This window comes from Dermacentor silvarum, chromosome 7 (assembly GCF_013339745.2).
Source record: "Dermacentor silvarum isolate Dsil-2018 chromosome 7, BIME_Dsil_1.4, whole genome shotgun sequence".
In the NCBI taxonomy this organism is placed as follows: Eukaryota; Metazoa; Arthropoda; class Arachnida; order Ixodida; family Ixodidae; genus Dermacentor; species Dermacentor silvarum.
In genome coordinates, this window is record NC_051160.1 from 60,302,573 (window position 1) to 60,374,661 (window position 72,089).

Sequence of the window (72,089 nt, forward strand, 5' to 3'; positions counted from 1 at the left end):
CAGGGATCTTTCAATGCTATCGTGTTCCACCCTTAAATGTGAAGCTTAAGCGTCCACCAATTCTGATGGTGTTTCGCTGTACTTTGGTTTTAGGCAGCATTGAGGAGAACGTTGAAAACCAAGCCTTTCTTAATTTTGATCGGGCCCCATGTCGCAGAAAATACGGTGTCGGCGTCAACGGCGTTCAATGCGTGCGGTTTCATGTTTTTTTTTTTTTTTTTCATGTTTACCGAGCTTTTACACGTGTTGTATGACATTTTGAGGGGCTATATAGTGACGAGAACTGGAAATAAATCTGTCGTTGAAAGTTAGCGCTGTGTGTGTGTGTGTCAAATGTGCCTTTCGGTTGTCGCTGTCATTCAGCTTGCGCTACAACAAAATAGTGGACAGAACGAGCCAGAGAAGCATGGTCTGCGCGAACTCGGACAAAGGGCAATTATCGTTAACGTCGTTCCGTCGATCTTTTCGGGGTTCAGCATGCATTCCGAGGGTGTGCAAGGTGGCAGGACCAGAGAATGTTGTATTGAGACGCGACGCGGTCTGACGAGGTCATAATGGAAGCAATTCACCAGAACGCAAATGGGCAGGAGACTGACATCTGGAAAGAGTTGATAGACTGTCAGGCCTTTCGTTGTACCTGGTTCGATAGAAAAGCTTCATACCGCGACCCCCTCGAGTTAAGCTCAAAAACATTTTTTGCTTTTTTTTTGTGAGATTCTCGGAACGCCTGGCAAAATGAAAGGTTCCGTAGAAACAAGCGCTGTGCTTTTTTTTTTTTTTTTTAGTGTTTGCTTCTTTTATAAGTTGTGATCTTTGTTTATATTTTCGTTTGAGAAGCTCTGAAGTTTGGCGTTAGTCTTTAGTTTAGCGAAGAGCTCGGTGATAATTAGTTAGGCTTACTTTTTCGTGAGTAACCTGAAACCTCAAGATTATTTGTTAAAAGCCTATAGTAACACGCGTGTGTATTGTTAAGCTTTGTTAAACGTGCACGTTTTCTTTTTAAGGTTAAGAGCGTTGGTTTCCAGTAAGTGCATAATTGTGCATCCAGTAAGTGCATAAACTCGAATATGCAGAAATAGTATTGAATCCACATACAAAAAAAAAGACATTTCAGAACTGGAAAGAGTGGAGAGACGTGCCGTGCGTTTCATGTACAACAAATTTGAAGTACTGACCCTCCATCTTCTCTAATGGTAGCTAACAAATTGAGGCCCTCCACATAAGGCGAAAAATTTCTCGAATAAGCTTTCTGCATTCACTTCTTCATAGGAAATTGGGAATCTCTCCAGACTCTTACGTCACGCCCTCAGTTACACAGAAAACCCGTCACAAACGTAATTTCTCCTTAACCCCCTACTTTGCTCAGACAAACCAATATAAATATTCATATTTCCCGCGAACAATCACGGAATGGAATTCATTACCAGAAGATGTGTTTCAACATGAAAATTTTGTAAATGCCATTGCCAACATCGTATAATTGTGTCCTATTCATGTTTTCCATATTCTGCCGGTCTGCTGTTAGTGACCAACCCTGTATTTCATTGACTGCACTACTGTTTCTTGGCGTTCCGAATATTCTACGTTTTATTTTTGACCATCCTGCTAGGACCAATGAGGCCTGCAGTATCGTGTAAATAAAATAAAATAAAACTTCCCTGCAAAAAAAAAAAAAAAAACAATATTCTTCATCGGACAATCCATCACAGACCACCACGTGGTTCACGTTCGCAAGTAAAAAAAGGACCAGCGTCGCCAAATTTTCATCACGCAGTTTACCACCAGCCGATGTGCTCCGACACAATACTTCTATCCTGCTGGCAAGAGCATTGTGGAGGTTCACGTTAAAAAAAAAAAAAAAAAAAAAAACACGAAAAACACGCGTCCACGTGGCGCCCGGCTCTTCACAGGCCGACCAAGCACAAGACTTGTCACGGGGCACACTGAACATTTTCTTCCCTTGTCATTACGGGAACAACAGACCGCGAGACCGATCCCCCTCCCCTCTCCAATAGTAGCGCCGTAATGCCTGATGGCCTTGGCCGCTACTAGCGACTGTAGTGGTGAAACAGGGGTAAGCATCGACAATGGTGCATCGGAATGTGAGAGCCGCGAGCATATAAAGGAATAGGGCCAGTTACTCAACCAGCCCTGGCAGCGAGAGAGGGCACAACTCCATTCGTGAATGAAGGCCGACAGGCACTTCACCCAACATGTGCCGGTCTCCAAAGCTCACTTGTCGAAGAAACCTGGTTAACAGAAACGCCTGATAGCACAAAATCACGCCGCACAAAGCATTTCTCACGTCCCTGGATGTTATAATGCACGTGCAGCCCGGAACGATTGAAAGCTTGTTTACTGCGTAGAGCACTGTTAGATCCCGGAGCCGCACGAAGAGAAGACCGGGTCTCTTTTTTTTTTTTTTTTTTTTTTTTTTTTTTGAGCAAACGGAATCACCCGCTCAGGAGAGCGTTCCCCGAAACCGGTCGGGAGTCCGGAGCATGAGTTCGGTGAGGCATCGAAGTTGACACGGACCAGAACGCCCCCACGAATGGGCGCGTTCGGGAGAGAAGCAGGCGTGCTCTAGGTGTCAATTCTCTTCTCGTTCCGGAAGCATTTGCGGCTACGCCGATAGATCTGGTGCGAGTTGCCTGGACAAAGCTGACTTCGGGCTGCTTTCTTGACTGGCAGAATTCTCTGAAATGCTCGTTCAACGCAGCTGGTGAGGTGTCAGCGTATACATGGCCATTCCGCCCACCTCAACCAGCCATGACCGCAAGTTTGTACTCTTGAGTACGGTTGCTTCGACCCAGTTTTATTCTGCTTAACTTGGTGGGCGAGTATACGCTGTCTCTTCTCAAGTCTCCAGCATCGAGGAAGGTTTTGTTCCTCCCGAGGTGTTTTCGCGGGAGGCACGCAACTTATGTGCATCCGGTGACAGACTGTTCCCTTGTTTCATTGTTGTCATTGTCATGGTGCTCCAGATAGCTGAACACTGTTTCATAATTCATTTTTACTATGCGGAGTCCACGCAGAACTTATGTACCACTTGGTTAAGAAATAGGAAAATATTCAATATTCGATTTTATACTAGGATGTAGTTTTTCTCAAATCGTTGTGTTTGATTCGGAAATTTCTGTACTCGAACACCGCTACAAATAACGCCGTTAGGCATATAACAGATCTCTATACACCAGGTATTTGATTTTATGTTTCGTAATGTTAACATAATTTTTTTAATCGTGCGTGGTGGACAACAGAATTCTAACTAACCCTCGACCTAAATTATTCGAAAAGATGAAATTTGGTTCACGAAAGTAATCTCTGTAATTTACGAATAAATATTTACTTTACGGCTCGCATTTTAATGAAAGCCAACAAGCTCTTGCGCAGCTCCACTTGGAACAAATTTTGAAACTATCAGCAGCATTGAGATAGAGCCGTCTTACCTGCACACTAAACTCCGCTGTTACTTTCCTTACTTCATTAAGAAAACACCGTCTTAATCATTGTAGGCCAAATTTGGGCAACCCAAAATGTCGGCAACCCCATATATGTTGCCGCAAGTTTGACTGCTGTTAATTTTTATGTCTATTCTGGTGTCATGTGCGGAATTCTTTATATATAATATGCTTCTTTTTTACGTACAACACTTGGGAAGAAGCTACAAATTTTACTTAACTTACGACACTGCAAGTGAGCTGTCTAACCAGGCAAATAATAATTGTAAAATAACAATAAAATAAAAAACGCGTGTAAAGTTCAGTAGCCTCTATATTTTACGCACCCATCGGCTTATACACGCGGGGCTGCATTGCGGTGTAGTAAGATGGTGCAACTTGTTCCCACAAGTGTATATAAGGGCGTCCTCACCTTTGTTCTTCTAATGTTCTAATGTGTCTGCGGTGGGACTTCGCTTACTCTTTCCAGCTCACTCCGCTCTTACATCTCGATATGTGGTGTTCCTTATTATATTGTTACGGAGATGTTGGGAGTATAGACTGGATGCATTTACAATATATACACAAGTAGGGTTAGTGTGGTCAAGATAGCTGACCAGCAACAACACGCAGCAGCCAGTGTCTCTCGATCTTCTTCTTTTCTTTCCTCCTATCCTTCCGTAACAGGACCCCCGGGTGCTGAAGCGCCGTCTCGGCGCATGTCAGCCGAAGAACTGCAAGCGAAGTATGGCTTCAACCGTGAAACGTGCACGATGTCAACTGGCGTCGGACTTGAGGACGGAGCAAACTGTAACGGCGAGATCTCGTAATTGACGTCTTTAACTTGACGTAGGACGTCATAAGGCCCTGTGTAGCGAGAGAGAAGCTTCTGGGAGAGACCGACACGACGACATGGTGACCAGACGAGCACCCAAGCACCTGGGGCGAACTTAACATCGCGATGGCGCCGATCGTACCGCTCTTTTTGTATATCCTGCGATGCCAATAGACGAGATCGGGTGACTTGACGCGCCATGTGAGCGCAATCGATGACTTCTCGAGCGTACTCGGTTGTAACACGTGGCACAGAAGGTATACGATGGTGTCAAATGGAAATGTAGGGTCACGACCATACAAAAGATAGAAGGGTGAATATCCTGCGGTGTCATGTCTGGACGAGTTATACGCGAATGTGACGTAGGCCAGCGTGGCGTCCCAGTCGCGATGATCACTGGAGACGTGCATCGACATCATCTCTGTGAGTGCTCGGTTGAGACGTTCCGTAAGACCGTTCGTTTGTGGGTGGTGGGCGGTGGACAGCTTATGCTCTGTGGCACAAGAGCGGAGGAGGTCGTCAACAACTCCAGACAAGAACGAGCGGCCGCGGTCGGTAAGTAACTGTCGAGGTGCACCGTGGTGGAGGATGACGTCATGGATGAGAAAATCTGCGACGTCAGTTGCGCAGCTAATCGGCAAATTAACGCCTTGGTTATCGCGTAGCGTGTCGCGTAATCGGTAGCGACGGCGATCCACTTATTCGCTCTAGTCGTCGTCGGAAAAGGGCCAAGCAGGTCAAGGCCTACGCGATAGAAAGGTTCAGAGGGAACTTCAATTGGATGGAGTCGTCCGACAGGTGGCAGGGGAGGTTTTTTTCGGCGCTGACACAATTTCTCAAGTTGCGACATAACGACGCACAGCGCGGTAGAGTCCCGGCCAGAAGAACCGGCGTCGTACGCGGCCGTATGTGCGCAAAACTTCACGGTGTCCTGCGGTTGGTGCATCGTGAAGTTGTTCGAGAGCGATCGGATCGTAGATGACGAGGAAGGACAAGGAGAAACTCAGGGCCCTCAGGGTTGATATTGCGTTGGTAGAGGATGCCGTCGTGCAGCACGAACATGTGGCACGGGCCGTCGGTGACGGCGCCCGAATTGACATTTCGTAGAGTTCAGCTGAAGGCCGGCTTTTCGGAAGACTGCAAGAATTGTAGCGAGATGCGTAAGGTGGCTGCTGAACGTGGGAGAAAAAAGTTGTCGCAGTTTCACCTGAAAGGCGAAGCATCAATTGCGATAGCAAATTTGTAGAGTAATGATATTAGCTTTATAAGCTGTATAAACTTGGACATGCAGCAGCACCGGCAACACGCAGAACTGTTGTCGACGCCGTCGGCGTTTAGCCCGCGTTCGCTCAAAATGCGTGCGGCGTTGGTGACTGTTGCCGGAGCCTCTGATATAAATAGGCACTTGGTGCCGCAGCTAAACGTCGCCTCCCTTCCCTATCCCTCCCCCCCCCTCCCCCACGCCCTCTCGCGCGTCGGAAGAAGGCGCGTTTGCTCTACATATATGGTGATTGTAAAGGAGGAAAGAGACGCCTACTTTGCAGCCCTTAAGCGAGCACGGCGCAGAACGCGCGTTTGTTCTCCGCCGTGCGTTCACTCCCCGTGAAAGACGCGCCCCTCGCGCTCTTTCACTCGCACATACAGCGTTCGGCGCGCGGCGACGATTTCATCTCCATTGACGTCATACGGAACCTCACGGCGACGGCGACGCCGACGGCAGAAATCTGCTTTTGAGTGTCCATATAATTGCTATCGCAATAAAAACAATAACGTCGTCAAGATAACAAAGACAGGTGGTCCATTTGTAGCCTCGCAGAACAGAGTCCATCCGTTCAAATGACCCAGGAGCATTGCATATGCCAAAGGGCATTACTTTGAACTGATATAAACCATCAGGTGTTATGAAGGCAATCTTCTCGCGGTCCATTTCATCAACAGAAATCTGCCAGTAGCCGGATCGAAGATCAATGGACGAGTAGTATGTAGCTCCGTGCAAGCAGTCCAAGGCGTCACCGATGCGTGGCAATGGGTAGACGTCCTTTCGCGTGATCTTGTTTAAATGGCGATAGTCGACGCAAAAACGCCAGGTACCATCCTTTTTCTTCACGAGGACGACTGGCGAAGCCCAAGGACTGGCTGATGGTTCGACGACCCTTTTGCGGAACATTTTGTCCACTTCTGATTGGATTACTCTACGTTCAGCATGTGATACACGATAGGGACGCCGACGAATTCGCGATGATGATGATGATGATGATGATGCCGAATCGCGACTCCAGTCATTCATGCGACACCTAGCGGCGAGCGCCGGAAACCTCGTACGGAGGTCGGAGCGTCGGAGCAGACGCTCCGTCCGTAGCCTTCGCACTGCGAGCGGGTGCGCGTCACCATCAACGAAACTCCGCACAGCCGTGGAATTATGCTGCGTTTTGCAGTTTTGCGGCGTCGAAGAGCCACATGGATTGCGAATCTTATCATAAGCTGCGACAACGGCAATTGTTATGTTCTCAACATCTTGCTCCGAGAAAGCTTTCATTTTTTTTTTTTTTTCAGGCGAGGGTCGGTTTGTTGTTTGTGTGAAGAGAACGCGATACTGTTGCTTGTACTATGTTTGCACTAAAGCGCTACAGCGAAGTTTGCGTTGAGGTTGTTACTGCCATCGTGATAACGTTCAGCGTATGCGTGCTGCAACAAGCAGCTTCATGTGATAGCCGGCGTGGTAATGCAGTTTATGATGCAAATGTCGCCACGGTACTCAAGCTTTCCTTCATTAAAGCTGTTATATCGGATACATGCGGCGCACAACGTGGAACTACCGAGTATGGTACATCAGCGAAAATTGATCGTTACATCGGAGTTTCAGGTATAGTCCCGGATAACGTCGGTAAATCGTTCTATGTAAGCACAACATGTACGCGCCAGCATGCAAAATAACTATGGGTGGCATAGCGGTACGCCTTCCTTGCGACCTGGACACGCTACCCGTGTAACTATAGTGCAAATTAGTAGGTGCTCATTTGAAAATGCGTAATTATCAAAGCAATTGTATCTCTTATCAGTGTCTGAAGGAAATTGGCAGTTCAGAGGCGAACACAGTTCTGGCCACTTAAAGTGCAGGATACGTAAATTATAGATTAACATGAAAATTAATTAGATTCATAATGCAATAGCTCAGTTAACATTAATTTACACAGAAACATTTGTTTTATTTCATTTGTTTACACAGCAGCCATGCATAAGCGACATGTTCGTAGACAGCGGGGAGTAATCAAGGTCAGGCCACGCAGCACAAGCCATACATGTACATGGTGTGCAACTGTGTTTTTATTGTAGTAAGCAGATCTTTCGGTTTCTTATTTATCGTATTGTTCTCTACGAGAGAAACAATGCGCCAACTACTGGAATAACTACAGCTAAGCGAAGCAACGGTCACGTTGCGCAAATCTTGAATGTAAAATAGATAACAGGAACGCAAAAGTAGCGAGAAATGTTCGCCACAGATTCGTAGTGCATGCTCGCGACAAAGTGCAAAGCTTGATTTTAGGTTCGCTTGCTCTCTGGACTGAAAAGAGCGCGCAGAGCTTGCGCCTTCGCCGAACGAAAATGTGTTAAGGCAACAACAATGAGAAAGTGCGCGCCGGCTGCGCATTTATCGGCATGTACAGCGGCAACAGCTGATCGAGCAAGTCGGTGCGCTGCTGCGGGCCATGTTAAACGTACCAAACTGAGCAGGTTGTAATATTTCGGCAATCCTGGTGAGGCCAGCGTGACGTATCCAACTTCGCCGACCGCCGTCTCGCACGCTCGAAACACCGGACTATCTATCCGCGTCTTAACAGTGATTCAAAGCAGCAGAAACGTGCTTGTACTTTTCCGACCATCCAACAGGGCACGAGTACTTCGGTTCCACGACCAATGGGTTCAAGAATACATTGGTGATTTTCATCAGAATCTCGCGCGGGTCCGCTGTCACGTCAGATGTTTGCATACACCGTACGACGACTTCAGCCTCATTACCCACTGTGCCTCTCTCAGATCGGCTAAAATTATTTGGTCGGCGTAAGCTACTCGCCTTTCCTTCCACAAAACAGCGCAAACTGGTATCACTGCACGAAAATCATCAAACTACAGTGTACTGTACATCAAACTCAGCGGTTTCGGCGACGCGGGGACCTCCGCATAACCGCCATGTTGCACAGTGTAGCCAGACGCGGCCAGTTTTTGCAGCGCCCCTGCAGTTCATTTGAGTTGCGAATAGGATTCATGTCTCCAGTGGTTATACGGTGAACAACAGATGTTTGGCCGAAAGGGCGGTTGCCAAAATCAAAGATGTCACTGTACGATTCGAGCACGAGACGGAGGTCCTTGGCCTGAGCAGAGGTGAGGTCAGGAGCAATCATTTTGGCGAAGTCATCCATGAAAGAATCAGAGCTGTGAGCTACAATTGGTGCTCGAGAGCAATTAGATAATCACCAAGGGAGAGGAGTTAATTTTTATTGCGATAGCAATTATATGGACACTCCAAAGCAGATTTCTGCCGTCGCCGTCGCCGTTGCCGTGAGGTTCCGTATGACGTCAATGGAGATGAAATGGAGCGGGTGCACGTGTGCGGTGTACTCCCACTTCTGGTTACGCCGCCGAACAAGTACCAGAAGCCAGCAAAAGACTGGCTAGCATTTAGCAAACAGCTCACCACTCTCGTACTGCATTAAACGCTTAATTCACCATTCGCCGTCAACATCACCGCTAATTATAGTCAATCAAAGCAAACAGCACAGAAAGTTTCTCGCATGTCAATTCCCACAGTGCGTGCATGGGATCCGCATAATTTTTCTCGCAAATACTCGTAATTAACTGGAATTTCGGCTATCGCCGTTTGTTCTCTGATCCACAGCACTCTCTTCTTGTCTCTTAACGTTACGCCTAACAATTGTCGTTGCATCATTTTTTGCGCGGTCCTTAATTTCTTCTGGAGGTTCTTTGGTAACCTCCAAGTTTCTGCCCCATATGTTAGCACCGGTAGAATGCAGTAATTGTACACTTTTCTTTCCAGCGACAGTGGTAAGCTCCCAGTCAGGATTCGGCACTGCCTGCCGTATGCATTCCAACCCCAATTTTATTCTTCCGTAAATTTCCTTCTCATGATCAGGGTCCCCTGTGAGTAATTGACCTAGATTAACGTAATCCTGCAAAAGTTCTCAATAACTTGTTGCAATTCATCCCCAGGGTAGCTGAACAGGACAATGCCATCTGCCGTGCGAATGTTGTCGAGATACTCGCCGTTGAACCTCACTCCTAAGCCTTCCCAGTAAAATATGGCTTGAATATTTCTAAGCATGTATTAATAGCATTGGAGAGATCGTGTCTCCTCGCCTGACCCCTTTCTTGATAGCTAATGTTCTACTTTTCTTGTGGAGAGCCAAAGTAGCTGTGGAATCTGCGTCGATATTTCCCAAGATATTCACGTATTATAGATCGGTAATGCGGACAATGCCATCACAACAAATGGTTTATTCCTGAGAGAAACGGTGGTTTTCTTTCTATACTTCTATAAGGGTAATACAGCCCAGCTACTCTCTTTCTAGTTTCTCTTAAAGTGCGGCGCTGAGATCTATAACGACGGGAGACAGCGGAGCTGTATTGAGTTTTAAGCTTTCGAATGGTGTTTTAGAACACTCGAAAAACAAATGAGCTACAGGAATACATTGATTATTAGCACGCCGGTGAAACGCGGTCACTCATTGCAGTAGTGAGTTATCGTGCTCCGTCGTCCACAACGTAGCCTCGCGAAATATCGCCAAATTCTTCGACGCAGTATAGCATACTTCCTTGCTATACCAGTTTTAGAGCTATATCTATTGCTATCGCGGAAGCGCTATACTATCTCTATTTTTGCTCCCATGAACAAACGAACGGACCAACTTTCGCTCATAATTCTTTTATTGCTGGCCACTCACATTTTTGGTCAACACACACAAACACAAACAAAAGAATACGGACGTGGAGATGGGGAGGGCAACGAAGACAAAGACATGAAACGTGCACAAACACACATACAGTGACAAAATTAACTTACAAATTAGGAACATAAATTACCGTTAGACGAGCACAATAAATACAAAGCTGTACACAGAGTGAGGTAAGCTCGATCACTGGAGGGATTCTGGTACGCGATGACGACACAAACACACACACAAACAAACACACACAAAAGGAACAAAAAAAAAGACAACACAATACATATAGCGCGATTTTTCGTTCACACGGCACAGACGAGACGTTTCTCCCGAATTAACGTGGATGTCTGTTTTAACATCGTGCCTCGGTCAACGCAGCCACCTGCCGGCACATACACTGACCGCAAGTACACATACTATATATACAAGTGCCGAGTGCAGTTTGCCCTCTGTCTCTGTTGAGTAATTTCGTTTTTCTATCCAGTCTGAGCACCTTCCGAGTTATCAAAACGGCCACCCCTTCCCACTATGCGAAACTGATGACAAACACCGGTGCACAGTGGACGTCCTTGAGTGCACAGCGCAGTACACGCGTGTCTCCGAGGCACAAGTATATATGTAATGTGCTCTATAGAATGTCTATAGTATGGAATTGAGGCGCAAATATTTCTACGTGAAGTACGCAATACATTACGAGAATTAGATAAAAAAAAGGACTAGATGTACTCCACAGCTTGTCACCCAGGTGGTTACTCAAGCAGCTATCACCGCCATAGTGCAAGCTCGTTTAAACCAGCATTAACAGCGTTACGCACCCTGCTCCCCATCTGCGAGATGTTACGGTTTTTCCGTTTTTTTTTTCTATTTCTGGGCGTTTTCTTAAAGGCACCACGCAGGAAGTCGGCCATAGTAGAGTACTGTAATTGGTCTCAAAACAATGACCGCGAACCATATGGCGTTACCGCCCCGTCCGAGCATGCGCAGTCGAACACGATGCAAGTCGCGCATGCGCAATTCGATCGTGCTATACCCCACGCTTGAACTAACCGGGTCTCGCGGGTGTGCAGGGCAACCGCACAGCCCTGTACATAAAAAAAATGAGGTTCCAGTGAAGAGAGAGAACCAGGTGAGGAAAGGCAGGGAGGTCAACCAGAAGAGCGTCCGGTTTGCTACCCTGCTCAAAGGAGTATGGACGTATACGTTAAGCGTTCGGCACTTCATAGGAAATGTACGAATGTGCCGGCTCTGATACGGACGTCATTGAGTGGCATAGCGTTGTGACCGAGTGTTACTAAGAGACAAGTAATCGAGCTGCATTACGAGTTAAGCATTAAGGGGAAACCTTAGGCCGCGGGTCCAACTCCGACGCAGCTTATTCAAATACGTGTAAAACTCAGACATGCTCCTCCGTGATAACAACGCCTAGGATGATTTCGATAAATGTTGCATTGGGAGAGAAAGTTAAATTGCAGTGAATTGTGGAAACAAAATTTCCACTTATGACCTGCATCTTTTTTTTTTTTTTACAAACGTGTTTTAAACAATTGTAAGTTGTGAACTTCGAGTTTATTTTAGTTTTATTTTTTTTTTACAAATTAGTCCCTCTACATTAAAGACAGATATCGCCGATCTGTCAACTGCACCCGTTAGAGCATTTAATGCGGACAAATTTGATTTATAAATTTACAGCTGACTTGAACTTTAAAAATATTTACAAGGGTGTTGCGAAAGTCACGCTCGCATAATAACGGTAAATCGCAGAATATGGTGTATAATACACAACTTTCTCCCGCTTTAGATGGACTATTAACAGCAATTTACAGAATTGCGATATCGTTTTTCGTTGATGCGTGACCGAGTTGTACACTTCACAGTTTCATTTCCGGAAAATTTACGACTTTAGACAATCTTAAAAAAAATTCACAGCGTAAATGAAAAAAAAAATAACTGCTGGAAGTGCATTTACCTATTTTCTTTTAAGTAAAACAAACCTCAACCAATTTGGTGCAGTGGTTGCCGATAAAAACGATTTCTCGAATCACTACAGAACACCGGCCCATTTCTCAATCGGTAGTCGTTTCAGAGCCTTCCTGTATAGCTCTTCAATTGGTCGCGTTAATGTCTTACGCGATCTCCAAAAGTGCTACCAAAATATAATAGCTAACGTCTATTGCCCGCAATATAGTATATTTTGACATGTACATGGCCAGTCGATGATAAACAAGTGCTCCACCGAATCGACCAACTGTAGCGCTAATAGTGGCTGGACGAGGCTGCCTTGATCGAGAATAGCAGAGCCAGACTTTTCAGCGAACAGAGCTTGGCTTGCCAATCAACAAGTTACCACGTGGTATATCCCTTGCAGCTTATTTTATATTCGTAGAGCGAACGATACTTCGTCACGCCATTGCGCTCGTTCACAGCCGTAAAAGAATAAAAAAAAAAGGCTAACTAAGTGATCATGTTGATATTGAGACAGTCGGCGTCAAATTATTTCGCACCGTGGGATATTGAAAGCCGAATAATCAGGGGCACGCAACCTGAAATTGAGGCTTCACTCTTGTACAAGGCCGACAGTGTTTTAGTATTTACTAGTTAATTTGATCTTGTCACGCAAAATGCATCTTGCAAACTTTTGACGCCGACTGCTATTGCACTCGCAAAGGAGGTGTTGGCTATTCCCAGCGGCTGAACGATGCAGGTATATAATATGCAATGGATTCCCGGGGAAAGGGCTCCAATGCGAACATTAACATAAAGGCGGTATAGCCTCGAACTTAGGTCGTGCTAGAAGTGTGCTTTTCGGGCTATGTGAAAGTTTCGTTGAAGGTTGTGCACCATTGTCGCATAAACAGAGCCCGAGATTAATAGCAATAAAATTTGCGCACAAGCCGTGACATTCCTGTACACAACGAAATCAGATGTATAACGTAGGAGTAATTCTGTCGCGGTTTGTGAGCTGCGCGATGCGCGAACTTTACACCGAACTGACCTGTATAACGAATTTCGGAGGCTCCAAGCACTTCGTTATAAAGGCGTTCGACTGTGGCGGCAGGTCTTTCTTTTTTTTTCTTTTTTTTTTTTTTTTGACGACCCATGTTACGAAGTTCCTAAAAGGGGCTCCATGCAAAGCGGTACAACGGTAAGTACTTGCTCAAGTGCCATGTATACTGTTACCATGGCGACAGTCGCAAAAGCGGAAAATACGTGAAGACATTTTGGTAAAGACTTAACACACTCGTCTTTATAAAAGCGTGATCAGTGCGTATAGTCAGTGAGAGGCAATTAAAAATGACAATGAGAGAAATGAACATTAGCAATGATGACCACTGGCCCGGGACGGATGCACAATGTTCGGTAGCTTCGTGTCAGCGCGAAGTCCTTATAGCCTATAGCAGTCCAGCAAGTCCCGTGGCAGTCATCGCACTCGTTCGAGTCTTTGTGATGCGCTCGCAATAGCAGTCTCTGCGCTGATGAGACGAAGTCCTCGCAGTGTAAAAGACTATCGCTGCACGTATTTAGTCGGCAGTGACGTCAGCTAGCACGACACACACTCACAGGTGAACAGTAAACACCGCGTCCTAACGGACCCCAAAGTCCAGAGCGTCTGTGTCCTAAGGCACGGCTTCTTTCGTGTGTCGTCCAAGGTGCCTCCTCTACCATCGCGTACCGCAGGAGTTGACCTGCTCCGATCTCCTTCGGCCACCACAGGCCGGAAGTCTTACGGTGCCGTAAAGGTGTGCGGCCGGGAATCACTGCTGCTGGTGATGCTGCGAGACCAGGTTCGCGTACATGGCTTGCCGCAGAAGGTTGAGCTCGGCGCGCAGCTTGGCGACCTCGTAGACGAGCCTCGAGTTCTCCTGTTCCAGGAAGGCGGCCCGGATGGCGATCTCGTCCTCCTTGGCCCTGCGGGCGTCCCGGGACCTCTTGGCGGCCTCGTTGTTCTTGCGTCGCCGTTCCCAGTACGCGCTGTCCTTCTCGGTTTCGGGGAGGCGAGAGCGTCGTCGACCGTTGCGGATGGGACCGCCGCCGTTGGAGGTAGAGGCGCCACCACCGTTCGGGGAGCCACCGTTTGAGGCGGCGGCGACTCCGTTGGTGGAGGTGAGGGCTCCGTTCGTAGTAGCGTCGCCGTTGGTGGTGACGACGCCGTTGGTGGACGCGTCGCCATTAGTGACGGTCAAAATGGACGAGTTGCTGTTCTCCGGCGACGTCTGGTCGCCGTCGTCGTCACCGCTTCCCGCGGGGCACGTCGCGGCGCCGTTGCTCATTGGCGAAGGCGACGTCGTGGCTATCTGGCCCGCGGAGCCGGCGGCGGCAGAGGCCGAACCCGTCGTCCTGGACCTCCTGTGGTGTTCCTGGCGTCCGTTCCCGAATCCGGTCCGCAGCCAAGTCTCGCGGAACGCCGCGAACCCCGCTTCGGCCACCGGGTCGGCGAGGTGGAAGCCCGCCGGAGCGGCCGGGGCCGCGGGCAGGAACGGGTTGGAGACGCTGTACAGGCCCATGCCGAGTCGCTCCCCTCTCTGGTACGCCTTGAAAGGCCGCACGTACTTGCCCGTCGTTGATGACGCACTCGGCGGCGGCGGCGGGCTAGTAGACGTGGCAACCGCCGGCGGCGGCAGCTGCAGGGAAGGGAACGCCGGCTGCTGCGGTGGTGGCCTGACGAGAGGCGGCGGCGCCGGGGAGCCCGAGGACAGGTTGCTCGCCGTAGGAGACGGCAGAGACGTCGGGCCGCCGTAGGGGTTGGCGTATCCGTTCTGGAACGTGCCGGGCGGTGACGTCGAGGCGGACCTGTTGGTCGACGTCGTCGTGCGAGGGATCACCAGCAACGGATTACGCTGGTGGAACTCCGGGGACTGCATCGGGTTCGACGCGTGTAGGAGAGGGGAGACGACGCCGAGAGGGAAGCGGTCGTCCGGGGACGGCCTCCGGTCGTCTTCGGACGACAACGGCGAGGAACATGTGGACGTGGCTGCGCTTTTGAGGGAGAAATCTAGTGGCTGTTCGGGCGGCTCGGGGTATCCATGGTCGGCGCTTCCACGGGCACTCTGGCCGCAGAAATCGCGATCGGGAGAGCAGTTCGCATCCGGGGGCAAAGGGTCCATGTCGATGACCGGGCTTGACGGGCGGACGGGCTCGGGGTTCTGCGTCTCCTGGTCGTGGTGACGGTCCGTGGTGTTCCTTCCGATGCCTCGGGAGTGAAGTATGCGCTGCGTCGAGAAAGAGCAAGAAAGAAAAGAAAACAAAGGTAAGAATCGCGTCACTACTAATCTGAAAACTGGAGTACACGGGATGGTCATTTTTATGTTTTCCGAAATTTTTAGAGATCGCCTGTTGCGGAGAACGTAATTCTAGTTCTTGAGCTGGATTATTCAGAGAGGAGGACATTACTTGCACGAGAAATGGAACCACACACCCAATTAAAAACGAAGTTAATTAACTCCCTGATTAATTAGTTTACAGCGCATATAAGCCGTTTACGAATTATAGCCGGCGAGTTTCCAAGGCGTATTCACTTCGAATGAATATCCAAAATTATGCCAGTTTGGAGATATGCGCCATCAAACATGCCGTTAAAATCCACTGTTACACATACTTTTTAACAAAGCTCTCTTATGAACTCAAGTACAGAAGTAACTGGAATGCCTAAGTACTTCGTCCCACACTTTGGGAAATAATATCTCGAAACTGGTGTCATCCTGGAGATTCATTTCAAGTGGACACGTGTCGTCTTTCAAACTGACTAGCTACAATTGCAATATATTGCAATACGAGAATGCGCCATAAAGTAATTTATAAATTAGTGCATGTTTGTTAATTAGTTAAATATGTGTCGATTTCGCGTGCCAATAATGTCCAGCTCTACGAATAATCCACGCTCAAGGGCAAGAATTATGCTATGTGCCATAGGTTTTTTTGTTTGTTTTTACTTCAGGAAAACTTAAAAATGGTCACGCCGCAGCAACCTGGCATTGTACTGCAAGCAATGCGAATGCCCTCTGGTTATGAGTGACAGCAATTCTCAGAAAGTATGTTAATCAGAGAACATGCGGAATATACGGAGCACATACAAGACACAAAATAAAAAAAAATCACCAGTCCTTCCCCTCTCGAAAAAATGGGGGTAAGCGAAGCGTGTGTTTGAATCTGACCTTACTCCAGGGTAACGTAAGGTTCACGACATGTCACGTTAATGAAAGATAACCGTTTACTAAATGTATGCATCGAGCGAAACAAAAGTTGCACGAAAGGGAAACAAAAGTAGTAGGTCGAGTACACACGACAAGCATCGCTTACCCCCATTTTCTCGACAGGGAAGGGCTGCTGACTTTCTATTTTTCTCCCCCATTTCTGTCTTTCTTTCTCTTTCCTTTTTTGTTTCTGGTACGTGCCATTGAGCTTGGACCCTCCTTTCTGCACTGTCACCAGGATCAGCCCACTTTTCAGCGTGACACCACCACCACCGAAACTTGTGAGTCTGTAAAGCTTGGCTTAGAAGGGGAGGGGGGGAAGCACTCCTTTAATACTGATTTGTTTATCCACGTGCATGGCTAGGTTAGTGGCACCTAATATGAAATCATATGTAATCACATTGTGCTCCTCTTTCCAGGCCATTTATCAACTGTACTAAACGTCGGCCTAAAGCACTGGACTAAAAGCACGAATAAACGTTAGTTTCAGGCCAGCGCTTGGTCGTTCGAATTCTTGCTTGGTGCCGAGTCCCGGCATTTCGCACCGTCTCCGACCCAGATATGTACCAGCTAGCCTTCGTCAAAAGCCCCCGTTGAGATAGAGAGAAGCATCGCGGACGAGCTAAGCAGGGAGGGTATTTTCGGCAAGCAAATTTCTACCATGGTACATCGGTACGACGAGTGACACACCGCGTGAAAAAAAAGAAAAATAAATAAGGAAACCGACTAAGTACTTACCAAATGTAACTACTCTAGGCAACCTACTCTTGGGCAGCGCGTAATAGAAGGATGTATATTTAGTAGCGCCCGCCGCAACAGTACGGCATGTTCTCGCAACTGGCTGCTCGAGGCCACATTGAGCTTCATACGCGGGCTTTTTTCCCGCTCGGAGAACCACGTTTATGTTGCACATATTGAGCAACACTAAAACTGTATCAGGAGTTTTTCATGTTGCTATTCAACTTTCTCATTGCCACTTTTCATCTAATTATAAGATTGGAGAAGTTGATTAAGACTAATCACCTAATTAGACGAAATGCAATAAAAATTGAGTATCTCCAAGCAACGGCAAACAACATTACCTTGGTTTTGTCCAGCTACGTGGCATGTGCATGTTTTAAATATTGGTGCATGATAGTTGGAACACGCTGTATGAAGCGAATTCTCCCATGCGGATGAAACAAATTGTAACATGTTAGCGGCTATCTAAATGAGTGATAAGCCTTATAGGTACTGTTGACACTAAGGTCGTTTACCTGGTGGGTGAAATACGCAGCGAATACAAGTGATAAATACGCATTCCTGGCGGTGATTTTACCCGCACGTTAAGAACGCCAAACACATTCTAATACAAGTGCGAAAACTCCGCCAATTCTGAGAATACTACATTCAAGTCACAAGCGGGGTCACAGATTACAGAGCAGTCACGTGTGAGACCGAGTAAAACAGGGCAAGCCGCAAAGCAAGAACGAACAAGACCAGCCATTCACACGATGTTATTGCGCGTAGAAAAAGGAAATGTGTTGACACTAGGTGCCTGAGCGCCTTCGAAGACATATTTCAAAAGTTTGCGGAGCGTATCTATATCATGGATCGTTTTTCTGCGTTTGAAAGAAATCCCGCAATACGAAAAAAAAAAAAAAAAGGACGTACCACGTGACTAGGTAACCACGCGCGTGTACTCCGAAATGGCGCAAAGGATGCTACGTCTGGCATCCCGCTGAGTTACTGCCGCTGCTGCTGCAGGTGCAGCTGCCACCTTGCAAAGGCAGGTGAGGGGAGGAGGGGGGGGGGAGTGGGTGGTTTGTCAAGTCAAGGGAATGCCTTTGCGAGACGACGTATTCGACATCCACGACGTTTTGATTAAGCCCTCTGACGCATGCCACAACGCCCTCTGGACGCCGTTAATTGGACGTGACACCCCTCCCACCTGTAGAAGCATTGCAGAAGCTCCCGCGCTTGCCTCCGTGATCACACGCAATAGCAAGGACAATCAGAGGGGGCGGGGGGGGGGGGGGGGGAGGTGCGCAAGCGGGTGCACGTGTATGGTGTACGCCCCCTTTCTGGCTACGCCGCTGAACAAGCACCAGAGGTCAACAAAATATTGGCTAGCATTTTGCATCGTCATGGTCAGACCAAACGCGACACCCTGTGCAGGGGGGGGGGGGGGGGGGGGTGCTAGAGGCAAGGCTTCCTTCTGATGGACTCCGAGATCGTGCGTGCAAATCTCGGAGGCTATGCTCTACCAAACAATCTTCCCGCTGAGCTCGCTTGAGAGCGCTGCCGTCGCTTCGCGTGGGCGCGTCGTCCCGTGTTTTACGCATATTTAAGATCACACCACGACTGCCGCAGGCCGTCGACGTCACCGTCGAATATCGTCTGTAAACACACAGCTTACATCGATTCCCAGAGTTCATGCGTTCTGCCTAATTCGTTTGAATAATCAGTACTATTATTTTTTTCGCGGGTTTTTTTGTTTTGTTTTTACACTCAGAAAATAGTCACGTAAAAGATGGCGTGCCGCAAGCAATTGATATTTTCGAAGGGGCTCTGACAGCAAGTGTTTGTATATCGGCCCCAAATATATATAAACGATTCACAAATAATCATTACTATTTAATTAGGGAGAACACTAAATATACGAGAGGCTGCTTCCTGTTGCTCCTACAACATACAATTGGTTTCATCCGTATATAAGGCTTCGATTTTCTCTTGCTTCGATATAATTAGGCTTCGACAACTGGGACACCCTGTACTCTATATTTCTTCGCGCGAATTCTTTTGAAGCTTCTTTTTCGTAATGTTTTCCTCTGCTGGTAATGCGAAGTATACCAGGCCCGAGCGCACTAAATCAGGCCAACCTCTCCGAATATGTGCCCGAAATGTTCTCGTATTCTACTAATACATTTGAAATTCATTAACCCAGAGGTTCGTCTTGAGGTTGTCCTTTTGATGGCTAGGTTGCGCCGAGAAAGGTGGGACAGCAGCCCAGCTGGTGAAGACAACAGAAGGAAAAAAAAAAGCACGTGACAAATGGGTCTACTGAAACACAGGATTCAAACCCCGTTCACATATAACCCTCTAATGCCGAAATCTACATCCAGAATTACAATTTGTTCACCTTTATTTCTGGCATGAAGAATACCCCCCCCCCCCAAAAAAAAAATTTGTAAAAACAATTAAATGGTATTTAAGTTAATATAAGTAATAATTTTATTTGGTCTGCTGGACTTTCCACGACTGAAAACTCACGCCAGTGTCTGTCCACACAATTCGTTCCAAATGGATCCGCCTTGTGAACTCCCCTGCTCGAATTTCTAAATTGCAATATGGACCCTGACGTAATTAGTTGAAACGTAATTAGTGAATTGAATTTGTTAATTAGTAGATAATATATTTAATTTTTTTTGTTCAAGTAATGTCCGCCTCTTCGAGTAGACCAGCTCATGGACTATAATTGTGCTATCCGCCGCAGGCAATCTAGGCAATCAATTATAAAATTTTCCATTATACAAATTAATACTTTGGTGAAAATGACATGCGCACATTCTTAGGCACCTGTAGCGCAGATCGCAGCGCGTCCGTGAACATTGCCATGGACCGACGAGTACACGACGAGTGCGTTGTCAAGTCGAAGCAGCCTCGTATATGGCAGGTGTGACGTCATCCACTACGTCACGATCCGCGCTCCGAAGCCGCGCATCACGTCACCGAAACGAAAACACGCTGAGCCCACTTCACCGTGCACATCACACCGCAAACGTCGTTCGACGAAAAGGCCCGTCAACTTTCGAGTGCGGGCGCACGCCCCCGTTTGCGTGCGGGAATTAAACGTCAATTTCTGCGCTACACATTCAGTATAGTCTATAACAGGGCGCCTCGATGTCCTCCTCGCCCGCCGCTCCGAGCGGGGGAGGAGGTGAGCATTGAGGCATCCTACAGTCGTCAAACCGGTGGCTCCGCCTATCGACTCCCCGTGGAAAGTGGAGGCGCTCGAAACGTCGAATCGTTTGACGCACTTTGGCGCCCTCTCTCCGCCTTCGCTGGAACTACGAATGATGATGATAGTACACTAATGCCTTGTTTTTGTTTCCACTGCATGCGCTGTCCCGCTCTCGCCCTCTGCCAACGAAGCCAATATCCTCATTCATTCCCAGCTTCCCCCCCCCCCCCCCCCCGCGCCCCCATTTCCTCGTCTGAATCGATGGCGTTCCTCCCGAGTGCTTCGAACGGCTATAGAAAACCACGCAGCGTGAGAAACAAGGAAAGAAAAAAAAATGTGAAGCTCGAGACGGAAATTAAAAAAAATAATAATGCGCACTGTAGTTAGCAAACAGCTATGTTTCGTATTTTTTATGCGCCTAGAGTAAGTAGGCTTAGATCTCTCGGTCTTCTGTTTATATATAAATAGACCCTGTATGCTGTTACTGTTTCGGGAGTCTTTGCGGAGGGCACTCCCGTGATAGTCCATATTAAGACGCATTCATTGGTTATCTCGTTTCCGGTGGCCATTTTTCACCTGATAACTTATCAGCACGTAGACGCGCCTACAAGTATCGTAACTTTCTCGAATGTTATCGCCGATTCTGTCGCGAGAGAATCTATAATCAGATAGCATCTCATTGCACGCTGGACTGTAGGATAAGTGATGTACAAGTAGTCAAAGAGCCTAAAGGGGCCACGAAACATTTTAGCTAATCGTTAAATGGCCTCACCATCAAAGGACGCCGCCTCATGAATCTCCTACCGGAAAACTTTTTCAAATCCTTCAAGTATAAGCCGATTTAAACCTATAGTTTTCACCCCAATGAGCGCCTTTCTCTTTCCATTCGTCATCATTAGCCCGCTAGAAGCTACACAGTGCTGAAGCCAAGGGAGATTAAGGAAACCAGCGTTGTGGCAATTTGGGGGTTTTACTAAAATATGTTAACGCCGTCCGGTAACGACGCCACGGAAATAGTAGATATCTTGAACGATGAAATACGCGCACCCGTATCAACTCTTGATAACACCCAGCCCGTCCGGCCAAGTATACTGTCCACAGTATGCAATGCGCGGACCGAGTAGTGCATGCTTTTCTACGTTCTATAGAACGCCGTTGCCCAGTCACGTCAGACGCTGGACACATGTGCCTCAAGATGAGTGGAGAAGTTGCCGAGGCGAAATCCAAAGCATGCCCTACTATAAACTTCTTCCTTCGCTCGCTAGGCTGTGTTTAGGGCGCTGCTGTTTGCACACGAAGTTTCAGAGCGCTGGTTGCCAACGTCCTCCTCGCCCGGAGCGGTGGGCAAGGTCCCGCCCGGCGGCGAGATAAGCTGCCCGATTTCTGTCCTCCTCCTATGCCTTGAAATAGGTAACCACAAGAGTGTCGCCATGTTGCTACGCTGTGCAGACGACGAGACAGCTCAGACGAAATGCGCAGTCAAATGCGATATCAAGCCTTCCTCAGTACGGTGGCGTCATCTAGTTCAGGCACCTACAAACCCACACCTTTCACGCACCGTAAATAATGAATAGAAAATTTATAAATAGCCTCACAAGACATCGCGGCGGAGGGCGACGAGAGCTATGTTGCAGTTTCTATAAGGACTACAGAATTGAACGAACGGCTGTGGCCTGAACTGATGTTTACGGTGCTGCAAGTGCTACGGTGCTGTGCAGTGATTGTACGCGGTGACAGTGTCACTTTACCCCACTCTCCCCAGCGTAGGGTAGCAAACCAAGGGTTCCTCTAGAGCACGCTAGCTGGTCTCTTGACCAGCAGTGCAAAGATGAAATCGCTTCTCAGTCTGATTTTCACTTAACTAAAAATTGCAGTTATAGTATCATTCAGAATATTCTCGCGATCACGATATCAGCCAATTATATACATATATACATATATATATATATATATATATATACATATATACATATATATATATATACATATATACATATATACATATATATATATATACATATATATATATATATATATATTGTAAATTCCCTGCTGCACGCAGGCAGTCCAATAATATTTGGCTAGCATGTTCACAGCAGCCTCGTTTACAGATCGGCAACGTTGTGTTTTGAGTGTTACTTGTTCTCCAGCGGCACAAGCTTGCTCAATAAACACTTCACTTCTTGCATCACGCCTTTGCTAGTGCCTTATTCTTTACCGTCACGAGGCGACGATATTATACCTGTGGTATCCCGGTAGTGAGTGACTCACATACATTCAACATTCCGTATATACATGCGTCAGTTCATTTATGAGCGAGTGTGTGTTCTCTATTGATCTGAGAAGCAATGTATATTAAGATTTAATCAGTGGACTGACATTTCTGTGAACACATACATTGTGTATAGTGCGCCGTCGTCGGCTTCACCCACCACGTCCCACCTGGGTCATAGAGCCAGCTTTATGTTAATAAACGATGTACTCATTCCTTCAGTCATTCATCGTTCCTTTAACAGCTTCGCTGTAAAAGGAAATGCAACGGAAGTACAAAAGGCGTCTCCATGGCAACGAAAGAAGCAGACGTACGCGTCGTCTGTTCTATTTCCTGCGGAGAATGACGTCACCGTGACACAATCTGTTGCCTTCTATTCTTGCGAAACGTTCTAGAGCAAGGATTTGTTTGCGAAAACAGGCCCCTCTGACATCACCGCTCAGCCGCCCAGTTCTCGTCTGGCATTCCGATTGCGCTGCTGGGCAGACTGCGTCACAGCGCTATCGACGCTTAAACAGCAGACTCCGCTTACACGGAACTCGAAGGTACAGACAATAGCAGAAGTTTGGTTTATGCGAAGGGCGCCGAAATTTCGAAAATGTGTTTCATTTCAAAAGCGTCGAGTGGTTTAGTTTCACTGCACTGAAAAAAAAAAAAAAAAGAAGAAACGTTACTGTGCTTTGCGACAGAACTCTGAAGTATCAAGGCTTCTTTCACGCAATCTCCATTGTATTTTTTTTTTTTTTTTTTTTGCAGTCGCCGTTACGATGCACAGAGCAACGCGAAAACTAAAGCAACGCGAATCAAAGCAGCCGAGGAGGAGCCACCAGCGCGTTATCGACCGCCGACACCCCCTTCTCCCTTCCCTCTCCGCCATCACTCCCATTGGCAACGGAGCGACGAATCAGGCGCGGGCCGCAAGAACCCCGCCGCCAATTGCGACACTCCCCTCCACTTCCTTTTATCGCTTTGCCTCGCGGGGCGTCAGCGGTAGAGCATGTTGCGATGGAGAAAAATAAAAGCAATGGTTGGGGAGGGGGTGTTACGTAACAACCGTCGAGGGAGGTTGGGTCTTCTCCGAATATTTACCCAAGGGCGCTCTCTGGATTGGTAGCGACGAAGGCCACTAGCGGTGACGCAATCCGCCCAATCGGAGATTCGTGCTCGTCCCTCTGCTTCCAGAGTCTGCACGGTCATGCGGCGACGCCAGTATGTGTAGCGCGAAAGCTGTTAGGTGCCGTACACGCGTTGTGAAGAATTAGTGTCCAAACAACTCGTGTAAGCGTTGGTATTGGTATGGGGGAACGTCGATAGCGCTGTGACGCAGTCTGCCCAGCAGCGCAATCAGAATGCCACACGAGAACTGTGCGGCTTAGCGGTGATGTACCCGGGGGCCTGTTTTCGCAAACAAATAGTTGTTCTAGAACGTTTCGCAAGAATAGAAGGCAACAGATCGTAGAATTGGGCATTATTAGAGCATGCGGCCGGGTTCTGGTAAACAGTTCTTCGGAGCGAAAAGCTTCCAGGATTCAACCCGAGGGCCCTGCCCATTCATAAAAACACTTTCCTTCACGTAAGAGCGAAATCAATGGCAAGCACATTAGGCACAACGCTCATAGTACCACCATGAAATAACCAGGCATGAAGTGCCTTCCCGCACCTAAAATGGAGAACCTTCACAAGTCATCGCAACGTGCGCTGGGTTCTGCAATTTATTAGAGTTGTTGTATATATGGCTCCCTTTATATAGCGGACTTGTATCTCCGGGTATTCCGGAGTACGTCTGCCTTATCACGCATGTCTGCGATAACTTTCTCCTATTTAATGCTGATTTACACGTGGCGTAACGTATATTGGAACTGCCGTTGATAATTCCCACAGTGCCGAGAGGTATCAACCGGAAATGAGCAGATTATATTATCACGCCGCCGTGCTAAAGTGCCGCTTCGACATACAGGCAACGGTGACGTCAGATCGTGTTGGTGAACCAATGGAAATCGATAATTTGTGCGTTAATCTGCAGCTAAGCTGGCGGTGCTGCTGAAAGCGTTTGTGATGCGGAGCCCGTGACAACACGAGCAAGTAATATCTTATAGTCACTAAACTATCATTACGAGCGCTGTTGAGGTCATTGCGATAATACGAATCAACTTACATTTTTTCTCTAAGCTTAACACCGTCATGGACAAACGTGTGTGCTCATATTGACTAACCCGTCCTTAAGTAACCAGATAGCGCTGTCGAAGACTGATTGCCTTACATCAACAGAATGCTCACTGGTGCTATAGTTATCCCTTTACTGATTTAGCAAGAGAATCTGCGTATCGCTTGTAGCTAGAGCGTCAGCGTATCGCGTGTAACATTATCAAACGCTGTGCTGGAGTCTATAGATAAATTGCGGGAAGTGATCACTCTTATTTACGCGACTAAGCTCAACTCTTATAATTGCGTTCCAGACGAGGGACCCTTTCCGGAACGCATGCATGCTGGAAAACCAGACAACTCAGTGGTTAACACCGAACACTTTGACAGAATGCGAAACGAGGCGTCAAAGAGTTTACTACAAGTTCACACTATATCTATAGGAAGCAGTAATTTCGCATAATTAATCTGACACCATCTTTTCTCAATTGCGCAGTACTCCGATCTCCTGGCAGTTCCCGAAACAAATTGATAACCGATAACTAGAAACTTGATACAGAGAATAGGTGGAAATATACAGTCAAACTATGTTATAATGAAACCAGATATAACAAAGTAGGGGAATTTCCCCTCGAAGTCCCCACAGATTCATAGTGCAGTACATAGAATTGATATAAGTAATGGATACAACGAATGCGCACCCTTCAACTTCGTTATAACAAGGTCTTACTGCATGTGTAAAAAAAAAAGCAGTAATGCTCTCATTCGCCAGCCGCTGAACCGATTAGATAGCATTTTTATGTGTATATGGTGTTTCAATTTTGAGTGGACATTTTCTTCGCATCACGTTAAGCTGTAATTTATTTGCCCAATACTGCAGATTGCAAGAGCTGCTCAAGCAGGGGAGGCTTTAGGTGTTAGTGGCCAATCTTCAAAAGCATCAACAGTATAGTACACTCTACTCGATGTCCACATTGTAAAACTTCGAGGATATATTTGTTTTTCTCTATACCTGCATTACTTTTCTGGATTTGTATTGACGTATTACCCCATAAAATAATTCTTTAAAATTTAACCGGTGCTGGGCGGAGTCGAACACGCGTCATATCATCATCATCATATATTTATGTCCACTGCAGGACGAAGGCCTCTCCCTGCGATCTCCAATTACCCCTGTCTTGCGCTAGCGTATTCCAACTTGCGCCTGCGAATTTTCCAACTTCATCATCCGCGTCATATAGATCCCGACAATCTTGTCTGAATAAAGATTCACACATGCGCCACGCGCGAACATCGTGGCGGCGTCCCCAGATGTCGCAAGGCGTCCAAAGGGAAGCTCGAGAGAAGAGTCCCGAATGCATACACGCCTCATCCATGATGCGTTTCGGCGGTGGCAATACGGTGTGTCGCTATTCACTGCGACGATGCTTGTCGTATTTAACGTCGAATTACGTCGCGAGACCGATACTGCCGGAATTCTTTCTTGCACATCTCGTAACATTTTGTTAAAAATTGGTGGCTTCAATAAAAAAAAAAGGTATCCTACGCTAATCGACGCCTTTTAAATATAGCATACTGCATTGAATTTGACGCAGTGGATGCAGAACAAGATGGTCTCTCCATTCTGAAGATCGAGGCAAAGCTTGTGACATTCGGGTTTTAGAGCGCTGCAGCAAGCAACACGGTTGTCCGGAACTTGTGAAATGGATTCAAGCAGCTTCCGTTTATAATAGGTAGCAAAATAACAAAAAAAAACAATAGTAATATGCACTGTATGTGGGTCACATTAGCTTGGTGCGTAGCCAGCGAATAGCCGACGATATACCTGTCGAAGTGGCTCAATTTACTTCACTCGAGTCACTTGTGAAAGATTGTGCTGTTAGCTTTTCAAGCGAGTTTCGCGAAGAGGCCGATATGACTCGCGCGAGGAATTGTATTGGTTAGGTAGCCAATTGAAAATATTCACTATTTGAACCTGTTTCATTAGGGCACATGCTACAATTGCGAAATGGAAGCAGAGCTATAGCAAAGGCTGCTTATCCGAAGCATTAAGACTAGCACCACTTTAAGGATATCATTCCTTCAAATGTTGCTTGGCGATACAATGACGTCCCCGAGAACGGGTTTCCAAAGACCTGCTTCTTACAATTTGAGATGAACTGAACTGCAACGTCAATGCATATTTTTGCAGGCCATGTGGACGGATATCTTGAAAGTTGGCCTATAGCCTTAGAACCGACACTAAGCAGACATAACTTCGCTGCTGCTGGGCTAATATGTGCCATGTGCGCAACATGTGTCCTAAGTGAACAGTTAGTGAATCTTCATCGTGAAATTCGATTACCGTATCTTACGAATGCACAAGGCATTTTCCAACAAAACACGCAGTATATTGGATGAAAAAGAAGCCAAGACTTCATACTATATTAGATTATGCAACTTCTTCATGACATGCTTCGATCATGAAAAACAAGCGCATTAAAATCTTGGACTTTTCGCTACCATAATGTGATTACTGCTTATGCGCGAATACCACTACAACACTTCTTCGGCATTCGAATGTTTTGGTTTTGATGCTATGAGGCGCCAGAGGGATGTGTAGGAGGAATAAAATTGGGAGGTTCATTACACCCCCTCCCCTTAAGTATATCAACGAATATAACCTGTCATATCCGAAAAAAAAAGAACGAGGCATTCTTATTAAAGAAACATACCTCATCTATAATCCCATATAAACACGTGTTCTGTTACAAAAGACCCACTACCGCGTATGTACCTATAAATCATTGGGATTATTGTACAGGAATTATAGGGGATGTCCTTCCTCGCTAGGAAAATAAAATATATAAATAAGCCGGAATTAGGTAACTGAAGTATGCGCGCGCTAACCATACTATACGTAATTGTTCCAACCAGAGGGTTCCAAGCGCATAATATGCCAATCGCGCAAGTCCAGTATCCATCGCACCGTATGTCTCCACAAGACACTACGTACCCTGAAGAAGTGTTCCCTCTCGGCGTCGCTCTTCATGGCCGAAACGTCGTCGAGCGGGCCTCCGTTCTTTCCGAGCATGGCGCACCGTCCAGATCACTCAAACACACGCGCACTCACGCGCGGCGCGCGCACACACACACACAGAGAACAAGTCACTGGAACGACAGATCGAAGCAGGCGCGACGCATCATCGCACGGATCGAGAGACGGCTCTCTCCAGGATCAAATCCCAATTTCGTCGCTCGACACTCTCGGGAGACAGAACCGCGAGATCACGGGGTTATGTATCGGTGCAGTCGCTGCGGGTGGAGTAGCAAGGACTGACGGTTATCGAGTGAAGGGTTCGAGAGGATATACGTCGCTGGAAGACGGGGGCCAGTTTGGAGAGAAAGGGGTCTGTCCACAGGACGGCGCTAGCAACGGGAGAGAGGGAAGGTTCCCCTGGCGGCTACCTCTCGTGACGGCCGAGGAAAGCAGTTAGCCGATTGGTGAAGCAGCGAGCTCTGGAGGAAAGGGGTATAACTGGGTGTCTCTGTGCGTGTGCGCGCGGGAAGAAAGTGCATATGGATAAGGGAGAGAGAAAGAGGCAGAGAGTGTGTGTGTGGGGGGGGGGAGAGGGGGGGCAACTAGAACGAGTGGTCAGTGCAGTTCCGAGGCTAACAGTCGTCAGCTTCCCAGCGCGCCTTGCGGCTCTCCTTACCACCCGCAACCGATGCGAGATACCGCTGCGCGCGCGCTTCGGGTTCAACCCTTTCAGCGTCCCCACAATCGAAGCCCCCACGTTTCCGTGGAGAGGGCGCATTGTCCTCCTTTCCCGGCGGCCGGCCTCTCGGTGTAGCGCGCGGTCCCCCCCTCCTCCCCCCCTCTTAGCTGTTCCGCCTGTCCCGGTCGCCTCGTATATCGCCTACAGCGGCTTAACTTCCACGGCAAATGAAGGAGCTCGTTTCCTCTTCTCGGAAGTTTTAGTCAAGATTTTTTTTTTAATTTTGCGCCGAAATGCTAGGGCTGGTAAGTTGAAAAAAAAAAGCTTCACAAAGTGTAATCCGAACAGGAAGTGAGGAGACGAAGACAATATCTTCCCATATGCATAGCGCGGATGTCGGTGATGCCAGTGGCGATAGCTCATCAAGGTGACAGTATAAAGGCAGCAGCGGAAAATCAATTGGCAAACTCCTGCAGCCCAGAAAAGTGGATTTAAAAATGCAATTATGGGATTTTACGTGCAAAAACCACGATCCGATTATGAGGCCCGCCGTAGTAGGGGGACTACAGAATATGAACCACCTGGGGTTCTTCAAAGTGCGCCTAAATCTAAGTGCACGGGTGTTTTCGCATTTCGCCCCCATCGAAATGTGGCCGCCGTGGCCGGGATTTGATCCCGCGACCTCGTGCTCAGCAGAGCAATGGATATATGACATTTTGCCGACCAGCGCAAGGTGTTATATCGACAAATATACTATATGAAAGTATCTCACGTAGTGTCACAGTGAAATGACGCAGTAACACGAACGATTGTGTTATAAAGATGCTACTTATACACTCCGCTGCCGATAAACGACGTCCGCGAGCCATGCTCGGAGTTCTATATACAAACAAACCGCGCTCACATGACGCCTGCATCAACTACAGACTTCCGAATTAGTTGTTCCCGATGAAGTTACATGTGCAATCCAGGACGTAGATGGGGATTCGTACATGCTATTAAATGACGTGTGACTCATTAAGCCAGAAAAAGACTCGAAGCCATCTGAACAAAAAAAAAAAAGGCTTTCTGATGTACTTTGCCGCACGGCGCTATTCTCTGTCCTGTCGTTTCTTTTTTCGACCTTTATATCTGTGAACCCATAAGCCTAATAACAAGAGGTGATACAGTGGCGGTCAGTTAGAAATAACACGCACAAAGTTTAAATAGTGGAAAGAACAGGACGAGAAAAGCGCCGAAAAAAAAAAAAATCTCGACGAATCTTCGATTTCCCTAAAACAGTATCACGCATCGGCCACCGAGAGACGCAGCTGACGAGCTTGAGTAGAACGTTCTTACCTGATGTCTATACAGCAGCCTATACCATAGAAGTTTATGCGCTGAAGCCGTGCGATGAGTCGGTTGTCCCGCGAGAACGCCTCAACTGCTGAGTCAGCAGTGGATCCGTGTATAGAGGATTCGACGCACTCACTACGGCTCGAAGAGGGAATATACGTAGACAGAATCCTCACCGCAACAACGCCGTGATGAGAAATCCTTTCCCCGAGAACGTGTCAACTGGTCACTGAAGACTCGAGAAATGGACCTGAAGGGAGCAGCTCGGGACTTGATATAACCTCGAGCCCGATGACGTAAGAAGTTACCACAACGACCACGTGACTAGAAATTAGGCAGAGCAGAAAGCCGATAGGTCAAGCTCGTAAGCACGCCTCTGACTTGTCCTGCCAGAGAGTCATGGTTATGTAGACAAGACTAGACCCCCTAACCACAAGCAGTAACGCGCGACACGCACTGATAGTTGATCTGATAACTGATTGCTCACTCAAGCGAGTGGCAAATGCAAGAGAGATGGCATGCAAGGAGGAAATCACTGCCCATGACCTTATCTGCACCGACCGGCAGCTCCAAGATTGAGACATTGTGTCTCCATCTCAGCACAATGAGTGACGTATCTGCGGTCGTCACGTTTCCCCTCCGCAAACCGGGCCCCACAGACCTCATCATGCACCTATGCCCACAACCACATCTTGCAACCATGTATGACTCATGACTCACTGCGTGGTAACCGAGTCATACCCGAAGCGGCCCCCCGCTCCCCAACCGTCTTGGAGAATGAAAAGAACTCCTTTGACTAGTTGCCGCCTCATTCGATGAAAATTTTGTTTCACTTGCAGAACTTTTGTTGGGAGTGATGACTGAAGTTCGCGCTCCTTTACATCACTTGGTGCTTTGCTTTCCGCCGACTGACTACGGCGATTAAAGGTTTGCTTACGCTTTAAAAAAAGCTCGCTATCTTATTTGTCCCCAATCAATCATCGTCTATATCCTGCGTGCCTTTACATTCTACAACGCCGTGTGCCCGGTGCTTCCAGGTCACGAAGGGCACACAGGCGCGTTATCGGCATGAAATGGCATTCTTGACAGGTATACCGAACGCAGAGTTTTCAAGAAAGAAAACGCAAGCATGTACAGTACATGAGACGATAGTCGTTTGGGGAACGAGATATGCAGTGAGTCATCGCGACATCCGCCAACCTGACCAGGGAATAGTAAAATGCGAAACACGTGCATGGAGAACTATCAAGAGTATCCTATAAAGCAACGTCTGTTGGGAGAATTTGTGCCTCTTTATTACTAAAGAAAATACTAAGAAAAAAAAGAAAACACAGTCAATGACAAGGGAGATGACAGCGCTCGTCATGCCATTAATGAACGTTTAATTATGGAACGTCTATTAATGAACGTTTTAGAAATCTTTGCGTCTTTAGAGAGCTTTAGTCTGTTCACAAACGTATGCGTATGCACAAGTGTAAATTGTGCAAAAAAAAAAAAAATACACGTGACATTTGGCGCACGAATGACCGCTCTTAGGCACTTTGAGTATATTCGCGAGCTTCTTTCACGCTCGGAAAAAACACTTATGTAGCACGTATTGAGCAACAGAAAGCTGTATCGGGAGTGTCATGCTGCTCTACAATTTTCTCATTGACCCTTTTCATATAGTTATGTTTGATGAAGTTGAATAATTGATTAAGACTAGTTAAGTAAATAGGCGGAATGCAAAAAAAATTCTGGGTGTCTCCAAGCGAGGGCAAACGACATTACCTTGGTTCTGTCCAGCTGCATAGCACTTGCATATTTTTATATCTTGGTGGATGGTAGTTGGGACACCATGTTATAGATAATATAGATGCACGGAAAAGAATCTCAGGTGGTCAAAATTAACCCGGAGCTTTCTACAACGTCGTCCCATCATAAATCACTACGCAGCTTCTATATGTTATTGACCCCGCAATTAAATTTTACAAATAAAGGTAGAGTAGTGTAATTATGATTCCGAGCATACGATAATTAACATATTAACAGTGCAGTCGCATACAAAAGTCATAAAAATTGATATTGTACCCCACTGCGTAACTTCTCGTGTTTCATGCTTACGATATGGCCGCCAGGTTGGAATTATACGGCGCAGTTGGCGATTTAAAGTGTTCTAAAACCATTCGAAGAAATGTCCGCATTTACGAATACGCAGCTAGTGGCTATTCGAATCGGGCATATACAGGGTGTTTCAGCGAACACTTTCAAAAATTCTTAAAGGTTGCCTGTGGCAGGTAGCACAATTCTAGTTCATGAGCTGGTCTACTCGAAAAGGCGGACATTACTTCAACACGAAATTGAACTGCATAATCGAATAATTACCAACACTAATTAAGTTAAGTAATTGCCTGATGGCCCATATTGCAATTTATAAATTGTAGCCGTGGAGTTCGCGAGGCGGATCTACTTGGTTGAATTCTCGGCATGACACTAGTTTCGAAATATTAGTTCCCGAACTTTGCGGAAAAATGCATTGGCGTTCCAGTTAGTTTAACAAAACGTCGCTTTATGCATTGAAGCATAAAAGTAACTGGAACGCCAATGCAATTCTCCGCAAAGTTCGGGAATTAATATCTTCAAACTGCTGTCATCCGGAGAATTCCAAGTATATAGATCCGCCTTGCGAACTCCATGGCTACAATTCATAAATTGCAATATGGACCATCAGGTAATTAGTTAAAAAGTTAATTAGTGAATTTTTGTTGATTAGTCGATTGTGTATTTGAATTTTTTGTGCAAGTAATGTCCGCCTCTTCGAGTAGACCAGCTCATTAACTAGAATTGGGCTACCCGCCACAGGCAACCTCAAATAAATTTTGAAAGTGTTCGCTGAAACACCCTGTATATGTCCGATTCGTTATCCACTAGTTTCGCACATTCACGCGCACCCCTATAGAAACGTCCCACTCACGCCACGCATGCAGCCAGTCGCACAATCATTTGTCGTCTTCGCCTGACTCATCCCATGCGCCGGCGACGCGTGCCTATCGGGCAGCGACAATAAACATCAATCGCTATATTGCGCGCGCCGTTTTCGTCGCTTATCGACCGCGACTCGTTGCCTGCAAAGACACCGATTGTGTGCCCTCCATAATCGGCGCTCGGCATTGGAAAGTTTTGCAGCCTTGGGCGAAAGGCCTCGCGAGCGCGTTTGACGCTGCAGCTGCTCGCAATCAAAGAAGACGGGAAATATAACCGCGCTTCAAAGCACGCCGCCGCCGCGGCGGCGGCGGCAGCATCTTCGTACGCAAACACGTGGTGCGAGTGACCGGATATTATCCCTCCCTTCAGACACGGCGTCCGCATTCGTGGACGTGACCTATTTTTTGCGATTTCAGTGCAGTGGACCTATTTTGCAATGAATAGAGCACAAACACTATAAGCTTAGGGTAAAATGAACATTCTGCTAACCTAAATGACTTACATTTTACTTCTGAGTGATATGTATAGTAGTAACAAAGTATACCACACTCTGGTGAAGGCACTACCGTGTCCTACGTGACGTTTGACGTGGGGCATGTCGGTATATAGCAACTGCGAAATATTTTTCTTTCTTGAAATGCCTGCCGCCAATAAATAACTTGCGCATGTAGTTCGGGCGGGTGACTCAGTCTTTTTTTTTAATTAAGAAATGCAGCATCACTGACTTTACGATATTCAAATATTTAGTTACTCTGTAATTATGATGACTGTCATAAAATGCACAAAGAGTGATTATACCACCTTGACTTGCTTTCAGTGGAGTTTCATGCACCCTGGCATAAAATTACGTATGATTAACATATGTATCGACAGTAGATCATAATTCGTGTGCGATTACAGCTCGGACAAGCGTGAAAGTGGCTAGGACGGAAAGTGGTGCATGGGACGGCCAAGACAAGCTCACACAAGACGCGCGCGCCCCGTGTATAAGAACAACCTTGAACACTCGCGCAATATTTCTATATAACCCTGGCATATTCGACTCCCGAGGCAGCCACAACTATTCCGCAGCCCTCCCACTACGGCGTGCCTCGTAATTATAGGTCGTGGAATTGTCACGTGATCAAAACCACGGTATTGTATTGAGGTCGTTATCAGTGGGTTCTGAAATTGAACGGTGCCAGAAAATTCAAGTATATTCTATAATGACACAAAGAGGGGTCGTTCGCAAGTACTCTTGCAAAAAAAAAAGTCAACGAAGGTCATTTCACGAAGCATTTATAGCTTACTGCGACAAAATTATGGGGTTTTACGTGCCAAAACCACGATCTGATTATGAGGCACGCCGTAGTGGGGGACTACGGAAATTTGGACCACCTGGGGTTCTTTAACGTGCACCTCAATCTAAGTACACGGGTGTTTGCGACAGTATGAGCATTCCAACAAAGGCAACGTAGCCATAATAACTTAAATTTGATTGTTCCGAGTAACGACGAAGCTTTTGTTGTTTTACGCAACAATGCGAACGACCTGATATATACGTAAAAGTTCATATTGGACCTGCAATAACTTCCTTCGCGATGGTATGTCTTCGCCGTGATTGGCCACATTTCCCGATAATCTCATTACTTTATAGATTTAAACCCGAGATGAAGTATTATTGATCGTCTAGCTAGTTTTACTTAACTCAGTTTCACCTTGTAATATTTGTGCGCACACCGAGTTATCCTTTCTATAATGGTCTTAAAAAAGGAGGTGTTCTCGCCCCTATGCGGCGCCGAATGTCCTTTTTCATTGCATGCGTACGTAATGGCATCATTGTATTACGACTTCACAACTGTTATACTTTCGTTAAAATGTATAAGTATAAGTGATAGTTTCTTTTTGTTTTGTCAAAAGTTTGAAATTTGTGGTGCACGTTGTGAATATGCACGGAATCAGTCAATTTATTTTGACGTAAACTAGAGACGTTATTACGGGTGAAGCTCAGTACTCATTGTAGCGCTGCGAAGGTCTCATAATTAATACAAACAACGATAAAAAGGGTGGCAAGAAGTAGGGAACGTCGTTATTATATAGCAGATAAGCGATTAAAAGATGCGATTAATTATTTCAACTTCAATGCAATAATTGAAGAAACACGAAATGATAATCATCATCGAAGTAACACCGCTATCCTACACGACCTCGCGTTCTTTATTCGCCATTGCAGGGCTTAAACACTTGTTTGTCCCTTTCATGTTACAAGCTTCAGCCGCGGATTGTAAACTAGTACGCATGCGCAACGTGACGTGTTGAATTAGTCAACTTAGCACGGATTTTTTTTTTTTTTTTTTTGCTCCCGACGATAGACTCAATATTCCATGCAGCAAAGGACACCTAGTTGGCCGCGCCTGTCCTTTTGCTGATGTTATTGTCTTATACAGCGTAGGGTGATTTGTCCATAATATGAAACAGTCGCCTCACTTCCTTTTCAAACATCGAAAAGTAACCTGGTACACAAGGAGTGGCCAGGTGATGTCATGCGAAGACGTCGAACGAAAGGTCGAATTCCGCGTGCAATACAGCCAACTGCAACGGACCCACACGTCTAACAAAAGACATGGCATGCGATGTCAACGAAGCTCGTTCGAAATACCCCACAAGCTGCGCGGCAATATTAGTGGAAAGAGGAGAGTGGAAAGAGGAGAAGGAACAATATTTTGGCACACTTCGGTGCTTCGCGCTGCAATCATGGCGTGTCATCTGTCATATATATCATCACGTGTTTGTCACTGACAATCACAGATCGAGCCCTTCAGTTGCCGTACTTTTAGCTCGCAGACTGAAGTAGTGCGTGAGAAGTGTGCATGGAAGAGGGAAGCACCGGAGTATACCGTATACATTCGCCATCCCCGAAGCAGGAAATACAGTCCAATCCAACCGCAAACATTCCCAAAAGGGCCGCAGTCTTTCCCTCGCAATCTTGACGAGGCGGGGCCCTTGTACGGCAAGGGGCCACGTCGGTCCAATTTTTTTTTTTTTTTGACCGAAGGCGTTATAGAGCCGGGAAATTTAAATGCGTATTGAGTACAGCGATTCATCCTTGTCGCACAGTGTAGGATGAATTTTGAAACAAATGCTACAAAATCAAACACTACGCCTTGAGAATACCGTATACACTAAGAGCAACACGTTTTGGCTGAAACTTCGTCTTCCGAAACATTACGGCAAAAGAGCGTTTTTGTGAATGCGGTCCCAGTGCGCACATCGATAAAACGAAGTTCTTTCGCTAGAATTATTAGAATGCAAATTCCAGCCAATCTCGACGGTAGACGGGTTATTGAAGGCGACCGGCCCCGTGACAGCGTGAGAGATTATGGTTGAACTTTACTGAGATCAGACGAAGTTGTTTGGGCACCTTCCTCGCGTTGGCCACCAGGAAGCCACGTGGCTTGAGCGCTTGACTTGCACTGTTCACCAGCCCACGCTGGTCACCAGGAGTTGAGGCTGGTAATCGAGAGTTGCGTCTACCACTGCTCCGGTGTGGGGGATGAGGAGGATGTCGGTGGTTCGGTCTCCTTTCCAAACCACGGGGGTACAGGGTGTTTCGATCACGTGTGGCAGTATTTGGAGTCGTATTTGTAAAGTTTGGAGTAAATGAGAAGGAATAAAAAAAAAGTTAAGCCAGTTCCATGCTTGTGAAATCTGATGAAACAGCGGAGTTCTGCAAGCATGGGTGTATAATGCAGTGGTTAAATGGCGCTCGCCTTCGGACCGTGGGTACCCGGATTCGAATCCTGCCTCGCCAAGAAAGTTCATTGTTTTATTTATTTATCTCGCTTTGCGATCTGTCTCTCTCTGCACCTCCTCTCCTCCTATGCTCTGCTTTCACTCTTTCCCAGCTCGGCGATGCTGCGCACGAACGAGACCAACCTAGCGAGGCGTTAACAGCTCCGCTGTAATATTCTACAAGATACATGTCCGCACAAAATTGTTCGTAGAACAGCAAAACCAAATATATCGAACATATCATGTTCGATATATTATTAGCGAAAGTGTCCGGCCAATGGCAAAAAAAAAAAAAAAACGCTGCGAATGGAAAGCTTCGCGATGTCGACGCCAGATTAGAAGAAAAAAAAAGAAAAGAAAAAAGCAGCACTGCAAGGTTACACGATGCTTGAAAAAGCGCAGAAGAGACGCTTCACTGCGTGAAGTCCTCCGCCTTCTAAAGCCCGTTCACATATTTGTTCCCCTATAACCATGAACCAACTAGACAGAATCACGAGTCATGCGTGGACAAATATCCCATTTCCGCAGTATCTTCAAAGGAGGCGAGTTGCAGATACGACTTATCGAGTTTCCTTTCTCACGCGGGCAAAACAATCATCACAGCGAAGCATTCACAGCGACGATATGGCTATCAGGCGCTGCGTTTCAAAGCCAAACGGCCGGCCGTGACTAAACCTGGCGTTGCATTATATACTTATCACAGTATCTGCGCATGTTCCACAAGATGCACAGACGAGCGACTTGAGCCGTGCGGGTAACATCAGGGTTAGCCGACTTTCTTCTATGTAACGAGGAGGATTATCTCTGAGAAACGAACTCGTATGAATGTCATCTCACAACGAGTATCTTTATCAGCGACGTGAGGCACACATATACAGGGCTTCCAAATTTAACTTTTTTTTTTGTCTTTTTTTTGACGAGAATGCTGTGTTAGCTGCACGCAAATGCAGCTCGCGCGGCTCTTGTGCGTTTTGGCGGGCAGAATCTTCGAGAACTTTTATGGCGGCAAATACACGTTTTGTGACATCGATAATATTGAAATCTTGAAGACAACTTGTATTCGAAAACTGAATTTGGTGTGAATCTTCTAAAGCGCTTCTGTTGCAAAATATTTAATTATCGAATTTGTGAATCAGTACCCTATCATTTGGCCTTTAGGGGCGATAGTATCGGCACAAGGACACGTACGCAATGTGGCTAATATATATAGCGGAGATAAAAAGGGGGAGGGGCGACTCAATGTTTCAAAAGCCTGCAGTGCATGGAATATATTGGTTCGATACCCCCCCATCGGTTACGCATGTATTTATAGCGATATATAATAAATAAATGATACATTTCTGTAAATGTATCATTTATTTATCATATATCGCTATAAATACATGCGTGACCGATGGGGGTGTCGAGCCTATATTCCAGCAATGCAGCCTAATGCTCTAGCCATTAAGCTATATACGATCGCACTTTACTTTTTAACCGTATCCTTCTCTCGTACCAAAGTGGGTCTCTGAAACTAGCACGTGCGTCACGTGACTTTCTCGGATTAGTGCCTCGTGGTGACAGCCAGCGCTTTGAGACGCTGTGTTAGAATGCACCGACTTCGGGGTCGGTCCCATGTTCTTAAGCCAGACTAATACCCTCAAAATGGGTGAGGCCGGCCTATACTGCTATCACATTAACAAAAGGAAAAAAATAATAAAAAAAGAGGTTGGCAGATGTGGCCATACGCGCAGGAAATGAACGGGCATAATTCCTCAGGTTATGCCAAGAACGTATAACGAACTCGTGCTTCATATAGATATGAACTGGCTGTCGTACGTACATTCACGCGGTCACCAGATGTCAATCCCAAATCGACGACGGTCAATAGTATGACTATATAACCAACAACCCAATACTGATGAATGGTTTTGCGAATATAAGAAATACGGGGTCAACCGTTCGAACGCATTGTCCAGTGTCCGAACTGCTTCGCTCCTGCGTTTTCATGCAGCGGATGCCCGCCATCTACTGTGGACGTGCGTGGCCTGGGACAAAGACAATTCGCGATAGTGTTCTTCCTGGAGTTATACGTGCCAAAACCAGCTCCGAGTATGAGGCATTCTGTAGTGGAGGGCTCCGGATTATACTTAATCACCTGGTGTTCTTTACCGTGCGCTACAACGCAAGTACACGGGCATTTTTTGAAGCTAAACATTTCGACAGAATTACCCGTCTGGTTGTGAAAATTGATTAAGACTTGGAGATTGACTCCAACCACATAAGGAAATTTACTAGCCCGACGTTTCGGAACCAATTCGGCTCCTTTAGGGGGTATTCTTCGGAGGTGGCGGTGTGCCGCTTTTAAAAGGTCCATCGTAAGAAAGGAGAGGAAGGGGGGGGGGGGGAGAGAGCGTCAGGTGGGGAGACACTTGACGGGGCGCCTGTTCTTGACAGACGAAAGAGGTGGTCGCTGGTCGGCTGGGTTGTCCGATCCTGGGAATGCATTGACGAAGGGCGGGGGGGACGAGATGTTTTGGTGTTGCTGACCTAGAGCGGGGGTACCTTGCTTCCCTTCGTCGCGTCTGCAAGGCCATGAATATACAAAGAAGGAAGGATGCCCTTCACGCGGTTTAAATTACCCGCCGTGTTCTGAATGTGCCAAGACTCCAGTAGCAGCCTTTTTCGCCAGTTTGGCTCTGTTTGAAGGATTTAGGTTTCTTGGAAAGAAATCTCGTGGTCGGCGTCTTCGGAATGTTCGGCGACGGCGCGGCGTATTCGGTTGAATGTTCTGACGTCAAAGGATCAGACAACATGAAAATACCCCCTGAAGAAGGAGCCGAATTGGTTCCGAAACGTCGGGCTAGTAAATTTCCTTATTTGGTTGGAGTCAATCTCGAAGTCTTAAACGGGCGTTTTTGCATTTCGCCTCCATCTAAATGCGGCCGCCGCGGCCGGGATTCGATCACGCGATCTCGTGCTCAGCAGCGCGCAACGCGCCTTAGCTGACAGCCACCGCGGCGGGTCCCGAAAGTGTTCCTAAAGCTGTGAAAATGAACAGTGATCAAGCTGAAGACTATGGAAGATGGATTATGAGTCACTACTGCAGTATCTATTCAATGGGCCTGCATGGTTATATTTAGTTTCATATAGGGCGTTTCACTTAACTTGAGCCAAACTTTAAAAATATGCAAACACCACGCAGCTGAACAGAACCAAGGTAATGTTTGCCATCGCTTGGATATACTCAGATTATTTTGCTTTGGAATTCGCCAATTTACATAACTTATACTCAACAATAAACTTCTAAAATATTATAATTAGATTAAAAGTGTCAGTGAGGAAATTGTAGACCAACGGGAAAAACTACCGATAAAGCAGCTTGCTGTTGCTCAATCCATGGTGCGTGAACATTTTTCCGAGCGGGAAAGAAGCCCGCGAACACAAGAAAAGTGCCTCGAGTGGCCAGTTGCGCGGCGATTTTGCGTGTATTCGCGGGCTTCTCGCATGCTCGAAAAAAAAAAAAAAAAAAAAAAAAGCTTTCATGTAACATGTATTGAGCAACAGAAAGCAGCTGTATCGGGAGTTTATCACGTTTTCTACAATTTCCTCATTGACACTTGATCTAATTATAATGTTTGAGAAGTTGATTAATTAAGACTGTCTAATTCAGCGGTATGCAAAAATATTCCGAGTGTCTCCAAATGACGGCAAACATTACCTTGGTTCTGCCCGGCTACGTGGCATTTGCATATTTGTAAAGTTTGGCCCAAGTTAAGTGAAACACCCTGTATATACTGACGTTAATGCCGCGTGTCAACCCAAGCGGAACAAAAGAGATACCGCACTCGTTACCTTCCCAAAAGCCTGCAATGCACTTCCGCTCGTGTGGCTAGGCGAACATGTGCACGTTCCTATAGCTACGAGACCATCAATTGCAGAAGCGTTGAAAATTGAGCCAGTTCGTACATTGTTGGTGTAAGAGCGCTAAATGACGGGACAAGGAAGCAACTCAGTGGGCGCCGAGCAACAGCAAGTTTTATTTGGAAGAACATGTTTACTCAATAAGGATCCCTGTAATGAAGATCCTTATGTGGATCAATCTGTCCTTGTGTGGACAGATTGATCGTCTGATTAGGTGACTTAGGTGTGCGCTCTGGCTGTTACACGTTGGCTATTTGGCGTCGCCCTTAACCGATTTTAACTGTTTGCGCATTGTCGTTCTGTACACGTGTTCTTTCAAACAAAACTTGGTCTGCGCCTATGTGTTGTCCTTGTACCATGGTTTAGCGCTGTTCCCAAGTTTCAAGAACAATCTTCGCAGCTGAAACGCATCATGAAAATAGACTGAACAGTTTGTGTATACCATCTACAGCGCTGTAGCGGGACTGTTAGGACGTTGCGGAGAACGCAGGTGGCTGTCTCCAGATGCTGTCCCCAAATACTGGGACTATCGGCTGTTCAACCGCCAGGCTGTATAGATATATAAACAAGATTATGGTGCAGATTGTATAGAGACAACCAGGTAGTCAGACGTAATCCATTGTCCTCCAGTATAACTATACAGCCTCTCACATAGGCAGGCGTCCGGGTGTCACCATGATTCACTGCTTCGTCACAAAACAAAGAAGGTAGCAAAAAGCCTTCTACAAAAGTTATCCCGTCATGCTCTCCTTGGTGTACATACTTGAGCGACCTCAGGCCTCCATATAGACAGCATCAGTTGTCACCGCAAGCACCGACGCTCAGTAAAGGTCCATTCTTTACAATCGTGTTTGACAATAGGCGAGGGAGAAAAAAATCTTGACGCATGCGCGTTAAATTCCGCTAACGAAATCGAGCCGATAGTCCTGCAGACTTAAAAAAAAAAAAGCACTATAGTTGGGCAGGCCTCTCAGTGTCGAGCCATCTCACCGCGAGATGGTTTGGTCGACCATGCATGGATTCCGAGATGTACGGAGCAGTCCACAGTTAAAGGGAACACCGGGGCGCGTGGCGTCTGCTCGGCGCCACCGCCGCCCGGCGTAGGCTGCAACGAGTGTCGCGCAGGCGCAGTGGGCGGTGCTCTTTCGTCGTCTGCTACCGTCTGCTGCCGCGCTTCGGATTGTCGCGAAGCAAGCAGCTAGCGTAATTGGTATTTAAAAGCAGCCACTTTTCTTCCAGCTGGAAGGAAAGTGACTGCATTGATTTATAGTTAGCATAGCTTGTTTAGCGCTTTTAAGTCAGCTTACTTATAATTGCAAACAAATTGATTTTAAGCATTGGAGGTTTTTATTAAATGAGCACAAACGAATCAGTCAACGCACGCATGTAGATGGTATTTGAAACGAAGTCAGGGGGAGTTGTTAAAGACAGTTCGAGAATGTTGCGGTGGATGAAACTGTTCTTGCGGGTTCTTTGATTGCGTGTGTGTAGGTGTGTGGGAGGGGGCGTCTCGGAGTTCCACTGAATGTGTGGAATAAAATCGCCCAACTAACTGTAAAGGCTAGACTGGTTGCTGATGAGACTTGGTAGCATTGTGCAGATCATTGATAAATTAGTCAGACGCACAATAACAAGCCCCATACTTATCTTTTATTATGCATTATCTCACAGTATCCGATTGGCTGTCTGCATGAATGCATTGCGATGGGATATCCTTTCGTACAGAAACCAGTACCAGTACTCCCTGTTGCTCGGTCAGCAGCGGTAAAAGGAAAAAAAAAATAATAACGAGTTAAAAAAATAACGACTGGCAGCTAAAAATATGTCGCGATAGGAATTATGAGGATGAGCCAGGTTTGTATTAGCACGATAAGGTAAACATTGCATCTACCTATTGCGGAATTACGTGCGAGATTCGTCCTTTATTTTTTTTTTCCCCGCACATGCTCGGCAAGCCTTTTCCGACCAACGCTCGTAGCGCATGGAAAATCTTCCGAGACCGACATTTTCAACAGCGGAGCTCCTTAAGCTTTTCGTTTTCCCCGTGTAGCATTTGAAAGAACTCGCCTAGCGATGACGTCACTGCGCTTCGCTTCACCTTGCGATAGCCAATCAATTGCTAATCGATAATCGATCAGTAATAAACTCCGGGAAAATGCTGGGGATGACTTGATAGTGCTCACCATAGCGCAAATACGTGGCCAATACCTTGCGATAGCCAATCAATAGCTAACCAATAATCGATCAATAATTAATAAATTCCGGAAAAGCAAACCCGTAAGGCCAGGACCAGCTAGGTGCCGATCGGCTTCGCCGTTTCTTTAGCCTTGCGCCAGTAGTGCAAGCTACCGCAAATTGTTTTCTTCTTTCATTGAATAACTTGAACTATGTAACCAGTCTCGTTTTACGTGTGGAAAATGTTGCTATTATGCATCTGTTTGGCCTGCAAGTTCCGAGGCAATTAAGCGCGTTAGCTAGCACCCTCAGCAGTACAGATAGCTTTCACGTGACATCACAGACGCAGTCTTTCACATTTCTAGTACCCAAACATGGCAGCCAGTATGACGTCAGTGCACCATATCAATACATTTGCATTGACGCTGACTGCTTTTTACTAGATTATCACTGTTATCAAAATTTAACTCGGTGCAACACGCACCTGCTCGGTTATCGTGCTGTTGTTTTTTTTTTTTTCTTGTTTAAACTGACACGTATACATGTTTATCTTTCACCGGTGGCCGCTTTCCATCGGCTAACAAATCTTAAACGTCATCTCTCGGCGCAGCACTCGCCTGCATCGGAAGCTTCTCAAACGTTATCGATGCATATATCCGTTGTCTGTGGTCACCGACGCCCATGTAATCTGATTGTATGAGCGACGCGAATCGTCTAGAACTTTCTGGAAGACACGCGGGCACCAGGGATTATTGTGGTTTCTTCGATGACTAATGTATAAAAGCCGACGCGTTTCGCCGCTGATCAGATTTCGACGATCGCCGGCTGTGTTCGCCGCTTTCGAGTGCAACTTGCTTTTGTGGGCACAGGTTCGCCCAATAAAGTCCGTTTCGTCATTCACAGTTTCGCGACTGTTCTTCACCGTGACTACTACGTGACAATACGCAGCTTCTCGACATGTTAGTGACCCAAGATGGCGGCCACAATGACGTTAGTGAAAACTATGTATACTTTAATCAAAAGTGAGAAATTAGCGCTGTGTCCCGTCTTTCCCGTGCCTTAGCTTATGTCCCAGTAGTTTGTACTGCGAATTAGCTACGTATGCTTTATTTGATTTACAGTATACACGAGGACGCAATCTGGCGCGCTTATACCGTCCAGACATTGGCCTCGTATTGCTCCCACATTTCTTAAGAATCCACACACCGCGAAAAAAAAAAATATATCTCGCCGCGAATGATTCTCAAGTTCGTCGAGCTGTGCCGACAAACTTGAGACACGCAGTCTGATCGACGCGTGCGCGTTTTGGCTATTAAAATAATTGCACGGCGTACAAAAAAATTGGAGGACGCATAAGCTTCGCCTTTAAGAGTGGAACGCGATAGCGTTAGAGGATAAGAAGTTAAATTATGGGGTTTTACAGTGCCAAAACTGCGATAGGATTACGAGGCACGCCGTAGTGGGAGACTCCGGAAATTTGGACCACCTGGGGTTCTTTAACGTGCACCTAAATCTAAGCACGGGTGTTTTCGCATTTCGCCCCCATCGAAATGCGGCCGCCGTGGCCGGGATACGATCCCGCGACCTTGTGCTCAGAGCGCTCAAGGATCCCTGGCTGCTTATCAGGCTTCCCGGCAACTGAATTATGCTTTCTCGCATATTCAGATTACAATCCGACGCTATCACGTCTGTAGGTTGTGGTTAAGTCGTACTTTACGATTTTTCTGACGGATTTTACTTTGAGAAATTCTTTTTTTTTTTCTTTCACTAACGCCTTGCGACACGCGGAGGGCCTCCGTGGTCAGGCTGGCTCGGGATGATTATTTCCGCCAACGAATAAAAAAAACAACAAAAGAAAAAAGAAAACATTACGTACTTGCTGAGCGCAAAGCAGCGCAGCGTCGACCCTTTCGGCGAAGCTGCTCGAGGGTTCGTTGAAGAAGTCGCTCCACGTGATATCTACGTCAGCAGTGCCTGAAGAGTACACGGATACTGCTTCCTGGACGGCGAGCACGGGTAACAAACGAAGCCACGCCGCATCATCTCTCGCCCCGGTCCTGTTCCTCGGTGCGACGTAGTTGTCGACTCGGCGCTCGCGCACGGGTAGCAAACATAACGGTGGAGACAGCAAGTTCGTCGATGACCCGGCAAAAACGAACGACTGCGCGCAGCGAGACAGAACCTGAAGAACGAGGCAGCAAAAGCCGCTGCCGAAAGGTGCCACAGCTGCGGCCTTTCCCTGCATGGCCCCTGAAGCAAATGCGCGCGGCGGTTCCGGGCAGTTAAATACTTTACATTGGCTTCGAGTGATGACGTCGACGATACCGCTATGGTCATGCGCGGGAAAGCGATAAAATCTGAAGAACGAGGCAAAAGAAAGTTGCTCGAAAACCATCGTCGATGATTGTCGATGTAAGCGAATTGCACGAATGAAAGAAGGAAGGAAGAAAGGAGGGAAGTAAGGAAGAAAGAGCGAGCAAGCGAGCGAGCGAGCGAACGAACGAACGAACGTTTTCCCTGCCGAGTCCGACCAGCGACCAAACACGGAAACGGCCGAAAGAGAGAAAGAAAGCTGTTCGCTTCAAAGGAGTACTGACACAAAAATTTCGATCTTGTGTTTTTTTTTCTGCTGTAATAAGTAGCCAATAACCCAGTAATCACGGCGCGAAACCTCGTTTGCTTCAGAGCTCGACAGGTAATTATTTGGAGTCTTCTTTACAGCGACCAGTCCAAGTTTCGGTTTCAGAGAGCAACGAGATGGGAGAAGAGGGATGGTAAACACACTTGAGCACGTGATCGCACAGAACTGTGACGTGATCAAGCCAGCGCGCTCGCAGGCGAGCGAGCTTCCGTGTTGCTAGTTCGTCTGCTACGCCTGCACGAGCTTTGCGATGTCGTCGCGCCGTCCTCGTTTTCGTCGTCCAGCGGCGACTATTTCCTCCAGGCGGGAGTCGCCGCCGTATTAGACGTGGCCAACCACTTTTGATTCGATCCACCACAGGCGAGATGATGTCAATGTCGCGAGGTGCTGCGCTTTGCGGGTGGCTTCGCGCACGTACTTTTAAAATTGATTTTAAATATGTTCTAAGCTATATTCGCCGTTGATAGTTTGTAGACGATGTGTGTGTGTGTGTGTCCACCTAAATCGATCTCACGAGTTATCCCGACTTCAAATTTTTGTGTCAGTACTCCTTTAAAATCTGCCGAGCGGTTCCATATTTCTTCCTTGAAAACTCGCTGTTTCACTATTTAATGTAAATTCACTGTTTGGATCTTCATACCTTCTTTTTTTAAGTTTGCAGTATTGTTGACTCTATACTGTGGTATTCATTGCGCCGCACTAACAGTAACCAAGTTCAGTGTTCCCTAACACAGTTCTTATGCTAGAACTGTTCGTACAGGAGAACATTTCAGCCAATATTAAGTTTGTGTTGAACATATCGTTAGAGAAGGCGATCGGTAAATGGCAAACACTTGCTTACGAATGAAAAACTCGGGCACAACTCATCTACGACGACTATAAAAGTATACGAGTAGCTTTCTTTTGAGTCGAAAATCAATACCGAGACAATTTAAGGGACTTCTTCGTTTTCAATGAAGCGCGCCATGAATGACGTTAAGCCCACATTTTACGACTGCATGCATTATCTTCGGGATCGACCCAAGAAAATGGTCAGAGAGATACCCGAAAATAAAAATGGTCTGACGAGGCAAAGACTGCTATTATTATTAATAGTTAAGGGGAACTTTCGGGCAGATATAGTTTTACGCTTGTAATTGGCCGGGTCGCCTTCGCTGATATGCCCAGCATCACAAAAGGCTTGTATCTTCTCTCACGAACGCATCTCTACAGCGTAAGAACCGATTAATTAAGGCGATAGCGACGGGGGGCCGTTTGTCGAGAAACGTGCTGTACCCACGAGTGAAGAAGAAAAGCGACGCATTTTACGCCGTAGACGTGAGCGTTATCGCGACCACCAAGCAGCTATACTAGTGAAGAAACTTTCCCTAGAAATTGTTGCCGATGGTTATCAAAGTCAGCAATAATACCTATCGCGGGACTGCTATGGCATTATATGGTTGAAAAAGAGTGTCACCCTTACACCCGAATTGAATGTGAGGGTGTGCATGAGTTGCGAACAGATTTACACCCTTTTTAAAAGGGTGTAAGGGTGTGAGGTATGGACCCCCAGATTTACAGCATATATATACTACACTCTCCCGCTCCGCTCAATCGGCTCCACAGCGGACCTTATACGGCAGCGTTCCTTATGCCTTCAGCTGGTATAGAAAAGTTGTCCACACAAGCACTACACCAATCCCGCTAAACAAATGTGTGCATATACCACACCGTGGTATGCATATAGAGTGGTCCAAGCGGGACGGACAGTGGTCTATATGCTATTCAAGTTATACTAACGCTCGCACCTCTCGTGCACGATTGAGGAAGTGGTGCTGCTCCTCACGCCGACATTGTGAGATGCCTCCAGGGAGCTGCTTCACGCTGCCCAGAGACAGTGGCCCCGCGTGTTGTGTCGGACCCCCTTGGTTTTCGTCTCCGCCAGCATGTCGCTCCAGCGTATTCTTGCAGGACACCGTGTGAAGTGTTCTAGGATACGTTATGCATCTTGCTGCATCGCGTAAGGGGGAAATTAACTGCCCAATTTTACAGCCAGGCTGTATATGGCTAGCCGATTCGTCCGTCTGTTGCCTGTACGCAGAAACTATGTCATCATCAGCAATGGCTCGAGCGTCATCGTCGTCGTCTTCCGCATGCAGCTGGCTCGTTGGCGCTAAAGTCCCTATACCTTCGGAAAAGTACCACCATCCTTTGAACAACGCCGCTTCTCTCTCTCTCCTGTATCTCCGATTGGACGATGATAGCGCGCGCTTTCACTTCTTTACATTTTTTTTTTTCGCCTCAGAGCCATGTCGAAAGTCACTCTGCGCAGCCGCCGTTGCCGGCGGCAGCGGCGGCGCGCGCCCGGCCTGAAAGCTTCAACGGGAACTTTCGAGGGGCGCCACCGTCGACTTGCTTTCGCAAGCAAAAAGTAAAGAACAAAACAAGCGTTTTAGGAAAGGATACGGCGGAGGAGAGAGTAGATGGCGATACTTTTACTATATAGCGACTTTAGTTGGCGCCCCTCGGCGCAACCGCACGAACGCGCTCGTGCCACTGCTCCCGCGTTCGTTGTGTTCCACAGCAGGCTCCGTGCCGCTCATCATTCCAGCGTAGAATTTCACTTCTCTTCTGTCGTCGTAATGGGGAGGCCGCGTTTACGGGGGTATGAGCCATTGCTTAAGGGGGTATGAGCCATTCATTGTCTTAAGTGACGGACACATTTAATTTTGAAGAAACGCGAGTGGCAAAGCGACAACGGCCGACTGCGCGCATACCGTCAGTGACGTCGTTCTCTCCGCCCCAGCCGAACGTGTGTATAACCTCATTAGGAAACACAAAGACGTAACCAATAATTGAGAGATACTTTTATGTACCGTCGGCATTAACCCAGTGACAAACACCGGAGCCGCACGCTTCAGCTTTGAGCTAGTTAACCATTTGTACGGAGTGCTCGGGCGGTGATTTTTTTTTTTTTTTTTTTTTGTAACAGTGAACAAAGCAAGGAAAGTCCTGCGGTGAGACTATCAGGCCAAATTTCACGACGTCCCTCCCGCTTTTTTATTTTTATTTTCGCGCCGCACTTTTCCGCCTTCCAGTCACACATGCAAGCACCACGCAGCCTGCAGAGCCAGGCGTTCGCGTGGGCGTCAGACGCAGACGTCGCATATATACGGTCCCCCGCCCTCGCAACCGCTTTCCGGCGGCAGATCGAAAACGCCTTGTTTGCGAAGCGTCATTCAAGTGGACGTGCGACGGGGGTGAGGGGATAGTCGGGGCCGGGTGGGTGCCCAAAGGGTTGCCAAGCGCCAGCAGCAGAGACTGGCGGGATGTCGGCGGGGGTTGGAAAAAGTTCGCGCGGTCGTGGGTGTGCGCGACTGCTGCCGGGCTTCCGAAGGGAATGGGGGGATCTGTACGCTTTGTTTGGCTAAATATGTGCAGTACAGCGAAAGCTGCCGAGCTGGTCTCCGCCAATCAGAAAGAAGCTCGCGTAACGGTGCACGTGGTATTCTTATAGACGCGCGTTCGACGAGCCTTCGTCTGCTGGTCGTCTGTTGTCAAGGTCGAAGAAGCAGACGGAGCTTCAATACGGCCGTTAAAGTGGGAAAACAGCCACGGCCTATATACCAAAAGGGCGCTCATTTACATGGATAACCTGACAGTATTAATTTCATTGAACGTAGTAACTGGCGGGTGAAACCACGGTTAGGTTTTCTGTGTGACAAACACTGATGAAGTAGCCCATTACTGCCGCAGCCCGAGGCTGCAGTGGTTCGATTACCGATGGTTATAACGTGCCCGTGAACTTATTACACCACTGCGAAGTTTATAGACCACAACATAAAAAAGAAAGATAGGAGAGAGAGAGGTTAACATCTTGCTGGAGCTATCGCATCCGCCAAAGGTTTGAGACACGAAGTGTGTATATCCTTGTACGGCCACCCCCATGCACGCCTGGCTTCAAAGCAGACTGGAAGAGCCGCGAGATAATCTTCGTTTTTTTTTTTTTTTTTTGTGTGTGACAGCCGAGAAGCTCGACTCTGCAAAGTGTTTCGGTGAGCACGCTGTCACTCTAGATACTCGCAATTTAGTGGAACAAGCGTTGTCAAAGCTGGACACTTGTCTGGACACCTTCTGCACACTCGTCGTCTGCAATCGAGACCGTCAGGTGTAAACATGCTAAAATTTATGCGCCAAAAATAGCAAAAGACGAGATTGAAGCCTATATATCACCACAGGACACCAAGCGCAAACCACAAACGTTCGTGTATAAGCTTCAGCCTGATCTTCTCGCGATTTATTTTCGCCCAAAATTTACGTATGTTTAACCAACTAGCCCGTTGGTCGAATTTTCCTCAGTCTAGCAGACGACGCGATACACGCAGCGAAGCGATGCGAGAAGTCTGTTCGTCTGCTTCTAAACGGTGTCACAGACGGGCAGCGTGCCAGTATAGGCGTCATCGAAAACATGGCGTCTGCTTTCCTCAGCGCCACTGCAGCCACTGCCTCACAGCGTCCACAACACTGCACATCTTTATAGAGTGAGCCAGTGCGCACGAGCCCGGGGCGTCAACGCGTGCGCCTGACCCCCTTCTTCCGAGACTGATGGACCTGTCTGTCTGACGCGAGCCGCGCAACCCTTCTAACCCCTTTCTTTCCCTCTTATGGTATCGAATAGGGAGAAGGCTCAGGGTGCCGGGGAATCCAGAAAAGGGTGTAGGGGAAGGTCACCTGGAGAGCGAGTGGTCCGCTGGGTTGTATAGTAGTAGTACATAGAATGACGCTATATGCTGACGCTTCGAGCTGGAAAGGCGGCGAACCGTGCCTTCACGGTTCAAGGCAGGGGTCTCAACTCCGGTCGGGGCGTAACCCAGCTTGTCGTCTCGATGTGCAGTCGTTGTTCCATGTATAGACGCTCGGGGTGCCGTCCCTGAAACTGCGCATTTCCGGTGGCTCTTACGTCCCCCCCCCCCCCCCCCTCTTCCTGATCCAACGCCTCGAAGCATCGATGTCATTCGGGGAGAGGGGAGTTGTACGAATCCATAGAAACAAAAAGCTCATTGACTTGGAGAGTCCGCCTATAAGAATTCGCCTCGTTATTGACCTGAGACCTCTTCATTGATTAGTTCACGTGTTACCTGTGGGCGCGATCGTGCGGCTATAGTATAGTTTATGTTTTACGCGCTTTGATATAGCGTACACTTTGCGAAAGTACAGCTTCGAGGATGACATTGCAAGGTGATTGTCCACTGACAACGAAATCGTTGGGAAAAGGATGGAGGAAAGTATATACATCGAAGGACGATGCAAGCAAGAATATAGATGCGACAACAGGGGTTGGAGCATCAAAGGCACACTTAATTGCCGCGGTATACGACGCATGCGCTGCAGAGCACGGGGTCACGGGTTCGAGCCAGACAGCGGTGGCCGCATTTCGATGACCTCGGAACGTAAAAAAAAAAAAAAGTAAAAGGACGCTCGGGACTTAGATTTAGGTGCACGTTAAAGCAACTCCGAAAGGTCAGAATTGATAACTCCGAGAGGTCAGAATTAATCCGAACTCCTCCACAACGTCACGTGCCTCACAACCAGATCTTGGTTATGGTACTTAATATATATATATTAAGATCTCATAATTTTTTTTTCAGGGCGCACTCAATAGGAGAAGAAATTGCAGCTTTATTGGCTATCCTGATACAAAAAAAGACAACTTTGAAATTTGTGACGTACACTGAAGTAATGGTGGTAATGGCTCTGGGGTCTTGGCGCGAAATTTAAAGCATGGAACTTTTGACCTTCATTTTCTCTTCTAATGAAGAACATATTACTGGGTATTTTACAAAATAATTTTTCAAATAACATTTTACCCGTCTAAGTTGGTGTGCTGTTTCTCCTTAGTGTCCCTTTAACGCTGAATGGAAGCGGTCATGCTCTCACGGCATGGATTGAATAAACAAAGAAGCTGGATCGAACTCCCAGGCAGTGGTAGTATACTTCGACCGTATAACACACCCTCTGATGCATAGTTGATGCGTCACTGACATGGCGTCGTTGAAAACTTCGCATTTTCCCTCGGGCTGTCGAACGGCTCGCTTAAATATGTGCGACTAAGCCAAATGGGTGTCGCTTACATGCCCGTGCACAGCCAGGCGTTCGATGCTATGGCACGTCGTGGCCCCACATGCGTTATTGATTCGGCATTCGGTGGTGTACGTCAGATTTGTAGAGGGGCGCGCGAATATTTGGGTGTTTCGAATGACTAACCGAATGCCGTTTTTATTGCGCAACCTATACGGCAAGCACGCCTACACGCAATCACTATACGAGGGCGACAATATCCAGCATCTGAAAGTTATCTCCAAGAGGATTCGCGTCTCATTTTCTCAGTGCGACCGCGGTGCGTCATCTTGGTGCAGGAGTTTGACGCCACAAAGTTTGTTCGCCCGTAAGCGCTGACAAGTTAGCATGTCAATATGCTTTTTCTAACGGATCACGTTTCCAGTATGATAGTAATCTCTTGTCGGCATGTGCATCCGCGGCAGTGGCTCGGCGGGTAAAGGGCTGTCCTGCTGCTGAGAAGAACGTCACGGGTTCGAGTCACGGCCGCATTCCTGTGAGGGCAGAATGCAACAATATTCGTGTACCACGTTTTGCTTACGAGTTAAAAAAGCAAGTGGCCGAAGTCAATACGTATATAGTTCCTCACACGGCGTCTTTTCTCATACCCCGTAAGTCACCTTGTACCATGGTTCACTTTTCCCCCGGTGTTGTTGTCGTTGTATGTATGTATGTATGTATGTATGTATGTATGTATGTATGTATGTATGTATGTATGTATGTATGTATGTATGTATGTATGTATGTATGTATGTATGTATGTATGTATGTATGTATGTATGTATGTATGTATGTATGTATGTATGTATGTATGTATGTATGTATGTATGTATGTATGTATGTATGTATGTATGTATGTACGTACGTACGTATGCATGTACGTACGTATGTATGTATGTATACACCTTGCTTGCTTGCTTGTTTGTTCGTTTCCTTGTCTGTCAGTTTGTCAGCTTGATTCTTTCGTTGCCTCCATCCTTGGGCTTCCTGTACACACAGTCTCATGACTGTCGAGACTGCGACGTGTAGTTTCATTTTCGATTCTCGTCGCCTGTCTGCCTAATGTTATCAATTTCTCTATCTGTAATTCGCTCGTCCTTATCTCGACAATATATATAGCTATATATATATATATATTCCTTCCGCTCATATGACCAGTCGGACTGTTCTAAATCTCATGCTTGTTTTATTGCAGCAGCAATTATATGGGCACTCCGTGCGAATTTCCGCCGCCATCGCCGTGATGTTCCGTATAAAGACCAAGTGCGTAACATCGCCACCGCGGCCGTGCGCCGTATGCTGTATACGTGCGAAGGAAAGCATGCGATGTTGCAAGAGACGAGAGGGGTGCTGGCTTGGTGCTGGGTCATCGCCTCGCACGCACGAGAGAGGAAGGCTAGCGTTCGTCAGATGAAGAGATACATCGAGCGGTGCAAGACTGTAGGTTGCGCCACTAGGCAAAATAATATTTTTTCCACAGGAATTCAGCCAAATTTCAAGAGTTGGAAACTTGTAGTGGGCGTGGAAGGTTCCAGGGGAGGTTATAAAGAAGAATGATGCAAGAGAGTTTCTCATACGGTAAAAAAAAATTATAATAAATTTACATCAGTTTTGCGACAGTGTGCTACCTTATTGCGCATGTGCTAGTATATGCTTACACTGACGAGCATGGCGAAAATAAAGTCAGTTGAAAGTGCGCGCTATATATAGTCCGTGCCCCTTGACCTCTCGTCCTTGTCTGCGTCGTGCCCACTTTATTCTTCCTAAATATTAAAAAAATACCTTAAGCTTTTCATTTGACCAACTTTCTCAAAAGTAGCACGTCATAAAAGGTCATGAACACAACAAACACTCAAGAGCACGTGTCACCTTGCGTCGTTTGACCCCCTTTCCAGAGACCAGCAAACGACAAGCCAGACATCGCGCCCCTATTTAGCGAGACGTTCTTGCAGTCGCCTATAGCTCACTGTTGGCACGCCTGGAGACATCGTGTAATTTTCGGGCCGAGCACCCGCGAGGTCGTGGGAAAGTCAACAGGCGCTTATCCGTCACCAGAATAGAGAGTTTTAGATTAGGGGGCCCCAACGCTTGCGTCCCCCTAATCTAAAAACTCTCTGATGAGCGAATAGTGCTCGCGCCCCCTCGATGTGTTTTCCTGCCCGCGAAGCGATAAACGATCCACGGAGTTGAGAAACAGATGTCGTCAACATTGCTGCGAGGCCTCGGCTGCTGCTGCATGCAGCCTCCGACGCATGATACGCCACGTTCTCGGCCGCAGACTTTATCGACGCTGCAAGTGCCTTTTCGAATGGCGGCCGATTAGTTGCCGCCGTGCAAACAGGCCATCGTATTTGTAACTGCGAGACCACCGAGACTGTTTTTGCGTCGTTATCGCGAAGGGCAGAGCGCGAACACGTGCTGCCCATGAGAGATATGGTTGAACGGAAACCGCTGATTTCCATTTAAAAGAAAGAAAAATTATGCAGATCTAACGCACGTGGAATCTATATGTTGAAGCAGTTGATTAAATGCTATGTACACCCAAATGCGATGCGTGCCATCGTATTCCCCTTTTCATGCTGTACAGTCGAACCCGGATATAGCGAACCCACATATAACGAATTGTTGTGTATAACGAACAGCAGTAACATCTCCGTGAAAATTTTTGTATGGAATTTTTATTTTATACATCCAATTACCTATATCTCGAACTTTTTGGTGATCCCCTTCAGATTGAATATCTCCGGGTTCGACTGTTATAGGCAATGGGTGATTTGATGAATAATGTTTATGCTTATGAGCTACGCTGTTCACTTAAGCTATGCCGCGAAGTGCGAACACCAATTCAGGCGGATGGAGCGAGGCTGCGAGACGTTGGTACTGTGACGTCACGAACGCTAAGCTTGTGACGTTTGTCTAGGGAATAGTTGTGATCAGAAATGTACGCATGGAGAAGCTTGTATAAGCGGCGCACATGTGAATTCATGTGGCACACGTCCATATGCATGGGGATCGGTCAAGAATGGGCGCATACAATGGCGCATACCCATTGGGCACATATCCAGTGGTACATACTACTTCATATGCCAATAATGGTCAAATATAAGAAATATAAGAAAATTGAACAAGCCGTTCAATGTGTCCAGATTATTCCGTTAAGAGGAGAAGTTATCTGTATACCTGTCTGCATACCTATCTGCATACCTATCTGTATGCTTTGGAGAATGTTATGAGCCGCGATTATGTGGGTAGGCTTTGTGTCGTAATATATAAAGATTTATTAAGGAAAACACACCCGCCGTGGTTGCTTAGTGGCTATGGTGTTGGGCTGCTGAGCACGAGGTCGCGGGATCGAATCCCGGCCATAGCGCAGCATTTCGATGGGGGCGAAATGCAGAAAACACCCGTGCACTTAGATTTAGGTGCACGTTAAAGAACCCTAGGTGGTTCAAATTAATCCACGGTACCCCCACTACGGCGTGCCTCAAAATCATATGGTGCTTTTGCCAGGTAAAACACCATAATTTTTTAAAAGGAGAACACCGGTTTGCTTCCTAGCACCATTTGGTGACTCAATGTCATGCTATACAAGCCAGTTTGCTGTGCCTATATCGGGCGAGATATCCACGGACCGACCGGCCAACCGAATTGAAACCGTGCGTATATAGTATATATATATATATATATATATACAGGCAAAGAAAGCTTCTCTTTAAATGCTCTCTAGGCGATGGGCTGATGGCTTGCTTGAGAAAGAAGGTTGGGCGACGTGCACATCGTGTGCGTTTAATTGCAGTAATATCATTTTCGTAAGGTCAGATAAATTGGAGCAGTATGCAAATACATACCAAAATTTCGGGATTTAACGACCAGATTCACCAAATAGTCCTATATATATATATATATATATATATATATATATATATATATATATATATATACGAGAGAATTCATACATAGTGGATGGCTTCGGATTAATTTTGACTACCTGAGTGAGAGAGAGAGAGAGACAAAACTTCATTTTGACGGGCACGGAGAGGGGTGGATCCCCGTGGTGGGTGGAGCCTTCAGTCCAGGACCCCAGCAGCGGTGGCAGTACTTTCGGCGCTGGCGATTAGCTTTCGCTGATCCTCCAGTGCCGAGCTGGTCAGCACCATCTCCCACTGCTCGTGCGTTGCGTGTCGATTGGGGGAGTTATTATTTTGGCATGTCCATGTGGTACGGCAGAGGTTAGCTCGCTCTGTACAGAAAGGACAAAGGGCCTGGTAAAGGGTGGGGTGTACATCGCGTGAATGAGCGTGAGGTGAGGATATATAGGTGTCGGTCTGGAGTTGCCTCCAGGCCGTGGCTTCAGTTCTAGTGAGGGATGGGCGCTGTGGCGGCATCGTTCTTCTCGAAAGGCGGTATTGCTGAAGTATATCGTAGTAAGTGTGAAGTGTTTCTGGACTGGGGTCGCCTTAGGTTCTTTCATGTCCTCTCTGTCTTTCGGAATCTCTCTCTCCATCGGAATGGGACCGCGAGGCCGGTATTCAGGACCCCAAACCTGGTATACTCTGCAACAACAGGACGGTTTAGTCATGCACTGAGCCATTGGTGCAGGCGTAGTCGTGCTGACACCCGCAACGTTCATATCGTTCAATTACGTTTGCAATGTGACCATACACATCCATAGCGCATATATGGTATGTAGTACGTATACATACTTTGCTTGGGACATTTCCAAGAAGACTAGCGCAAGCGACTTCAGCAAGGTATTGCGTTCACTGTGACCGTGTAGGGATGATCGTGAAGCTGGGCTCGGTGTATATATTTTCAGCGCGCAAAACGGCACCAACATGAAAAGGAGAACAAAGACGAGCGCTTCCTACATAACAACTAAAATTTAAAAGCAGGACACGTTTAAAAACAAGAAAAAAAAGAATGCCACTTACGCGCGTATGTCATTAGAATTCATCGTGGAATAAGAATTCACAGGGTCTCTTAATATTATGTTATCCCTAAGACAACTTGAAGGCGAAAGCCCAAGTGCCCACGCATTAAAGACTGACCCCCTTAATTCGCTTAGTCTAATTCGCTTAGTCATCCCCTTACTCGTCCTCTTATTTCGCTGACTCATAGAAGACGACGACGACGGTTACCCGCACACCATCACAATTGTTGCGTAAGCGTTTGCACATAGGTAAGACACGATGAGGATTGGCGTAATAAATCACTGAGAAATATGACGTCAATCCGAGCATTTCTTGACGTGTTTTTACTCTTCGCGCCGCCGGCCATTTTTGTACCTTTCGTGTAGTCGACGCGTTTTCGCTCAAGGACCTTGAAGGTCGACTGAACGATAAGACATATAAGGCTTTCGCCTTAATGAGCAAACAGCTGCATCTCACATTCTAGAAAAAGGATAGATGGTTCATAGTACGCGAATATCATGGTGCCTTTTGATATCGAAAACTTCGATAAGTCCACCCAGTTTTTCGCCCATGTGCATAAGGATAAATTTAACTCGATTGAATAAGTGATTGCAACCACACGCGTTACACGAGCGCAATTAGCCGCATAGACGTTTTTACGAAACTTCAGTAGCTAGACAGCTATCGTCCGGTGTCATTCTTTCGGTATTCCCATCGTTCTCCGGGGCTGACTTCATGTATGCAACCATTCCAACTAGCGCATCTTTTTACCCTATGTCTATTCCCTTGTTATCTTTCTTCCTCGCCGTCTCCAGCGTAGGGTATCAAACCGGATTTTCTCCTCTGCTTCAACTCCCTACCTGCTTTCATTTATCTTCTCTCTCTCTCTCTTTGTCCAAACAAAACCTACATAACATAGCTTGTTCGCTCAGTCAGCGTTTTTCTAGTTCTACTTCGATCTCCAGCAACGCGGTTGTTGTACGAACCAACGCGCGCACACGAAAGGCGACTCCGAACAAAGTCAACGTCTTTACGTATTCGTCGCCCACAGTGGCACCTATTCCCTTTTCTCCTTTTCCTCAACAAGAGCCCGTTTCTGCAACAACAGCGCAAACAATTCGCACAGGCGCGTGCGCAAAGAAAGGAACAAGAGGCAAAGATAATAAATAAATAAAAAGAACAGTTAGGGAACTAAAGGTGGCAACGAGTGACTGACACCCGGTTTGAAGAATCGATCGAGGAATGTTGTGGCTCCCTTATTGTTCCATACATCGCCCTATATGTAAGGGCTCTTTTGGAGGAAAGTTGGCGTAAGCGTTCGAACGCACTTAGAGAAGTAGAGTGGAAGCCAGCAGGTCGGTCTGTGTCAACAATGTACGGCCCACTCGGTATCGATCGGTGGCGCGGTGCGCGAGCACACGTTGGCCCCGTCAGCAGCGTCCACGATACATAACCACGCCCGCGACGCTTTTACCGCCCGGGGTCCGGCCCCTGTGTTTTGACGCGCGCGGCTCGATACGTGATTACACGGCAGCGGCCCAACTCGTTTCCTGAGCCGTGGGCCGACGGCGTGGTGAAGGGTGGGGGTGTCGAGCTTCGTCGAAAGTTGCAGCCGTGCCGCGACCTTTTTGTAAAAGCGAGGCGCCACACAGTCAATACGGTACTTAATTGACGAGAAGGATAAATAAGTAACGAATGGAGGCGTTACGTCGGCCTTTATACGATATTTCTCGCGCCAAGGCCCGTCTTGTGCGGCGTACTTTTTTTTAATGCTTGGACTTGAGTGATTTCAAGGCATTTTGCTGAGTTCACCCACGGTGTTCACTCTCTCCCTCTTTTCTCGTTCTATATTCCCAATTCCCCTTACCCCCAGTGTAGGGTAGCAAACCGGACGCTCGTCTGGTCGACCTCCCTGTCTTTCTTCTTCTTGCTTTCTCTGTCTTAATAAGCAGCTAGGGGCCGAATTCAGCAAGCTTTTTTGTCCGCGTGTGTTCATCGACATTAGTGTCAGCGGCATTCGCTAATAATACGTCTAATGACCCCGCAGGTATAGCGTAAGAACCTTCCTGTGAATACGGACCCGGATCCCCTGTTTTGGAAATGGAACAATGCCAGACGTTGAGCTAATGCCGCGCTTTAATTATGCGTAGGATAATGACATAAGTTCTGATCAATTACGAGTGCGCGTGTTTATGTTGTCTTATCAGTAGACAAGAAGTAGACGCAAGTTCGGAAGTCGCAACCGAGGTGACATCCCTTGGCATAGTGCTTTAGGAGAGAGATAAAAAAAAAGGGGGAGGGGGGGGGGGGGACGTCACAGAGGATGTAGGTCACTAGGAGTGCCAAATCGAACGTATAATTACAGGTGAGGTGCGTTGTTTAATACATATCCTTGTTTGATGGCTCGTTTCGCCGTCGGGTCTTTATTAATGCATAGGCATGGTCGTTATACACAACGGATGCGAGCACACGTGTCATCCCGGACGAATCTGCTGACGTGTTTGGGAACCTTCTCCCCCCCCCCCCCCCCTTTTTTTTTTCCAGTAATGAAGAAGCGATGTGCGATGATAAAGTAATTGTACCCTGTCATTACGAGCACCTCGAACCGGCATTTAAAGAACATTGACGCGTATTAGGCAGACCATGCGAGCCTCCTGATTAGGCGTCGACTTATAACGTATGGAAAACAAGAATTCGTTGCCAAGCTCGTCCATCGAATTCGATCGGTATTTAATGCCTGCGACTTGCGCGGCAGTGCCAGCTTGCAATTATCACGACGCTGAGTCAGAATAACAGTTCTGCCTTTATTTTCTTTTTTTCTTTTTTCTTGTTCTTTGTACTGTCATCAAGACAAAGCGCGGATCATGTCGTGCTCACGTTTCTGTTGATCACAACGGCATGAGCGCATCATCATTGAACGAGAACTTTGATGAGCAAGGCAGCGAGTTGGGTTCATAGTTGGTCGGCGCCGTCCCTGGTTGTTAGCGCTGCGCTATATCTGTCGTTAAAGATGAACGTTGGCGAGGCACCTCTCTCGTTTTCAAATGTCTAATGGGTCTATAGAGAGCAAAACTGAATTAGTTGACACTGGTAAAGTACTCATTCAATTTTTTTTTCTTTCATTTGTCTGCCGGAAAAGGGTTCTTTACTAACGACGAAAATTAAGGCTAAATCTACCAGCGAAAAGACAAATTAAAAAAACAATAGAAACTTCGCGCAAAACGTGAGCGCTGGTACTTTATTGCGAAGTCAGGGATTTAAAAGTTTATTTTCCCTTCTTTTTTTTTTTGTTGTTTTCGTGTTTGGGGTCGTTCTGGAGCTGAAAAAGCTTTCTTGCTAGGTTGGGTGCTTAATTGGCTTCCTTCAAAATGCAAAGCAGATCTCCTTCGTCGACAATTAATTACGTAGACCGCAGTAGCCGGTGTCGGAAACAGTGACGACACGTCGAATTCGGCGGGAACTTCAGGGAGGCTTCGCTGCCTGTCTTTCATGTCTTGCATATTTTCTGGTTTATACCGAGCTTCCGCTCACGGCAAGAGCGCGGCAGTTTTTTGCTGTTGCAGAAGCGCATAATTTACTAGCACATCTTATCTATATATCTATATATTTTATTTTATTTCCGTTCTTCATATTTTATTTTATTTACAGTATGCTGAGACCTCAATGGACCAAGCAGGTGGGTTATGACACACAATGAATACAAGAATCACAACCTCGATCGCAGCAAGACAACGGCATAGCCACTGAACTACTACGGCTCGTAAGAAGGCAGATCACAAAGGCTAAAGTAAAACAATGACAAAGAATAGAATACGGCAGTAGGGACAAAAAAAAAAAAATCACGGCAAGTCGCACCTATACAAAAAAGTTGTTAAAAGAAAAACCGGAATAGAAGCAACAAAATAAAAGTCCAAAGCAATAAAACAAAACGAAGTATAACACCTCGTGTAAAGATCTTACCCTTAAATTAAGGGATATACGGTTACGCAGCAAGCAAAACACGTTTGTCCAACGAATTGACGAAAACCAAAGTTCTCGAAACAAAGAAAAAAAGCAACAAAGTTCGGTTGATGCCTAAACAACCGTGCGTCGAATTCAACCCGTTTTCAGCAAGCCGCAAGGATATATAGGCTGAAGCAACTTGCACTCAACTTCATTAAGCAAGTACGTGAACCAGGCGACGCGTTTCAACGAAGGTAGAAGAAAAAATTAACTTCAGAAGAAAAAAAAAATAAAGTGCGCGAACCCGAGTGACGGGGAAAAATAGGGAGGAAAAAAAAGACTACAGTTAGTTTTTGTTGTTCAGGAAGTCCGAAGCGCTCTTCATTACGGGTTCCAGGAGGAGGTCACCGATGCTACGAATAAAAAAAAAAGAAAGTAAACGAAAAACGAGCCTTTTCAACCTACTGTTGTCAACCCTTGCGTGTCGAAAAGTGTGGCGCTAGCAAATAAATACATAGAAGAAAGCTCGCGTTTTTTATCGCTTTTCTAGCGCACGTACTAGGCGCGTGCATGTTTTCCACCTGCATTTAAGAAAAATCAACTCAACACTTCAGAGACCCCCGCAGAAGAAAAAAAAAAAAGAAGAAACGTAAGGTCCTCTTTGGACTTCAGTCGTCACTCAAGCCCGCGAGAAAAAAAGATATTCCCCAACGGAAGTCAGTCGTAGAAGGAAAGAGTGCCTTTGCGCCAGCAAAACGTAAGGGGGCACAGAGATAGGAAGAAAGGGAAGAAGCAAAAAATTTCTTCAGAAAAGCAGAAAATGAAAGAAGATGCTGGACTCGAAGAAGGGCGTGAACCGAGTTAAGAGGAGTTAAAAAAAAAAAAAGTACTGAGTGAGGGCTATAATGCAGGAGCTAAAGAGCGAAAAGAAGTGGTAGCTGCGACAGTTTGAAAAAAAGAAAAAAAGGTTAGGACAAGGCAGTTTTTTTCGCCTTTCTTTTCAATTCCTTCAACCCTCTCGCTTCAACCCGTTTCCGCAACCCTATCCGCAACCCTTTCCGTTCGGGGTTTCAGGAATGCGACATTGAGCGGGGACAGAAAACAAGGGGTGCAGAACTTCCCGGAAGAACGAGCAAAAAAAAAAAAAAATGCCGCCCCCGCGCAACTGTAGGCAAAGACGAAAGAGTAATGATGACGTGGAGGCGAAAAAAAAAATAATACGAAAGAAACGTTGCCGGACACAGCGGGAAAATGCGGTGTTGGGGTTCGGTTGCCCGGAAGCTTCTGTCGGGGAAAAAAAGAGAGAGAGAGAGAGAAAGGGCACAGCGGGGTACCGCTCCACCCCTCTCCTCCTTCGAGCCTCTTATTTCTTTACAAGGTCGCCGAGCAAGTGTTGCGACGTGCGGGAAAAAAAAACGGGATGCCGAAATGAGGTCGGCCAGCTAAGGAAGCCCAGCTCTCTAACGTGCAGCCAGTTGGCCGGCTGATACCGCTTTCTTTCTCTTCTTTCTTTCTTTCTTTCTTTCTTTCTTTCTTTCTTTCTTGCTTTCTTGCTTTCTTCTTTTTCTTTCTTTTTCTTTCTTTCCGTTTCGTTTCGTCAACTCGTATCCTTTCCGCTTCCGAACATTGTTTGCGAGCAGGAAGAAGAGCGGGAAATATGTGGGTCGTCCAAAGAAAGTTGCAGAAAGCGCGCTCCGCGCCCCCCAGTTCGAAGTTTGGAACGGAAAGAACCATCGCAAGTCAAGCTTATTGGTACGACCATTAAAAATGAAACAATTGCAGCTAGTTTATCGTAAGAGCGGATCTGGAGCAAACGAGACAAAGATATTGAGGTCATACACAGTGGGACAGCTATGAATGCAAAATATTATCACATCCTATCAATTGATGATTATATCTATCGACACCCGCATGACTTCTGCTTGCTCTTGGCCTTCGGTGAGTTATCGCATTACAATCTACTGCAGTTGTCAGTACTCCTCTGTGGCTGATGTGGTCTACAATTTGCGGTCAGCTGAAACAAAACCGCACAACGACCGCGTTTTGTTCGTTGCTCACATAAACAAGGTACGCATACACCACAGCTATCCATGTGTAGCATATTACGCAGCTATTGCTGCGTAAACCTGTTTTTTCCTCATTCTTCGCCGTTACCATTTCGACGCATTAATAAAGTGTCATTGAAGTTTGTTATTTTTAATCGCGACGACAAGTTGTATTTAGTAGTTTATCTGGTTCACCAAGCCGGTTGTCAGAAACGTCTTGCGCGTCATTTATGCCTCCGAGATGCGCAATCACGAAGAAGTGTCTACTTGCGCGAGCATATTGGACTTTGTGTTCGCCCTGGTTCTTCTGATCATGCCTGACGACTCTTGTGTGTCACAAGTCTACCCACACATACAAGCACAAAAAGCAAAACGAAAATAATACTTGGCGTCAAAAATGCGCGACGGCGTGCTCAGAAATCCCAGTGGCAACTGCACTTTACTTAGTTCGCCGATACCGCCACAATAGCGTGCGACTGCAAACACGGAGTGTTCAGTAAGGTGCCTAAACCTTTTGTACGCTTTCTTCCTAACCATTCTGCTCGTTGGTGTTCAGGCTTCAGCATTAACTAAAGTTGCACGTTGTTTTATTTATTTATTTATTTATTTATTTATTTATTTATTTATTTATTTATTTATTTATTTATTTATTTATTTATTTATTTATTTATTTATTTATTTATTTATTTATTTATTTATTTATTTGAGATCATTATTCGGAGCATTTAGCAAAAAAAAAAAAAAAAAAGAGAAAAACTGCATATGCCCCATAACTCCCATATCCACTAATCCCATATGATCATGGGATAACATACGGGTGCTTACCCCCGTATTCAGAAATGCATCTTACACTTGAATGCCCATGCTTGACTTGATATAAATGACGCCTGGCATGAGCATGTCCAAGACGTTCATTGCGTTTTCTTCGGTGCGTTCACGACAGATGTCATTTAAATCAAGTCAAGTTGGGGATTCAAGTTATGATGCATTTCTGAATACGGGGGTTATAGAGATCCCATATGTTTCAAGTGATTGGTTACGCACAAAACATACGGACTATAAGGGGAGGAACAGATGACTTCACAAGCGCTAACCATTCTACCCACAGCATGGATATATATTGTTATAGGATATATATTCTTTTTTTTTTAAGATAAGGGAGGAGTAATAAGAAGACAAAGTGTAAGAAACTTGTGTAAGAAAATACAGCTCTGCGTCGTGCACTATAACTGCAGCAACCTCTCCCAAAACATGAATGAATGAATGAATGAATGAATGAATGAATGAATGAATGAAGTTTATTGTACGAAGAGTGGTTGGTGTGGTTATTCTCGGGAGAGTATCCAGGCTGGTGAGCTCTCCCAAAACTTAGTGTACATAACAATTGTTCGTCTAGTCCTGAGGGGCATTCGGCATCAGTCACACTTCTCTCAGCATCTTCATGTTTACTGTCAAGGCACAGCCGAAGTACATGCAGACCCTTAATCGCCACAGGAGCGGAGAAGTTTAACATTGCCTCCAAGATCTGACAGCGCTCGCGCCGCGCGATCCCGGATGCCATAATTTGAGACACGTTCCTCAGTATAGCTGTTGTCGATTCCTGCAGGCCCAGGTGACGGATGGAGTGAACACACACAAGCTACCATAGCTTCATGCTCCAGCCGTAAGCACATGACGTTTAAACGGGACACACATACTGGTACGTCAGCATGATCCAAACTGTCCCAAGTAACTCTTAAATGGACGCGTCCCTGTACACAAGCACAGGCGATGCGTTGTGCCGCCTACTCGATAAATAAATACTCAAAACGCCCTCTCTCCCCCTCTCCCCCCCCCCCCCAAGAAAAAAAAAGAAACAACCTTCGCCGCTTGCAGTGCTTTATTTAGGCTGCTCTTTTCTTTCTTTCTCTTTTCTTTTTGCGCCCTACAGCTATGTTTTTTCCCCCCTAAACTACGCTAACTATAGCACAGCGCGATCGGTATCAAATAACGGATCCAAATGATGTATGGCCTAACTGAGTAACGCCTGACAGAACTGTATACAACGCTGGCGCCATTGCGCTAACAAAAGTATAGCATACGTCCTTTCATGTTGGCTCGTTGGTTGGTTTCCCCTCTAACCCTTCCCGTTTCTGGTCTTTCGAAGCAGACCACGTGACTTCGCGATAACAGCACCCACGGTGGTGCTACGAATGGTGGAGCAAACAATTACGGAGGGAAAAACAGGGTGGGGACATTATTCACGGGTATACCCTTTCTTCTCTTTCTATCAGCGGATTCGATGTCAATATCTCATCCATGTGACGCGTACATCTGCCTACGTCGTTCCAAAAATAGTATTCGGCCGCAATCGCCGCTCTTTTTCACCCCTTCCTCATTTTTGGCGCGCGATAAAGAATCCACAGAAATAAGACCCACGGCAATCACGACGTGGGACCAGAGTCAACAGCAGCAAAAAAAGAATAATAAAAAAAGGAGTACGCCAATCGCTCATGCGCGTCTGTGCCGTTAGAATACACATCGGACATCACACGCTATAATCGGAAAGCGGCGATCGCTTCTTTCATCCTCCGCTGCTGTCATAACGCATTTTTTTCTCTCGCCTTGCGCGCACAATAACCACGTATCCGTTTGGAAGCACATGTTGTTGACCGCACGCTTGTCGAGTGACCACGCAGGAATGATCGCCGACTTAGCCTGTCCGCGTACCCCTTTCGTCGACGCCCACGCGAGCCATTGGCTCTGCAACCACGTGCGTGCACATTTTGTTTGTTGTTGTTGTTGTTGTTGTTGTTGTTGTTGTTGTTGTTGTTGTTGTTGTTGTTGTTGTTGTTGTTGTTGTTGTTGTTGTTGTTGTTGTTGTTGTTGTTGTTGTTGTTGTTGTTGTTGTTGTTGTTGTTGTTGTTGTTGTTGTTGTTTACACGTCTGATTCGCAATTTTTTCGTATGCGTTCGCTGTATCCTATACGGTTTCACGTGTTTACGCATCACGTAGCACTATGCGCTTTCTCTGTAGTGCTCGTCCGGTAACAATGGAAACGCGTCCACGCGAAGTCCACGGTGCATCTCTTTCAGACTGCCGTGGGGCACGACCGCGGGTGAGGGAAAGAAAAGGGAGAAGGAAGACATAAATTCCTGAGTGAACTGCGCTGTAATCGATTCTTTTCTTTGATTCATTCTTTCTCTATTTTTTTCTTTGGGGATATAAAGCAGTCGGGGGATTCTGTACGAATACACACTTTAGCAAATCGTCATGGGCAGAATTCACCAAGTTTTTCGTTCGTAATTGCTCTCTGCCCTTAGCCGGCCTCCTCCAGACATAATTTGTCCAGCCATTAGGATTGGCAACAGTTTTCTCTTAAGAAAAATTCCATAGTGTAAGAGCTTCTTGTGAATACAAGGCCCAATTCTTCGGAAATCCGTAATGCGAAGGAAGTTTCACGCAAGAGTAAAATTGTCGTTCATTCAAGAAGGGGGGAGGGGGTTGGGGTGAGTAGCCCGAACCTACTCCCAGGACTAGCACGACGCCTCGAGCTAAAGGAGAAGTTCATGGGGTAGACGAAAAAGAGAAAAAGAAACAGATAGATAGAAAAAGAAAGGAAATAATATAAACATAAAGACACGCACGACCTTGTTGACGTCCTCTCGTCTCGTGGGAGACGGTACGCGAGTTACTCGCGCTATTATTCGCGGGTTCCCTCTTTTATTCTCTCTCCCTCAATCTCTTACACCGAATCTACACATTTCTCTTTTTTTCTTAGTTCGTGTATACCGGGTCAGTCCCGTCGTATGCAGCGGGACTTTGGAGGTCGGCAAAGGCCAAAGAGGGATCCAGACGTGGTGCTCAAAGGGGTTGAAAAAAAAAAAGAAGAACGTCCATTTTGGGAAACCGGAAGCGAAGCAGGGTGCACTGACCTCCCGCGACCGCTATGCCGCATTTCCGCAAACGCGCAAACCCAGACGGCAACGGGACGACGACGGGGCAGGGGAAAAAAAATCATCCTTTTGTGCTCTACGGTCCCTTGGGCGCTTTGGTGTTCGGAAATGCGGCTGGCAAGCGCCGCCGAACGGATGAACGAATGAGTGATGAGAGGATAGGAGCAGGGATGTTTCTCCGCTCTTGCAACGGTTTCATCTCGTTTCCATCATCACTTAAAACTTCAAGTGTCATTTAGCCAGGCTGACGTGTAGTTCCATTCGTTCGTGCCGAAGACCGTCACCTGAGTGGAATCGCCTCCCCGCCTCCATCGCCAGCAACCCGGATTACACTTCATTCAAGGCTGCCATTTTGAACGTGCTTCACTCCCACTGCTCTTTGCGAAGTAGTGATGGCATTGAGGGTATTTTAAATGTTAAAAAATAAAAAAGAGGCACGTCGCGAACAACGGATCAGGAAATATATAGGGATGCTAAAAGAGGAGTGTTATGTTAACCTGTATTAGTAATCAGTATTATAGCGAAGGCTGGGCATCGATTAGTAATATTAACCCGATGAATTAGAACTTCCTTATTGAATAATTACTTGGTATTGTGAACTGGCGTACGAGAGCTAAGAAAAAAATCAATACCGCAAATGTTCGCTATAGTAAGCGTTAAAAAAGGAGAGAGGTGAGAACTTATTGAGGAAACGCAGAGAGGTCGGTCTGGGGTAAAAATCCCGAGGTCTGTGAGTTAACCTCAACCGATTATTCGCCGTTAAAGCATCTTGAATATTATTCGGAATGCTAATAGATCGGTCGCCCAGCTTTACTATCAACCTGTGTTAGCATTAGGAAATCTCGCTTCTGCAATGTGCTGTCTCCACCATCATTAACACCTCGGCAACTTGGTAAGTCGCTAATGTAGAGTTAAAAAAACAACTATGGTCTTAAACAGTGCCCCGGGGTAAGACTTGGTTAATTTCCTTGGTGTTGGAAATGAATCAGCAAATTTGACAACCTGCGATCTGGTAGTTTAGGATGCATCCTTACGTAGGAGCATTAATTTTTCTCTCTCTATCTATATCTCTTATATATATATATATATATATATATATATATATATATATATATAGGACCTCATTATGCCCTAATATTCACGTTTTGCTAACAATAATGATGTAGTTAATCGTACTGAAGTTTTCGAAAGATCTAAAAATATACAGCTATGGCGAAATATATCGCTAGACCATTTAACATAGCCTGCGAATTCTATTAACGCGAGATGTATGAAAACAATTGGGCTTAATACCATGCTGCCAAAAAAACATAATCTTGTTCGTCAAGTAGTTTGTCAATCGTATTTCCAGGTGCTTTCCGAGTATAATTTGCTACTAAAGACTCGTAGTTATCGGACGATAGTTGCCGCATTAAATTACGGCCACATTTTTTTGTTTCGTACGTCTGCACCACTTTTTTGTGTCTTTTTTTTTTCAATTCGTCAGGAAAGTGTGACATTTATTTCGAGAAGCAAGTATATGGACACTCGAGCTGCGTTCGCGCCGTTGGCGCCGCCGTCGCCGTGCTGTCACGGTATTGATGGCGTGCCACCTGCGCCGTATATATCCTTACACATCTTTATATGTGACCCCACACCTCCACCAATTTGTTACGATGCGGAAGTCACATATAAAGATTTGTTCACGCTACTTGCAGGAGAGACAACGATACGTAAACAAGATGGCTGTCCAGAACGAGTCCCCCTCTACACGACAAATCGTCTTCTTCTCACTGGCGCCACTCCTTGATTGCGCCGTAACAATATGTTTAAAAGGTCTCCAGAGGACACACCAAAGGACGTGCAGTTGCGTTTGGTTGCAAAAAAGAAAAAAAAACGACAAAGCCAAGCGGAAGCACCCTGCAAAAGCCGGGTGGCATTCTCCTTACCGATGCTGGCATGAGGGCTTATTGTGCGCGCGTACAGACATTACGTAGAGTTCCTTGGGGTCATAATTCATCCGGATTCATCCACTAATACGGTGGGCCTCATAATCAGATCCTGGCTTAGACACGTAAATCACCCATCTTTTTTTTTATTTCATAACATATTATATTCATTGTTTCACTTAGTACGCAGCGAACTGGAATTTGTGTTGACGGTGGGATTATTGCAGTTCAGTTTTGTCTTTTTTTTTTTCACTTCGCAGGACATCATTGTTCCTCTATATATATGTATACGGTCTACGAACGGAATATTCTTCGACTTACGATGGCGGCCTGGAACATTCGTTAAGACTATCAGGGACTCTCTTGCATAGCTCACCAAGCGCTGTGATAGCAAAATTTTAGTTTAGTGCTTCGTACCAATCACTGTGAACAAATTTAGCTGCACAGAATGTGCCACGAACGAATACTCCTTTACCGGCTGCATCGCGCCAATGTACCGAACGAACGAGAAAAAGAAGTCTGAAGATTGACGCGCTGCTTTGAAAAACAAGTCATGAGACATAGTCTCAGCATGTAACAGCCCTACTTTCTGACGAGGACATTTCTTCTTTCTGGGGTTTTACGTGCCAAAACCAGTTCTGATTATGAGGCATGCCGTAGTGGAGGGGCCCGGATTAATTTTGACCACCTGGGGTTCTTTAACGGGCACTAGAACGCAAACACACGGGCGTTTTTTTTTTTTTTTTTTTGTATTTCACCTCCATCGAAATGCGGCCGCCGCGGCCGGGATTCGATCCCGCCATCTCGTGCTCAGCAACGCCTTAGCTGACTGAGCCACCGCGGCGGGTGACGAGGACATTTCTAACGGACAACACAAGAGCAGACAAGGACAAGCGTTGCTTGTCCTTGCATGCTTTTCATTTTTTTTTCTCGTTGAAAGGTCGCGCTGTTACATATTGAATAATGCAGAACCGACTAGCTCAATCATTCACGTCACTAAGACCCATAGTATTCTTCGTAAGTTTAGCGGTTCTTGGGGACCTGCTATACGTTCGGCACGCAGGGTTGGATGGGGAACACATAGTATGGTAGCTCTGAAAATTACCTCCCCCCCCCCCCCCAGCCCTTCGCCTTAATGTGTTGTTTTTATGACCATTGTGTGTATAATATGCTTCACCCTAGCTACACCCGGAGTTCGTATAGCACGACACATGATGGCAGGCTGTCAGCCAGGCGAATATCTCCACGCGGTCGATAAAGATAGCCTCCCTCTCGCTACTCTCTAACAAGTTTAGCCGTGCCCACTGCCGGGATAATGTAACAATTCCTATTCCAATTCTATTTCTTTTCGCTCTTTTTGCAGTGGTCCAAGATGCACTCCGCCCACTTCATCACCAATATCAGCCGGCCGGAAACAGCGCATGACGTATGAAAGAATAAAATCGAGCGAAAGGAATCCTTACATTCTACCGGCGGAGACTTTCCGTAAGATCACGCTGACACTATGCTAATATCGAGTTTTAGCAGCCCTTTCTTGATATCGCAATCCTTCGAGCCGTAACACCGTAATCCTGTGCCTTGTGCTTACTGCGTTTTGCCGCAAGGCAGAAAGGTTTACCGTACACTGCCAGGTGCCATCTTTTTTTCATGTTTTTTTTTTCTTTGTTTCTTTTTTTTTTTTACGAACGGCACTGAAACATGGTTAGAAGCATGACTCACTTGGGCATGCTTTCTTTCTCAGGACACCCGGAACCAACAGCTGGAAAAAAAATCTAGCAAACTCGTCCAACATTCTCGTATAGGTGCTGTCAACATTGCAACGTTCAGTGTGTCCCTTTAGATGTTTTTTATTATTATTTTCTTTTTCAAAGAGCTCCGAGAAATTCGCAATCGTGACAGAGAAGGGGCACCTAGACTAGGTGCTGTTGTAAGGGGACCAATCTAAAGGGTCACTAGGGCGCTTCAATGCTGGGCCTCCATCTCCGGGACCGAGGCACGCGAAAGAACGCACACATGGACCCACTATACGAAGAGCAGCAGCTGGTACGTTCAGCACCAATAGTTGAATGGGCTGGAACCACCGCACGTATACGCGAAGGACGAAGAAGGAGGAAAAGAAAGAAGTGGCGGAACGAGTCGAGTAAAGAAATATGGATTCCAAAGCAAACCCGAAAAAATGTGATCGAACGCAAGAAAGAGACGAGACCACGCACAATACGTCGCCAGCCGCAAGATGGCGATCCCCTACGCATAAAAGCCCGCAGGGCGAACAGGACGCGATGTTGTCCAGTGCGCAGAATGGGGAGCGAAACGCAATCTGTCCTTTTTATGACGTTTCTCGTCGTCGTCGCCGCCAGGGGGAACGCATACTATGTGTTCCTCCGAGGAACCCAAGCCCGGTGCACACGAGACTCGCTTCAGAATGGGCTCGGACAAGCGGACGCAACGCGATTCGAAGGGGGGGCTGACCGGAGTTTTGAGGAGAGGATAAGACGCGAAACGGTCTCGCTGGAAGTGCTTTGCAGCTTCCCAAAAGATGACATGGAGGGAGGGAAAACGGGGGGTGGGGGTTAAACTGAAGGGTTTTGAAGAGAGAGCGGTTCGCGCGTCCTTGTGCAAGGACTTGGACGACGTCGCCTCTCCGACGAAAGCCACATTTGCGCACGCGCTCGGGGCCACGACGACGGCACATGCTGTTTGACCGACGCCACCTGAACGGGAACTGGACGACGGCGTGGAGAAGAAGGGTTCCCCAAATGTTCCGATGTCGCTGCTGGAGCTTCGGGTTGGGAAGGAGGCCCCGGAATATAAAGGGGTTGAGAAATAACGAAGTAAAAAGTGCGTAGAGAGTTGGAAACCCCCAGAAATATTTTTTTTTTCTGACAACCCGTGATGACGGATGACGAAGAATGGAAGAAGGAGGAAAAAAAAGTAAGAGGAAAGGGTTAAAAACACCTAAAGCGAGCCTGAAAAAGGCACCGGGAGAGGGGGGGCGGGCAGCAGCTGAAAAGAGGAGAGACGACGAGAACCGTGGCGATGCATATGTAGTACAGTACGCAAGTTTTACGCGGGGGCGGTTGTTGGTTGCCGAGGGCGCGCGGCGCCAGTTGGAATAGGGGGGCGCCACGGGGGAGAAGGAGGGGGGCGGTCTTTGTGCGAAAGGGTTACAGCGCAAGGGGCCCGCGCAATATGCGGAGGGAAAGACGAGTTGGGAGAGCGGACACGCGAACTTCGAACAATGGGGAACAGCGGGTTAGACAGACAGGGAGGGAGGGAATCGGCGGAGCCTCTTCTGCCCCCCTCCTACACTCGCCGACTCTCTTTCCTTTCTTAACCTTGAATCCTCCTCCCTTTCCTCGACTGTGAACCGGCGGCCCGTATTTCATCTTTCTGAGCCCCGCAGCCGTGCAGACGCGTTTTGTTGTCCTTCCTCCGTCGCAAGCGCGGTTATGCATATGCCATTTTTTCTCCCGCGGCGGTGGTTGGAAAGGAGATAAAAATAACAAAAAGAAGGGGGTTTTGCAAAGCTTGCGTAGGTGTGCGTTATGGCTCCGGGAATGGTTGACGGAGAGAAGGGTTGCGAGTGGTGGGGGGGGGGGGGGGGGTCTTGCAGCGAGGTTGCCCGAAAGCCTAGCCGTTCCGAGAACTTCTATAGAAGCGAAGAAGTAAGCAAGCGCGAAAGGAACAAAACAAGAAAAGAAAGTTAAAGGACGGAAAACGTTTTTGCAAAGAAGGAAACGTGCGAGCGAGCGGGCCGACGAAGAAGCTTCGAAATATGAAATATTGAAAAATAAGCAGCAGGAAGGAGTAAAGAGCCTCGAAAAACTGCGCAAAACGACGCATAGCAACGAAAACACCTTTCAAAAGAGAAATACATAAATAAATGCTCTGGCGGCAGCGAGGGATGGCCTGCCAGAGAGTTTTGTGGTTTCTCGAGGCTTCCTTTTTCGCTTCCTTACTCTTCAAGAA

At 46.7% G+C, this 72,089-nt stretch overlaps 1 protein-coding gene across 1 annotated transcript; it reads right to left on the reverse strand.

Annotated features, from left to right (window-relative positions):
• Positions 1-9,989: 9,989 nt before the first annotated feature.
• LOC119458093 (proline-rich protein 36-like) lies at positions 9,990-44,889 on the reverse strand. The gene is made up of 2 exons (XM_037719909.2): positions 44,500-44,889; positions 9,990-15,439 (listed from the first exon to the last, which is right to left on the reverse strand). The coding sequence occupies exons 1-2, from the start codon at positions 44,866-44,868 to the stop codon at positions 13,985-13,987; spliced, it is 1,824 nt and encodes a 607-aa protein (XP_037575837.1). The 5' UTR covers positions 44,869-44,889; the 3' UTR covers positions 9,990-13,984.
• Positions 44,890-72,089: the final 27,200 nt, after the last annotated feature.

What these genes read in the sequence shown, in the direction of transcription:
- LOC119458093 (XM_037719909.2), bottom strand. Translation starts at nt 44,868, where the DNA reads ATGCAGGGAAAGGCCGCAGCTGTGGCACCTTTCGGCAGCGGCTTTTGC. An exon ending in CGCTGCTTTGCGCTCAGCAA is followed by an intron (nt 15,440 to 44,499) that starts GTACGTAATGTT and finishes TTCTCGACGCAG; the next exon opens with CGCATACTTCACTCCCGAGG.